At 43.2% G+C, this 72,089-nt stretch overlaps 1 protein-coding gene across 1 annotated transcript; it reads left to right on the top strand.

The window, feature by feature from the left end:
* The first annotated feature begins 39,611 nt into the window (after positions 1 to 39,611).
* Positions 39,612 to 48,216, top strand: LOC144141870 (uncharacterized). Its single transcript, XM_077673348.1, has 4 exons — positions 39,612 to 39,879; positions 40,379 to 40,446; positions 42,058 to 42,136; positions 47,820 to 48,216. Exons 1-4 carry the CDS (start codon positions 39,862 to 39,864, stop codon positions 48,030 to 48,032), a joined length of 378 nt encoding a protein of 125 aa, XP_077529474.1. The 5' UTR covers positions 39,612 to 39,861; the 3' UTR covers positions 48,033 to 48,216.
* Positions 48,217 to 72,089: the final 23,873 nt, after the last annotated feature.

Genomic DNA, 72,089 nt, shown 5'->3' with positions numbered 1-72,089 from the left:
AGTTAACCTTGTGTACAAATTCCATGGTCGTACTTTTGCTCCTTCATCTGCGTTCTTCTTTGCCTATCCTAGGATGGTTCTATGTTAGAGGCGAAGCACCTTAGAACCTCGCTTTGTCCGTGGCTTGTTCGTTGGCGTCCATGTTCACAGTGTTTCGCATGCGTGACGAGCATTGGATTCAATTGGATTTGGATTGGACTGGATTGGAAAAAATTTATTTGTGTCACATTGGATTCGATTGGAATTGTATGTACTGTACACGCATCGTCTCTCATTTACATGCGCGAGTGGGCAATGCAAGGGTTGATTTACGCTACGAACGATCCTCAGTGCTTCGCCCACTCGTCATGAATAATAACGTGGAGATGCGTGAGTTTTTTCCAATAATACCGGAGTATAGATTTCTTCGTTTTTAAATACACTGCACACAACTGTGTTTTGAACCTCATGACTGCAGCCCGAAGCCCTTTAGGACCTCGCAATGTCCGGGTCGTTGTCTAGAGTTGTCCGTGCGCACAGCATTGTGAGCTATCTATCGAGAACAACGCACACGGTAGTACTTTCCGCACGCGTTCTGGAAAGAGTGCCGAAAACTGCAGTAGCACAGATCGTAAATTTCAAAGGGTACAAAACTCAAAAATAAAGGAAAAACCATAAACTCTCAACGATACTTCGCGAAAAAGGGCAGTTGCAATAACATTGAAACTGCTGTGACTACAGCCAGCTACACGACAGGGCACTGCGGTGCAATGCGTATATAAGTGCGTTCCGTTATCAACCGACGGCCATCAGGGGAACGTGCGGAGACCTCGTCTTTGCCAACTGCAATCTAGCCCCCTCCAAAAACCACTGTCTCTGCACTGCGCCGATCGCAAGGCAGTGATCGTCAATGGGAAACGCAAACCGGAACTGGTCACAAAGTACCACCAGTACCGCCAATAAAAAACTGTATATATACAGTGCACACACATTCGTTCATTCATTATTGCCTTAATGCGCGATAATTCGCGTCAATTTAGCGCAAATAAGGCCAATACACTCAAACCTCTCCACGCCATGAATGATGCCGAGGATGCGAAGTGCTTGGACGCGAATTGTCTTTCGTGTCGTGCTTGTCAATTACAGGGCATTTACTGCACCTCAAAATCAATTAAAAATCGAGGTTGCATCAGCACGCACAGACGATGACGCTCACCACACAGGCAATGCAAAACTTCCTACCCAGTGCTTTGTAACCTCGGCATCGCGCCCGGCATGGAGATGTGTGATTTTGTCTGAAAACTAGGTTCACCCCCCTTTACCTGCCTAGAAATTCCGTTTGTACCCTTTCCCCGGACGTTTATGTAGTTGTGTTCCCGCGGGTAGAGGGACGCACAGTCCATTACATAAGGACACAATGAGCCTACGGCATAATTTTGACGGCAGAATATTTTGTAAAATCTATGTTGACCAATTGTATTAAAAACGCCAACCTTTATTACAAGTCGGTAATCGTTAGCCAAGGCTGTATATAAGTCCCCCGGATTCTGGTCTAACATTATATTGTCTAATACCAGTACTTAAAACACAATTGAAAAAAGAATACCACTAGTTATTTAATGAGTGTGTTATTTGGAATATTTTTAAAAGAAGAAAAACAGTACTTTTTAGGACATGTTGAATATTCTCCTTGCAAGTACACAACGTAGAACAAACCAAAAGAACGGCCTGTGTATTGGAGGCGGGGGATTTTCAGCTCTCCAGTGAAATATGTGAAAAACAGCAGAGTTAAGCCCAGATATAGATAAATGTTGTTCTAGCTTTTATAAGCCGCCATTTTGGTTCCATAAAAGACACTGAATAAAAAACTTCCCATTTTTTGGGAGCTTCCCGTTGCAAAGAACATCGAAAAATTCTGACCGAACGTACAAAAATTCTCTAAAATTAGACTAGTGTGCCAAACATATCCAATTCAAATCTCAGCGACATAATATATTTCAAAACTCTAATGAAGGACGTTTTGGTTTTCAACCTAAGAATGCTCAAGAGGACTGCGATTTGGGCGAGTTGGTGAACTTTCATGATTTCAAATCAGCGCGAAAGCAGCGCTGCGCTGTGTACGTCTCGTTCCTTTTTGTGGCGGTGTTTGTTCCGCGACAATGAACTAAGTATGCTATATGGCTAGATTTTCACTCATTGTTCGAAGTTAGTTTACTTGCACTTTCGAACGAAAACGCCATAGAGACGTTATTTACAAAACACCAGTTTTGAACAAAAACACAATATACAGCCCAATCAGAGTAATAGAAAACACAATAGGCACAAAAAATGGACAAATTTTGGAAGATAGCCTAAAGTTGTTGCAAGATTGCACTGTGTTGCATTCATTTGTTAAGGGGTGGTGGCGTATGTTGCACTCAAAGTGACTGCTTTGAAAACCTATATTTCCTCTTTCTCGGAACAATACAACGGCAACTCACACAGCCTCTACAAAAGCCCTAATTAATGACGACTCATGTGTCCCCCGGACAACTTCAACTGAATAACTTAAAGAAACATCGCTTTCACAAAAGGCGGCAAAAAACGTGCACCTTGCTTAGTGAGCTGAGAGATAGCGTCATGCGCAGATATTCTTGTACGCATTTCTATGTTGTTCCTTCATGTGGTTGATACTCTTGACTAATGAAGAATTAACCACCACCGGAGAAGACACTCTTGCTCGCCGGTTAGTCGTAAGCACTCGCCGAATTATGGCATGCACCAAAATTTAGAAGGCGAACTTAGAGCGCAGTTTCGTTGGATTTCGGAGAGAAACCTACATAGTTACTTTTCCCAGCACCTTTAAACACGGCAGGATTTAAAAGGGTCAAAAATGCGACACTTTACAACTCAAACAGCAGCACTTACTCGCCGCTTTGGCTCAGTGGCTAGGCCACTGTGCTGCTGAGCCCAACGATGCGGGTTCTATACATGGCTGCGGCAACCGTTTTTCTGATAGTGGCGAAATACGAAAACGCCCATGTGTTCGAGATTTGACCAAGGTCGAAATTTGACCAAGGTCTCTAGAGGGTAAAAATTATTCTACAGCCCTCCACTACGGCGCGCCTCGTCCCATTTGTAGCGTCAGCACGTTAAACCCTACAAATAATCTATCAATCAAGAATGCCGCAGCCAAATTGCTAGCAACCTGAAAATATTCGTTGTTTCTTTTCTGAAGGGTGTTTGCTACATTTATTTTTTGGTCATATGATCTGCCTGCATTCTTTGGATGCAAGCAATCCTCTGTAACAGAGCTAGTACGTGCACAACGCCCGAGGTAATATAAATGAACTTTTACAAACACCGCAGCTTTGCTAGAGTAGCGAAGTATTATTTCTGCAAAAGTATGTAAAGAAATCTCTGAAAGTATAAGGCAGAGGTTGCACTCTCTCCTACTTTAACGGTGAATATATGAAAAGCACAGTAGGCCGTACCAAACCGATCAATTTAATTGCGGCAATTGTCGCCGCTTCGAACATTTGGAAGTTTTTTATACAATCTTATACCAAAGTTATTTCTCTCTGATAATAAATCTTGTTCTTCTGTAGATCACAATAAATTATATACTGGCGCTGTCTCAAGGTGAACCGAAAGTATTTTTTTACCATAGTTTCGACAATTCCGAAAAGGAACCATATTATGTTAGGCATGCCATCAGCAGCAACATCAAAGTTACTAAAGTTCATTGCTGCGTGACAACGAATGAAAAAAAAAATAATACCCTGTCATTCCACACACAAGAAGTTGCTAGGAATGGAAGAAATATTTGCTATTGTGCTGTCGTAATAAAAATACAAAAGAATACGCTACCTGGGCTACTCAATTGCATGACAGTGGGGCCATATGGATAACTTGTCGAGAAACGTCCCGTGTCTGTGTCAACGTAGGTGCCTTTGTAAATCCTTCTCCTTTGTTGAAAGAGGATAGAGTTTGTAATTATTCAGCGACACACACACATACCAATTATAAGTGGAAACTTACCTTAGACCAGATACGTTTCTGTAGAACATCGCCTCTTTGTATATGCCATACACCACATGATCTACTTTACAGAATGTGTTAGGAGTGGTTCCGACGTATGTCCAGATGTACTCAGTAAAATTTAAAAACTGTAAAATGATATTTTACACTTAAACCGCTATTGGTAACAGATTTGTCTTAAGAATGTGATTGCAGGACAACACTTTTCGTAAAAACTGCGAGTAGAGGACGGGAAAATCGCCAAAGGAGGACGGGAGAAAACAAGCAACAATTAGGAATCTCTGCCCCTGCCGTCTCTCTGCATAGTTTCGTTCATTAAGCCGATTTGTTTCTTACAATGCAATACCAACTACCCGAGCAACATGCTGTTAGGGCAATATTGTTTTTGTTGTTTTGTGCAAGAGGTAATTTGCAGACGTGATAGTTAATTGACGTCTGAGGCATTCCTTAGCATGCAATGAATAAAAAAAACTGGGATGACAAAATTTACTCATCCGAGATCTTGATACATGCTTTATTCGCCGCAGCACACACATTCTAAAACAAATTTCACAATGCGAAGAGCTACTTTCGGTGGCCACCTTATTTTTATTAGAGTGTTTGTAGAACATATAAGCCATACCAGTGAACAAACTCACGGCTGCATGTTTGCTATAAGGTTGCGCCTTCGTATTTTTACTTTATTTTAAGTAGGTATGATTTTATTGATATAAAATAAAACAGGAATGTCGACTAGATAGAGTACTTCGTCGCACCTAGGGGCCGTCAACACACATTTGTCAACACAAGCTGGCATCCCTTCGTTTCAAATAGGGGCTGCAGGTTCATTTTTAACACAGAATTGTGAAGTCGCAGCGGGACATTTCGACATTTACTTCTGCAGTAACATTCTCTAAAACCAAAAGTTAAAATACATAAATGAGATTTGTACTACGTATGTGGCTGGCTTTCAATTTTACATTTCGACAAATTCGGCGTATCAAAAAACTGGTCAGAATGCATTAGATTTTGACTATAATACAAAATGGGAACTTTCTTCACAAGCTATATTCGTGGGGTATATTTGTGAGAACTCAAAAGCAAGGCTACTTCGGTTTGGCAACAGTGTGTTTAAACTTTGTATTTCTGTCTACTTATTGCACTATCCAAATTACATTTGTCAGAAATCTCATCTCTGAGTGCAAGAAGAAGCTTACAAAATTATTCAAAAGTGTTGTCACCTTATGCTTATATAAAATTTATGAAAAAATTATCTCAGAAGGACCACGTGGTTATTACAATGACGTTAAGGGCCATACGTTTTGAAACTTTGGCTAGAATACATTTCACCAGTCGCTGCTTTGAAAACCTCAACAAAGTAAAAAAGTCACAGTTAGTAGGCGAAATTTAGCAATGTTTAACTGTTAACAAAATGTTCTTTTCTTGATAAACATAAAAATACCGCAGATTTGGATTTACCATCCTCAGATCAACCATTGGAAAGTACGTCAGTCGTGCACATGTCGTTGTCTGTAAAAAACTTAGGGCGACACAGGTGGGTAGAGCTACAGCGAACTTCATCTTTCTGTCACCGAGAAAGCTCCACAGTAAAATTTATCCTGTTTTAATACTGCGAAATAGAGATGGGGTATTTCTCTCTGAAACGCAACAAAAGGTTTTCTTTAAATTTGCAAGCTGAGACAAAACCCTACAACAGCCGTCCCTTCTTGGCGTGTGTCTATTGCATGGCAACACAATGGAGAAATAGCGAAATATAGAATGTCTGCCTTAGCCGAAGAATGCATCCATACCAGTACCTCGAAGGTCACTGGCCATTTAACCTGTGTAGCACTTCTTTTTGTATTGTAAAGTTTTCAAATCGGCATACGTTAAGTGATATGACTTATAAATTAACACTTTGTCAAAATCGCTTGTTGGGACCACACTGACATGTGAAATATATCCTGCTTTGTCTCAGAAGCAGTGGAAGCCGGATTTGTTGTCATCACAAATGTATATAAAGAAACATGTTGAAGCAGTTGGATTTGAGGGTGAAGCTAAAGCCAAATTATCAAGCTCCGCTTGCAAGTCTACTATTACGGAAGAAGCACACCAGAAAGAGCCAAAGAAAACCGAAATACTTAAAGTTTAATTCGTTATTCTCATATGTCAGGTAAAAACGTAACATTATAAAGGTACTCTTTATTTACTAAAAATTTATGCGATTCTCTAGTGAGGGGCACAGAGGTTTAAAGACCTTTTCGTGTTAAATTTCAAGGTGAAGACAAAAACGTTATGATATTTAAAAGCTTTTGTTCCTCTGGGCTTGATTGAGGAAAACTGATTGAGGGAAACATTATTGAAAACAAACCTAATAAGACATAAGTGATCGCTAGCAAGCATTCGTAAGCGGCAAAGACGACCGATTCAGCAAATCGCAAATACGCGCTCGTGGTTACGAGGAGGTAAGAATGAGGACATTTTGAAAAAGTGTAATAATAATATTAATAATAATAATATTTTCTGTGGTGTAGATGGAATTCCAGCAGCCCTCATGAAGGCTTACGGCAACACTTTTGTGCCTGTCTTAACATCCATTTATAATGACTGCGCACTTTTCGGCAAATTTCCTCGTGCATAGAAGATCGCTCGAATTTTTCCAAATTTTAAGTCTGGTGATAAGTCATCCGTTTCAAACTATCGCCCCATCTCACTCCTTTGTGTCGCCTGAAAACTCTTTGAGTCATCTCTGCACAAAGTTCTTGCTGCCTGCGTCAAGAACGTTGTGATACCAAATGAGCACGGCTTTTTCTCGGGTCGATCGACGGTCACAAATCTTACAAACTTTATGACCCAAGTTTCGGCTGCAGTTTGTGAAAACGGCCAGTTGGACGTTATTTATTTTGACCTCAGTAAGGCGTTTGATGTGGTGAACCATCAGTTATTAATTAACAAGTTTGCTACGTCCGGTGTAGACGCAAGCTATGTTGCCTTGTTGTCCAACTATCTCCTTGACCGGTCCTTTTATGTAGCTGTTAACTACAAAACGTCTAGTGTTTACCCTGCAACAATGGTGTACCTCAGGGTTCCGTGCTGGGTCCATTTTTTTTCTATCTTTATCAATGATGTGACAACAGGGTTAACAAACTCTTCTTTTCTTCTCTATGCTGATGATGCCAAACTATTTAGGCACATTAGTGGTGTTCAGGACTGCTCTGCCTTGCAGAGGGATGTGTCGAAATTATCGGTCTGGAGCAGGAACAGCTGCGTAATAATAAACCCCACTGAAACAAAGGTTGTCACCTACAGCCAGAAAACCCACCATCTGCTGTTTTCATACAGTATTGAGGGAGCTCCTCTGCAAAGGGTTGAGGAGATTAGGGACCTAGGGGTGCTTTTCGACAGTACCCTCTCTTTTCCTCCTCATATTAAGCTCATCAGCCAGCGAGCGCTCCGAAGTCTTGGAAATGTGTGTCGGATTACAAAGGAATTCTCTTCTCCAGATCCGTTTCTAATGCTATACAATGCAATATGTATACCACCTTTACAATATGCTTCTGTTGCCTGGAACGGTGTCTCGAAATCTAGCAGTGAATTATTAGAACGTGTGCAGAAGAAGTTTTTATTCATATTTAGGCACCGTCATCACAACCACAGTTTTCATCCTGATTCTGACTTACCCATACTTCCTTCCATCCGTTCCTTGAACTGCAGACGTATGCGTGCAGACCTTACATTTCTTCACAAAATTGTTCATGGTGACCTTTCTTGCGCAGACCTGCTTAACTGTTTAGAATTTAGTGTACCACCAGGTCGCATCGCCCGTTCTTGACCGCTGCGCGCAACTGCAATCATTCTCCTGTGCGCAGAATACAGAATTGTTACAACCGCTTCTATGAACGCCTTGACATCTTTCAGAAATCCTTCACAATTTACAGTAGAGCGCTGATGAATACAGTGTGTTAAATATCTATGATATGTCTGTCTTTTTTTTTAATTTGGTTTTTCTGCGGTTGTGTCTATCGAACTGATAGTTGCCTATTTTTGAAACTGTTTACTGTCATTTGTTCGTCTTATCATTTGTCGCTACACTCTTGCCGTTGTTTTTGTTATATTACTTTCAATCTTTGTTGCTCTGCCTGTCGTGTGGCCTTTACGACAGGCCGAGCAACATAGGTATCTTCTTTTTATTTTTTAACCTGTACCCAGGCTCCGCCTGTGCTTCATTTCTGTCATTTTCACTACTTCAATTTGTGTGGGGTACTTGTTGCTTGTTTGTTTCTTGATGTATGTTTCTTGTATTTTGTTTATATAACTATCTGTGCGCCAGCACTCAGGCCTCTGGGTGTTCCTGGGCACGTAAATAAACATGATTGATTGATTGATTAATAATAATAATCAATCAATCAATCAATCAATCAATCAATCAATCGTTTATTAACGTGCCCAGGAACAGCCGGAGGGCCTTTGTGCTGGCGCACGAAGAAAAAAGAAAGAAACAACAGGCAATGTGAGAAAGATGCCCACACCACACAGGTAATGCAATTAAAGGACAGCGATACTGACATACACACACAAAAATTACACACAGTCGTACACCAGAATATACATGCACCCACAGAAAACACAAACACACACATACACACAAAAGCAAGTACAGTGCCTTGCAGTAAGGCATGTGACATCACGCCAGTGGACGTCATACACAGATAATTTCAAAAATATACAGAAATGTTAAAGTTTAGTTGCACGGAAACGGAGGGAATCAAGATAGCTTATATGTAAGAAAAGTAGCATGGAAGGAATGTACATGTAAAGAAAACCAGACATGGAATAAGGGGAATATATAAAAAAGAAAGTCTTGTGTTGTCATCACATCATGCTCAAATGACCGCGTGGGAACAGAGGATAAAAAAGGTCACTTACATGACAAGCTCGCAGACGTGTTTGCGGAACTGTGTGGAGGAATTATTAATTATGTCTAAATATTCGTTGAATAATAATAATAATCAATCAATCAATCAATCAATGTTTATTATAGCGCCCAGGAACAGCGGAGGCCTTCGTGCTGGAGCACTCAGAGGGGAAAATTGCGCACTGTAGTACATCAACAATTTGCTAATAAACACTCAGTGAGCAAAAAAAAAAAAGAAAAAAAGACCTACAAAACCGCAAAGAAGATTAGAAATAAAATAGTGCAATCCAACCGACTTTACACAATCAAGTCGTGCTGGCGCACAGAAAAGGTATAAGACAGCAATGAAATGCATCAACAGCTGGCAAAAGAACAGTGAGTGAGCAAAAAATAAGAAGAAACTACAACTTCAAAGAAGAATAAGAATACCATAGTGTAATTTTAGGCAAGATTACACAATCAATAGAAACTGTAATGTCTGGTCAATTGCAAGAAGACATCTTACAATAAGCGTAACTATACGGAAGGGTGAGTGAAAAGAAGAAAGTTTTTACAAGATTCGGGAAGCATACATTTTCAGTTTCAAATGAACGCATGAAGTGAATATGGCAACTTTTAATGATAAAAACGGCAGAAAAAGAAAAATTCTACGATAATTACAGTCGGAGTATAAGCACAATACATGAATAACCAGGAACAAGAACAAGCTCGGTGAAGTCAATGCACACGTCAGGACTATAAATGAAGAAAAAGAGCACTGCCAAGATGAACCTAGTGTGTCAGAGCTGACAACGCGGCCAAAACTCCCGAAGGGGACGCTGAAAGATATCGAGCTTCTCGGAGTGAACATTATGCAGATGCTGCATCCTTTGAAGAGGAGAACGTGTGCTGAGAGCTCCAGCTGCTTTAAAAGGGTGGGCGAGCCTTGTATCTTTTTGTGGAACGCGAAAACTGATTGATTTAAGTAGTTCCGGGCATAAAATAATACAATAAAGCAATTTGTACATGAAAAGAAGGTCTGAGTGGGTCCGCCGGGAACTTAGAGAAACAGTTATAGGGATAGGCTCCGAAGGAAAACGATGCCTAAATATTGATAAAAATTTGGTTTGTACACGCTCTATACGTTGACAGTTGGAACTACAGGTTCCATTCCAAACGACAGAAGCATATTCTAGTTGCGGAATACAAAGCGTTCTGAATAGTTTTAGGAATTAAGAAGGAAACCGGAATTCTCGAGAAAACCTGCATACAGCCCCAAGAGAGCGTAGCGCCCGCCTAGTATGTTGAGTGACATGAGGTGAGAAAGTTAAGGCACTGTCGAAAAGCACGCCGAGGTCTCTGATCTCTTCAACTCTAGACAAGTAACCGCCATTAATACTGTAGCAAAATAAAGTGTGGTTCGTTTTCCTGCTATAAGACATGACCTTTGTTTTTGTAGAGTTAAGATTTATTCCATTGTCTGAGCACCACTTGGAAAATGAGGATATATCTTGTTCCAGGGCAATGCAGTCATTAATGAACTCAATCCGTCTGAATATTTTAATGTCGTCAGCGTAAAGAAGGAAAGAAGACATCTTAATTGCGGCTGACACATCATTAACAAAAATGGAGAACAAGAGAGGCCCAAACACGGAGCCTTGAGGCACACCGCTTGTTGATCTGTACAGAGCAGACGTCTGCCCGTTAACGCTAACGAAACTGAACCGGTTATCTAGATAACTACCCAACAATGCCACGAGTGGTGTATCAATTCCTACCTGTAAAAGCTTTTTAAGTAACAGCGTGTGGCAGACAACGTCAAATGCTTTGCCCAGATCACAGTAGACAACGTCGAGCTGGCCCCTTCTCAGAAATGGCTGCCGAGGCCTGCTCCATGAAGCAGGAGAGATTAGTTGTTGTCGACCTTCCTGATATAAAGCCGTGCTGTTTACTTAGAAGAAGATTCTGTACAGAACTTGACAGTAATTTGTACAGCGCTGTCTCAAACAGCTTGGAACAAGCACAACGGAGAGAAACTGCTCTGTAGTTTGTTGCATCCGATTTGGAGCCTGACTTGAAAAGAGGACGCACTCGAGAAATTTTCCACGCGAGAGGGAGCACGTTTGTTTTTAAACACTGGTTAAATATCACCGTCAAAACAGGTACAAAAATGCTGCCGTATGTTTTGAGAATAGCTGGAGGTATTCCGTCAGCTCCACACGACAATGACGGTTTCACGCGCTTTAGGCTCTCCAAAACCAACTGCTCGTCCAAAAGCACTATGCTAGAGCCTTGTACGCGATTTAGCAATATGTTCATTTCAGAGACGTCACGCTGGCCGCATGTGGCACTGAAGTGCTGAGCAAAGTGATTGGCGACATTATGAACTTCTTCCCCAGAGGAATCTACGAGATTGAGAAGATCATGTGAGTTGTTCTTACGGGACCGGATGTATCTCCAAAATGTTTCCGGCTGAGAATTCGCACTACTCTCTACAGAATCGAGATAGGAGCGCTGGTCCCGCTCATGAAGGTTTTTACATAATTTACGGTAAGAGCAGAAGTTCTGTTTTCATTTGTCACTCCCGGTTTTCTTATACTTTCTGTGGCAGCGGTGATTTATTTTAAGAGTCGTACGAAGTTCTTTCGAAAACCAATGTGGGTGCTTGGAGTGGTTTGGTTTATACTTTGGAATAAATTGGTCCATACTGCTTTTGACAATTTCGGTGAACCGTTCGACTTGTGCATTGCAATCAGGGAGTTCTTGAATTTCCGACCAATCAAACGAAAAAAAAACTATACTAGCCAATGTAATCCCCACGGGCATAACAGAAGGGAGAGAGTTCATTATACTTTAGTGAGGTACCACAATGCCGAATCGAAACGGGAGCCGAAACTGAAAATGGAGGATGAAGCTTGTCGGGTTTGACAAGAGAGATATCCGCCATTGATACTCGCGCGTTCTGAATGTTTGAAAAGCAGAGGTCTAAGATATTTTCGGAGCAGTTTTTGATGTTATTCAGTTGTGCCATAGAGGTGAAATATAGGAAGTCTAAAACAATGCGATATTTTTGCTGTACGTAATAATTGTAATGCTGATTAGTTAGACTGTCTCATTGTACCTCAGGTGCATTGAAATCCCCCAGAATGATAAAATGGTGATTTTGGTGTGAAGCGCAAACTTCTTCTACAGAAGTAAGTAGCTCATTGAACGAAGAAATAGGAACATCGGGGGGGATATAACACGCTTCTATTAAGAGCCTCACGCCCCCAGTCACTCGGATGTCCAGCCAGACACACTCATTGTCGCCCTCAAGGTCTTGACGCCTCTTACACTGAAGACCACAATCGACCGCAACTACTACGCCCCCTCCCTTTTGTTTACCCCAGTAAAATTCCTATCTTTGCGGAAAACTTGGTAATTTGGAGGAAAATAATCATTTGAGCTAATGTCACTTCAGAGCCAGGATTCAGAAATTACAATAATTGGAAAATTTGAGGAAAGTACATTAGCAAAAAATTCGGACGCTTTAGTGCGAAGGCCGCGCGCATTTTGATAGTAAATGTCCACCCTATTGTTAGTTTTTTTCATCGTGTGGGACATCAGTGGAACAGAACATTTCGGCATGCAACTTTCCGCGGAAAGGTTTGAAAAGGCAGCCCTTCGGCCAGAACAAAGGATCGCTCAAACGCTCGAAGGAGTCCTCATCGACCGTAACGCAGAAGGAAGAATATGAACTGTACTTAGTCTTCAACCGCTGACAAGCCAGAGGTATGACATGTACCGTCGAAAGATGCTCCGTCAGTTGGGCTGAAGTGGTGCACGGTGACAGTTTAGACACGAAGATGTGTCTCGGACGCTTAGATGGACGAACGACGGAGACGCTACACGCATCTGAAGCACCCACACACACTGCACTCCCTCTGCGTTTGTTTGACTGGGCCGAGTCGTTGGAAGGTGGCTTGCCGGATGCATCATTTAACAAAAGGCAAGCCTCGGAAGGGGCTGGGGTCAGCTGCTCGTTCGCTGAAAGCGTAGACGCTGCGTTTATCTTCGCTACAACAGTGGCAAAGGATGAAAGGCCCACTCGCTGCGTGGAAGGGGTCGCCATCGTCACGTTGAGCTCAGGTGTCGAAGGGGGGGCAGGCAGCTCGGGAGGCAAGGGACCGGCCCGCGGTAACCGCGGGAGCCGCTCCCCTCGAAGGCTGCGAACGTCCGCCCGCAGAGAAGCAATTATGCCTGACTGCCGGGCGAAAGCACGCGCGTTCTCCCTGCTCAGGCGGTCGTTGGCCTCTCGTAGCTTTGCCACCTCGTCCGTCAGGAATGAAAGGCCCTCAAGAGCATGGAGCAGCATTTCGCGGATGTCGGTCGCGTCCCCTCCAAGGTCGCCTGGTCGAGGAGCGCTGTTCCGAGGATCGGGTGGCTGCGTGGCCAGCAGGCTCTCGTGTACGGAATCGTCACAAGGCCTACTCACCACCTCCGACGCCGAACACAGGCACAGATTACACTGGAAGGGCCTCTCACCAGTCTTCACAGCTTGCAGCTCCATGTCGGGCAGCTGAATACATTTGGAGTGCGCACGTTTTTTGCACGATGCGCATCGAAAATACTTCTGTCTGCCGTAAAAAACAGCGGAGCACAGCACGCAGACATCTGTGCTGGGCGCCATCTTGGCATAAGATGAATAATAATAATAATCAATCAATCAATCAATCAATCAATCAATCAATCAATCAATCAATCAATCAATCAATCAATCAATCAATCAATCAAACATGTTTATTTACGTGCCCAGGAACAGCCAGAGGCCTGAGTGCTGGCGCACGGGTAGTTACATGAAAACAAAATACAACAAACATATAGCAAGAAACAAACAAGCGACAAGACACAAATTGAAGTAGTGAAAATGACAGAAATGAAGCACAGGCGGAGCCTGGGTACAGGTAAAAAATAAAAAAAGAAGATGCTATGTTGCTCTGCCCGTCGTAAAGGCCACACGACAGGCAGAGCAACAAAGTTTGACAGTAATACAACAAAAACAACGGCAAGAGTGTAGACACAAATGAAAAAAACGAACAAATGACAGTAAACAGTTTCAAAAATAGGCAACTATCAGTTGGATAGACACAACCGCAGAGAAATCAAATTCCAGAAAAAAAAGAACGACAGACATATCATAGGTGTTTAACATACTGTATTCAACAGCGTTGTACGGTAAATTGTAAAATATTTCTGGAAGATGTCAAGGCGTTCAAAGAAGCGGTTGTAACAATTCTGTATTCTGCGCACAGGAGAATGATTGGAGTTGCGTGCAGCGGTCAAGAACGGGCGATGCGACCTGGTGGGCTTTTGTGGTACACTAAACTCTAACCAGTTAAGCAGGTCTGCGCAAGAAAGGTCGCCATGAACACTTTTGTGAAGAAATGTAAGGTCTGCACGCATACGTCTGCAATTCAAGGAAGGGATGGAAGGGACTATGGGTAAGTCAGAATCAGGATAAAAACTGTGATTGTGATGACGGTGCTTAAATATGGATAAAAACTTCTTCTGCACACGTTCTATTAATTCACTACTAGATTTGAAGATGCCGTTCCAGGCAACAGAAGCATATTCTAACTGGGTATACATATTGTATTGTATAGCATTAGAAATGGATCCGGAGAAGAGAGTTCCTTTGTAATCCGACACACATTTCCAAGGCTTCGGACTGCTCGCCGGGTGATGAGCCTAATATGAGCAGAAAAAGAGAGTGTACTGTCGAAAAGCACCCCTAGGTCCCTAATCTCCTCAACCCTTTGCAGAGGAGCTCCCTCAATACTGTAGGAAAACAGCAGACGGTGGGTTTTCCGGCTGTAGGTGACAACCTTTGTTTTAGTGGGGTTTAAAATTAGGCAGTTTCTCCTGCACCAGACCGATAATTCCGACACGTCCCTCGTCAAGGCACAGCAGTCCTGAACACCGCTAATGTGTCTAAATAGTTTGACATCATCAGCATAAAGAAAAGAAGAGTTTGTTAACACTGTTGACACATCATTGATAAAGACAGAAAACAGTAATGGACCTAGCACGGAACCCTGGGGTACACCACTTGTTGCCGGGTAAACACTAGACTTTTTGTAGTTAACATCTACATAAAAGGACCGGTCAAGGAGATAATTGGACAACAAGGCAACAAGGCTTGCGTCTACACCGGACTTGGCAAGCTTGTAATTAATAACTGATGGTTCACTACATCAAACGCCTTACTGAGGTCAAAATAAATAACGTCCAACTGGCCGTTTTCACAAACTGCAGCCGAAGCTTGTGTCATAAAGCTTGCAACATTTGTAACCGTCGATCAACCCGAGAAAAAGCTGTGCTGATTTGGTATCAGAACGTTCTTGACGCGGCAGGAAGAACGTTGTGCGGAGCTGACTCAAATAGTTTTGAGGCGAAACAAAGGAGTGGAATATGGCGATAGTTAGTAAAGGCTGACTTATCACCAGATATAAATACTGGAAAAATTCGAGCGATCTTCCATGCACAAGAAAATTTGCCGAAAAGTAAACAGTTAATATTAAAGGAAGTTAAGACAGGCACAAAAATGTTGCCGTAAGCCTTCATGAGGGCCGCTGGAATTCCATCTGCACCATGGGAAAATGATGGTTTCATCCGTTGAAGGCTATCATTGACAATTTTTTCATCGAACCTAAGTGTGTTAAAATTAGAGTTATTAAACGATAGGCGTTCGTCGTTGCCATCTGGCCGTTGAAAGACAGAATAAAAGTACTGAGCAAAACTGGTGGCAACATCCTCAACCTCTTCACCATCGGAATTAAGCAGGCTAACGTGTTCTTTAGACGCCTTAGAACGGCCGCGTACGTACCTCCAGAATTCAGCCGGTTTCTGAGACGCAGCAGCCTCTAACAATTCTATATAGAGCTGGTGGGCACGCCGGTAGAGGATTTTACAAAGTGAGCGATACCGACTAAACTCCGCTTTCCACTTGTCAAGCCCAGAACGTTTGGCCTTTTTGTGGGTGCTATCCTTAAGTTTAAGCGAAGTTCGAAGTTCTTTAGAAAACCAATTGGGAAATTTGGAAGGAACAGGCTTATAACAAGGGATATACTTTAACATGCCACTTCTGACTATTTCGGTAAAACGTCGAACCTGTTCGTCAACATCATTGACATCCAAAACACTAGACCATTCAGCAGATGAATAAAAGTGATACAGCCCAGCATAATCTCCACGCTTGAAAGCAAATCGCGGGACTGAACAATTGTCAACACCGCCAGAGCGATGCTGGGTCGCGACCGAGACAGAGACAATAAGAGGGGGGTGAAACTTGTCGGGGTGCACAAGGGATATTTCGGAGGCACACACTTGTACGGTTTTTAAGTTTGAGAAGCACACATCTAGAACATTACCACAAGATTTTTCTATGCGGCAAAACTGCTGCATGGAGGTGAACGACTGAAAATCTAATAGCATGCTGCATTTCTGAGCTGCATAATGGTTTTTGTGCTCAAAGGAAAGACTGTTCCAGCGAATACTTGGGGTGTTGAAGTCTCCAAGTATGATGAGCTTATGGTTCGAGTGTGCATTTGAGACATTTTCTATGGATGTGAGTGTTCGATTAAATTCAGAAGGTAATACATCCGGGGATATATAGAATGCACCGATGAGTAGCTTCTCGCCCTTCGTGAGGCCTACCTCAAGCCAGACTGATTCGTCTAGGGTCTCGAGGTCAGCACGCCGCATGCACTGCACTGAATGGTCAACGGCAACGAGACCCCGCCACCTTTTTGTTTAGGTCCAGTTAATTTTCTGTCGCTTCTAAAGATTTTATAGTTAGAAGGGAAATAGCCGGAAGACGAGATATCATCGGATAGCCAGGTTTCAGTAATGACAACAGCAGAAAATTTAGAGCATACAATATTTCTAATAAATTCAGAGGACTTAGTTCGTAGACCTCGAGTGTTTTGATAGTAGGTGTCGAAACTCTCGTACTTACTGATCATTTTCAGTTATTTCATATCTGTGCAGCATACCAGGGTGGACCTTGCCTTGAAACGGCTTGAAAAGGCAGCCTTTTGGCCACATAGACGGGTCGCTCAGGCGCCTAAAACACTCCTCGTTAACAGTACGCAAAAAGAAGAATAGGAGTCGTACTTAGTCCTAAGGCATTTGCACGACAATGGCGTAACTTGCACAGTTGACAAGTGGGCCAACAGTTGAGCAGATTTGGTGTTAGCGGAGAGTTTTGAAACAAAGATGGCCCTGGAGCTGGGTGGTCGGTGTACCACAACCAACTGAGAAGCTTCGGACGCACCCACGCGGGGAGGGCTCCTTTTCTTCTGCAAGTTCGTCGGCGGGCCATTAAACGCAGTGTCGGACCTAGGAGGCGGGTGCAGATGGTGGACCGAAGGGGAAACCAAAGTGCTCAAGGCCGTAGCAGATTGACTGCTGGGGCGGTCAACGAACGGCGAAGCGGTGGTAGAGGACAGGAAGGGGGCACATTCACCAGCTGCACCGGCAGCGGCTTCGGCGAACGACGACCTTGTAGGGATACCAGACTGCGGTGACGTCACCGGCGGCATGAAAGGATTAGCAGGCTTCGGGGAAGCAGGCGCAGAAGTCGGGGGACGCGCGAGCTCCCCTCGCAGGCAGCGAACCTCCTCGTGCAGGGAAGCGACGATTGCAGCCTGCTGGGCAAGGCCAGCCACAATATCCCGTCGAAGAAGCCGGTTTTCCTCGCGCAGCTCAGTGACAACATTCCCGAGAAAATAGAGGCTGGCACAGGCTTCGGACAGGAGATTCTTCAACGCAGCTACCTCTGCGCGTAGATCCGCTGAAGGGTTGAAGCTTGCTCCGACAGGGGACGCCACTCGTTTGCCGGGATGTTCGGTGGCTCACCGTCTTCGCTGGCTTGGTCACCGGGGTCGCTAGGCCTAGCGGGTGACGCCGCAGCCACACACAGATTGCAGACGAACGGCTGCTCACCGGAGATCAAACGCTGCAGTTCCTCGTCCGGAAGAACAATGCACTTTCCGTGCGCACGGCGTTTACACGCAGAACATCGAAAAAACTCCTGCCTGCCGAAGAAAGCGAGGCAGCAGAGGAGGCACTTGTCCTTATTGGGTGCCATCATAATAATAATAATCAATCAATCAATCAATCATTTATTTGCGTGCCAAGGAACAGCCGGGGGGGGGCCTTTGTGCTGGCGCACGGAAACAGAAACACACGAAACATAATGTACACATCTCTCAAAAACAAAATAAAATACGAAAAAAACGAAAGGATAGCTTATGTTGAAGTTACGGAATGAAAGTCATTTAAGTGCATGAACTCAAAGATAAAAAAAAAATACAGAATCAGAAAAGTTGGCAGTTACGCCATTACAAACTCACAGACATGTTTGCGAAACGGAGTAGGACAATCATTAAATATATCAAGGTAATCCGAGTACCGATTGTACGTGCATTGCAGTCGGCACACAGGGCACAAGACACGCAGACAATTGGAGTTGCAAAAGATATCATGTGTCCTGGTCCGCTTTTGCGGCACATAAAGACGAACATGTTGTAGCAGCTCACCACGAGACGCTATGCCGTGCATAATTCTAAAGAGGAAGAGAATATCAGCCTTGTTCCGTCTGGAAGTTAAGCATGATAGCGTCAATGAAGAGGGCGATCCAGGGTTATAATTACTACTATCGCCAATGCGATGGTTGAAGATAGATATGAACTTATTTTTGACTCTTTCTACAAGCTTACGGTTTGTTTTACTCGTGCTGTTCCAGACAACAGATGCATATTCAAGCTGAGGACGACATATAGTTGTGTAGAGCTTGAGAAGAGAAATCGGCTCCTTGAACTCCTTGGACACGCGACAGACAACGCCAAGCGATCGAAGAGCTCTACGAGCAATTACCTGAATATGTGGAGAGAAGCTCAGTTTACTGTCGAAAGTGACGCCTAGGTCATTAACCTCTACCACACGTGGGAGTAATTCACCGTTGTTGTTATAGGGAAACAAGATGTTGTCAGTCTTTCTTGTGTATGTCATTACCTTAGTTTTAGATGTATTAATGAGGAGTTTGTTGCATGAGCACCAATGCGAGAAGGACGAGATTGCTCTCTGGAGAGCGGAACATCTGGCAGAGTTGGAAACAGATTTAAATATTTTTACATCATCGGCATATAAAAGAAAATTACAATCAATAAATATTGTCGCGACATCATTTATAAAGATTGAGAAGAGAAGTGGCCCGAGAACTGAGCCCTGAGGGACACCACTGGTGACCTCATAGGAAAGAGAAGACTGTCCATTTACATGCACAAAACATGACCTATCACATAGATAATCGCATATAAGAGATATCAGGGATGGTTGTATATCAAGCTCAGATAGTTTTTTGGCTAAGAGCTCGTGGCAGACGACATCAAAAGCCTTGCTTAAATCAAAGTAGACTACATCAAGTTGACCTCTCCCTTGCACAGCTTCCGAAGCATGCAGCATGAAGTTGACGAGATTAGTGGTGGTCCATCTTCCAGCGAGAAAGCCATGTTGCTGAGGTAATAATATAGTTTTTACGCTGAAAGAGAGTACTGTATGTAGTAGTCTCAAAGAGTTTTGAAGCAGAGCAGGGAATAGAAATCGGGCGGTAGTTTGTGGGGTCTAACTTTGACCCTGATTTAAATATAGGAATAACCCGCGCAGTCTTCCAACGAGTAGGGAACTTGCCGGTATTGAGGGACGTTCGAAATAATCGCGCCAAGACCGGAACAAGAAGATCCCCAAACGCCTTCAGTACCGCCGAAGGAATGCCATCAGGGCCGCACAAAAATGAGGGCTTAACTCGCTTTAGAGCTCTTGATACAAGACTTTCCGAAATAAAACATTCTGAGCTTTTATCATAACCCGGAAACACTTGATGGGGGCAGGCTGCACTTTTCTTGCCGAATACTGAACTGAATGGTTGAGCAAAAACATTAGGAACGTCAGGAATGCTGTCACCCCTTTTGTAAATGAGGTTAATATCTCCAGGGTTGTTTTTAGAAGTTTGTGCAAGGACATGACCTCAGAAAGCTTTAGCCTTGCGCGGCGCATCGGCTTCAACCGCGGCTATATAACTGGACCTATCGCGCTTAAGCTGATTTTTACAATGCGACCTCAGTTGACGAAACTCGCTCTGCCACCTCTCTTGGCCAGTTTTTTTTGCTTGTTTGTGAGCTCGATTCTTTCTACCAAGGGCCTTTCCTAGTTCAGATGAAAACCAGTACGGATAATTGCTACTTTTTTTAGTTTTTTTGGGTACAAATCTGCTTAAGCCATCGTGAAGTACTTCGGTGAAAAAATCAGTCATTTCGTCTACGTAATTGAGAGTGTCCAATGGTGACCAATCCGTCTCAGCAAGGAAGTGAAACAAGCCAATATAGTCCCCACGAGCGAAGTTGTAACCACGGACGCGTGGTGGGTTGACGGGAGGACTGTGGTGGGCAAGGGATACGTTAGAAATTGAAATGAGTAATGGGGGGTGAAACCTGTCTGGTTTTACGAGGTCAATATAACTACGCGACACCTCAACGTGTTCCATGTTAGTAAAAGACAAGTCCAAAACGTTTCCACACCGATTCCTAATGAAGTTGCATTGCTGTCGCGAACTGAAAGAAATAAAATCTAGCAAAATTTTACACTTCTGTGATATCGGATGGGACGCCCGATCAACCAACTGAGTTTCCCATGTAATGCCGGGTGCGTTAATGCCACCAGTTATTAGAAAATCGTGATCACTGTGAGAGGTTACAACATTCTCTATTGAATTTAGGGCATGTTTGAAGTCAGTGGCATTTGTCTCGGGTGGTATGTAGTAAGTACATAGTAAGAGGCGTTTGCCCCGAGAGCAAAGCACCTCTAACCAGATAGACTCAGTTTCCAATTCAAGGTCCAGGCGCCGTTTACATTTAATCGAATCGTGTAGGGCAACCAAAACGCCACCTCCCCGTTGTTTGCCACACGAAGGGTCGTGGTCATGCCGAAAGACTTAATAGTTTGGGGGAAAGAAGGAATTAGAGCTAATTTCCGGGCACAGCCAGGTTTCTGTAAGAATTATTACTGGAAAGCAAGAAGAAACTACATTAGAAAAAAATTCGGCAGATTTAGTACGTAGCCCATGGACATTTTGGTAGAAAAAATCAAAACTGCAGTTACTCGCCATCGAAACGGTGTTCCTCGACATAGATCATTTGTTCACACAACTCACCGCGGAAGGGTTTAAACAGGCAGTGCCGCGGCCAAAGCGCAGGGTCTCTCAGTTTCTCGAAACACACGTCGTCCCCGGCGACGTAGAAGGAAGCGTACTAGTCATGCCTCGTTTTCAGTCGCTTGCACATGATCGGCACAGCACCCACAGAGCACAAGTGCTTGGCTACTTGCGCCGATGTTGTAGAAGGACGCAGCTTGGTGAGAAACATAGGTTTAGGGGGCCTGGGACGACCGACCGCTGCAAGTACAGTCCCGTCAGAAACGCCAACTGTCAGCGGACGCGGGTTGTGCCTTGCACGGCGTTGCTGCTGCTGCGTCGGTGGCGATACGTTCTGGAGAGGCGGAGAAGCCGAATTCACCGGCTTCGGGCTTGGAGGGGCAGAGGCAGGCAGCACGGGATTCTGCGAAGAGCCGGGCGTCCACGGGGTAGGGGGCTTTGTTTCCGCGACCGTCCTGGTTGGCAGCGGCGGGAAATCGGCCAGCCGGGGCGCACCCCTCAGCCGGGCCAAAGCGCTACGCAGGGAATGCACCTCTTGGCGCAGCGATCTCACGGCATCGGCGTGAGCCTCTGCCTTTGTTGCGCCCTCACGGCGGCGCTGCTCGTTGTCCTCCCCCAGCTTAACAACCTGGTCGGAGAGAAAAGAGGTTCCCTCCAAGGCGTCCACGAGAAGGGCACGGAGGGAAACCAGCTCGGCGGCGAGGTCAACGGGGTGCGTGGTGGCGGCTGCGAGGGAAGGGCTGGACGAAAGAGCCGGCAACGCTGCCGCTTGCGAAGAAATGCCGGGGTCGATGTTAGGACTAACCGGCGGCGAAGCAGTCTTGCATGGATTGCAGACGAAGCGCCTTGCACCTGACTTGAGTAACTGGAGGTCGTCGTCCGGCAATGTGATACATTTCTCGTGAGCGCGTTTGTAGCACTCGCCGCAACGCAGAAATTTCTGTTTTCCGAAGAAAACACAGGAACATTATATTAATTATAATAATAATATTAATCAATCAATCAATCAATCAATCATGTTTATTTACGTGCCCAGGAACAGCCAGAGGCCTGAGTGCTGGCGCACGGGTAGTTACATGAAAACAAAATACAACAAACATATAGCAAAAAACAAACAAGCGACAAGACACACACAACTTGAAGTAGTAAAAATGACAGAAATAAAGCACAGGCGGAGCCTGGGTACAGGTAAAAAATAAAAAAAGAAGATGCCTATGTTGCTCTGCCCGTCGTAAAGGCCACACGACAGGCTAGAGCAACAAAGTTTGACAGTAATACAACAAAAACAACGGCAAGAGTATAGAGACAAATGAAAAGACGAACAAATGACAGTAAACAGTTTCAAAAATAGGCAACTATCAGTTGGATAGACACAACCGCAGAAAAATCAAATTCCAGAAAAAAAAGAACGACAGGCATATCATAGGTGTTTAACATACTGTATTCAAAAGCGCTGTACGGTAAACTGTAAAGGATTTCTAAATGATGTCAAGGCGTTCAAAGAAGCGGTCGTAACAATTCTGTATTCTGCGCACAGGAGAATGATTGGAGTTGCGCGCAGCGGTCAAGAACGGGCGATGCGACCTGGTGGGCCTTTGTGGTACACTAAACTCTAAACAGTTAAGCAGGTCTGCGCAAGAAAGGTCACCATGAACAGTTTTGTGAAGAAAAGTAAAGTGTGCACGCATACGTCTGCAGTTCAAGGAAGGAATGGAAGGGACTATGGATGAGTCAGATTCAGAATGAAAACTGTGATTGTGATGACGGTGCTTAAATATGAATAAAAACTTCTTCTGCACACGTTCTAATTATTCACTACTAGATTTCGAGTTGCCGTTCCAGGCAACAGAAGCATATTCTAACTGTGGTATACATATTGCATTGTATAGCATTAGAAATGGATCTGGAGAAGAGAATTCCTTTCTAATCCGACACACATTTCCAAGGCTTCGGAGTGCTCGCCGGGTGATGAGCCTAATATGAGGAGAAAAAGAGAGGGTACTGTAGAAAAGCACCCCTAGGTCCCTAATCTCATCAACCCTTTGCAGAGGAGCTCCCTCAATACTGTAGGAAAACAGCAGACGGTAGGTTTTCCGGCTGTAGGTGACAACCTTTGTTTTAGTAGGGTTTAAAATTAGGCAGTTTTTCCTGCACCAGACCGATAATTCCGACACATCCCTCTGCAAGGCACAGCAGTCCTGAACACCGCTTATGTGCGTAAATAGTTTGACATCATCAGCCTAGAGAAGAAAAGAAGAGTTTTTTAACACTGTTGAAACATAATTGATAAAGACAGAAAACAATAATGGCCCCAGCACGGAACCCTGGGGTACACCACTTGTTGCAGGGTAAACACTAGACTTTTTGTAGTTAACATCTACATAAAAGGACCGGTCAAGGAGATAGTTGGACAACAAGGCAACAATGCTTGCGTCTACACCGGACTTAGCAAGCTTGTTAAATATTAACTGATGGTTCACCACATCAAACGTCTTACTGAGGTCAAAATAAATAACGTCCAACTGGCCGTTTTCACAAATTGCAGCCGAAGCCTGTGTCATAAAGCTTGCAAGATTTGTGACCGTCCATCGACCCGAGAAAAAGCCGTGCTGATTTGGTATCACAATGTTCTTGACGCAGGCAGCAAGAACTTTGTGCAGAGCTGACTCAAAGAGTTTTGAGGCGACACAAAGGAGTGAGATCGGGCGATAGTTAGAAACGGCTGACTTATTACCAGACCTAAATATTGGAAAAATTCGAGCGATCTTCTATGCACGAGGAAATTTACCTAAAAGTAAGCAGTTATTATAAATGGAAGTTAAGACAGGCACAAAAATGTTCCCGTAAGCCTTCATGAGGGCTGCTGGAATTCCATCTGCACCACAGGAAAATGATGGTTTCATCCGTTGAAGGCTTTCATCGAAAATTTTTTCATCGAACCTAAGTGTGTTAAAATTAGAGTTATTAAACGATAGGCGTTCGTCGTTGCCATCTGGCAGTTGAAAGACAGAATGAAAGTACTGAGCAAAACTGGTGGCAACATCCTCAACCTCTTCATCATTGGAATTAAGCAGGCTAACGTGTTCTTTAGACGCCTTAGAACGGCCGCGTACATACCTCCAGAATTCAGCCGGTTTCTGAGACGCAGCAGCCTCTAACGATTCTATATAGAGCTGGTGGTCACGCAACTAGAGGATTTTACAAAGTGAGCGATACCGACTAAACTCCGCTTTCCACTTGTCAAGCCCAGAACGCTTGGTTATTTTGTGGGCGATATCCTTAATTTTAAGCGAACTTCGAAGTTCTTTAGAAAACCAGTGGGGAAATTTGGAAGGAACAGGCTTATAACAAGGGACATACTTTTCCATGCCACTTCTGACTATTTCGGTAAAACGTCGAACCTGTTCGTCAACATCATTGACATCCAAAACACTAGACCATTCAGCAGATGAATAAAAGTGATACAGCCCAGCATAATCTCCACGCTTGAAAGCAAATCGCGGGACTGAACAATTGTCAACACCGCCAGAGCGATGCTGGGTCGCGACCGAGACAGAGACAATAAGAGGGGGGTGAAACTTGTCGGGGTGCACAAGGGATATTTCGGAGGCACACACTTGTACGTTCTTTAAGGTTGAGAAGCACACATCTAGAACATTTCCACAAGAGTTTTCTATGCGGCAAAACTGCTGCATGGAGGTGAACGAGTGAAAATCTAATAGCATGCTGCATTTCTGCGCTGCATAATGGTTTTTGTGCTCAAAGGAAAGACTGTTCCAGCGAATACCTGGGGTGTTGAAGTCTCCAAGTATGATGAGGTTATGGTTGGAGTGTGCATTTGAGACATTTTCTATGGATGTGAGTGTTCAATTAAATTCAGAAGGTAATACATCCGGGGATATATAGAATGCACCGATGAGTAGCTTCTCGCCCTTCGTGAGGCCTACCTCAAGCCAGACTGATTCGTCTAGGGTCTCGAGGTCAGCACGCCGCATGCACTGCACTGAATGATCAACGGCAACGAGAACCCCGCCACCTTTTTGTTTAGGTCCAGTTAATTTTCAGTCGCTTCTAAAGATTTGATAGTTAGAAGGGAAATAGCCGGAAGACGAGATATCATCAGAAAGCCAGGTTTCAGTAATGACAACAGCAGAAAATTTAGAGCATACAATATTTCTAATAAATTCAGAGGACTTAGTTCGTAGACCTCGAGTGTTTTGATAGTAGGTGTCGAAACTCTCGTACTTACTGATCATTTTCAGTTATTTCAGAGCGGTGCAGCATACCAGGGTGGACCTTGCCTTGAAACAGCTTGAAAAGGCAGCCTTTTGGCCACATAGACGGGGCGCTCAGGCGCCTAAAACACTCCTCATTAACAGTTACGCAAAAAGAAGAATAGGAGTCGTACTTAGTGCTAAGGCATTTGCACGACAATGGCGTAACTTGCACAGTTGACAAGTGGGCCAACAGTTGAGCAGATGTGGTGTTAGCGGAGAGTTTTGAAACAAAGATGGCCCTGGAGCTCGGTGGTCGGTGTACCACAACCAACTGAGAAGCTTCCGACGCACCCACGCGGGGAGGGCTCCTTTTCTTCTGCAAGTTCATCGGCAGGCCATTAAACGCAGTGTCGGACCTAGGAGGCGGGAGTTAGAGGGTGGACCGACGGGGAAACCAAAGTGCTTAAGGCCGTAGCAAGTTGACTGCTGGGGCGGTCAACGAACGGCGAAGCGGTGGTAGAAGACAGGAAGGGGGCACATTCACCAGCTGCACCGGCGGCGGCTTCGGCGAACGACGACCTCGTAGGGATACCAGACTGCGGTTACGTCACCGGCGGCATGAAAGGATTAGCAGGCTTCGGGGAAGCAGGCGGAGAAGGCGGGGGACGCGCGAGCTCCCCTCGCAGGCAGCGAACCTCCTCGCGCAGGGAAGCGACGATTGCATCCTGATGGGCAAGCCCAGCCACATTGTCCCGTCGAAGAAGCCGAAGAAACGGTCAAAAAATAGTCTAACCATTTCCCTATTCTCTCTTTGGCGTTGTGGACTGCCGGCATTTCTTTCTGTATTTCCTAACGAGCCCCTCATTTCCAAATATTATATATAAATATATATATATACAAGAGAAGAAAAACTTCGAACAAGGTAAAAGCACGATTGTGGCCACAATCGTGCTTTTACCTTGTTCGAAGTTTTTCTTCTCTTGTGTTCTCTACCATCTTCAAAGTTCTACTACTCCCTATATATATATATATATATAGATATATATATATATATATATATATATATATATATATATATATATATATATATATATATATATATATATATATATATATATATATATATATATATATATATCGGAAAAGTACCATTGGGCTCTATATGGGTACAAATAAACTTTAGGCACCAAAAGTTAAGAAAGGCGAGCGTGTAACATTTTATAAATTTTTACCCACCAAGTTTTTAACTTTCAGAACGAAATGAAAGAAGGTGAGGCAAATATATCTCCGCAAAACCATATAAGCATATATTCCGCTGTCCACACAGCAATGCTTTCGCCAATTGAATAAGACCGCCTTGTGGCTTCCGCGGCAGGTCCGTAAGCCGACTTTTTTAGCGGAGTATTTTTTGCAAATAAAGTTTATTCAGTTTTTACGCCGAGTCTCTTTGATTTCATGGCATTACTGCAAGGAATAGGCATTGCCTGTGGCTGGAGTGCAATTGTTCTCGTTTAAAGTCACAGGAATGTGTGCGTCTTTTGGGTTTAAATTATGAAGTATAAGTTGTGAACGTGGTCCCCTTCAGTCGCCATTTTTCAAAAAGCAAAAAACATTTTTTTACAAAAATTCGCTTTTAGTGCAGGACAGTTTTGTTATGTGTGCCTTCAGAAAACGCCAGAAAAACATAGGCACTCAGCATGTCAGTGATTAACAAGGCATATACTCTTGCAAGAGATAAAATAAATGAACAACAGATACTTTTTAATTGCAGATAAATTTTTTGTCCAGATCAATGTGTTGGTGTCGTTTCTTCTACAGCACCCGTCGCGTAAGTATTTTAGCAAAAAATGTAGAACTTTTTCCCGCAGAAGTTGCAGTCTTTGTTAAATATTTTGGAAGTTTCCCTGTTTTCCGCAATATTGAAAGAATGGGCGATAAGATAGTAATGTTATCTAGAAGCTTTTAGATGCTTTTGTTCGGCTAGCGGCACCGCAATATAGACAAAAAACAGCACTCCTTTCAATGGCGAACATGTTTGTATACCTTTCAAACTAATGATTTCTGCCATGCTTGATATATTTCGGACATTTTATTTCTGTAAAGCCGTCAGACCTTATCACTCAAAAACAATGGTATATAAATCACTACTATTCACACAGGCAAGAAGCCGATTGTCATCATTCCTTATATGGTGTGGCACAAGGTATATCGAGAAAGAGAATACCCTCCCAGACAAATTTAGCATAACCATTTCGTGCTTCTGCGAACATATAGGAAAGTTTTTCTAGACAGTCGTAAAAGGGCTCTATAAATAAAAACATCCTTGAATAATTGCTTTGTTCTCATAGCTAAATAGTGGTTTCCAGGTTGACTTGTTAAGTTCTGCGGTAACCTGCCTCAAATGTTTGGAGATAGTCGCATTCTTTTTTAAGGGCACACTTTTTTTGTACCAAAGAAAAATATCTCAGAGGCTCTACCTGTGCCTAAGCAGCGAGCTTTAGAAATCAAATGTCTTAGAGTGTGTTGTAGTGGCGCGCGGTGACCGTTAAGGGTGCCAGCCATTAGTAACATTTGTACCAATGCATACAGGCTATACTATTCGATAAGAAGCTACAGTATACTGATACTGTTTACGTTTTTTTTATTTTTTTTACCTTGGAGAGGCATGTTGAGTAGACCATTTATTCTCGACTCCCAAAACAACGTCAGGAGACTCCAACTAAAGGTTTCATTTTTTTTTTGTTTACGTGTTTAACGTATCTTTTACGTACTCAACATTACCTGTAGATTGTGAGACTGATGCCCAGCTCGCCTTGAAGCTTCACAGATGAAAATTGGTCAGAATATTGTTTTCGTAATGACCGAAACATTGCATTTACGGTGTGCTGTGCTGAATCTCATGAAGCAATTAAAATATACCTATGATTAAAATCAGCATGACGAAGGAAGCAGGTTTCTATATCGGAATGCCACCCTTTTGCACGGACAATTTCTTCAAGTTCTTTTCCGTTGGTCAGGTGGATTAGGAAACAATTCATGGCATTCTCATGACAACACAAAGCATGCTGTGATTGTCTTCAGACGAGAAATTACACAACAAAAGGACTTGCGCTTCTCTGAAAAAGTGCCGCAAGTTCTTTTGAATTTGCGGCGATGACAACAATTGCATCACTTAGATTCCAGAACATACCGAATATTTCTTGGGGAATTATAAATATGAATATGCATAAGGACGTTATTTAAATATGCTTATGAACGCATATAAATGCATATGAATATTAATATGCATATGAACGCTATTTAACATGGCGGGAATTTTCTAGAGCAACACCGCAATCATTTTCGTTGCACCCAAAAATAAGGAGTGTGCTTCTGAGCTTCGGTTCAGGAGATCCAACAAAACTTTTACAAATTTGGAAACGTTCACAGAATAAATTTTTTGAGGAATTTTAGAAAAGCGCCTGGATAATATTGTCCTTACATGCCATCGGTTAAAATAGGAGGAAAGGTTTGAATAATATGATCGCACACCTGTCAAAAAATGTTTTTTTAAAAGTGTTTTTAAATCTTTTTACATGCTCCCATTTCTCAAAAAAAGACATCAATTGTAAGTCGTACTTCGTCGCCTTTTTAGCTACTGCCTCAGTTGCGCGTGCTATAAATTTATATTTATTATACCCGCCCAAAAGGTTGTGTTTCCAAGCGTTTTATGGAAACTTTCGAACAGTAGTGTCTACCCGGCTGGGCGTAAGGTAATTTTTCTTAAGCAGGCGTCCTCCAAAATTTATTCTTTTCAGAATACAACAAGAACACAGGAAAGTTTCTTAGCACATGACTCCTGTGCTCAAGGTTGGTTAAATACGACCACGACACAAAAAATCAAAGGTAAAACAGACGCCAGCACCACATTAAATTTGATCTTAAAGCTGCAAAAAGGCATCGAAACACTGGTAGGCATACTAATTATTCTCTTGCTGGGTCAAGGGGAATTCTCTCGATTCAGCTCACGTAATTTTTCTGCTGCGATTTGAAACAAGGTTTTTAGTTCCTGTCGTGTTGTTGCCAAGACCATTTGCATCCCTGTGGTTTTAAGCCTTGTATTAAGTAGGAGAATGGTGAGAACTGTATTTAAGTTGTCACGTACCAAAAAACTTTGGAAAGTATGGCCACTAAATAAGCTTTATAAGCGAACTTGTACTCCGCAACACGGAAATCAACAGAAAGAGCCAGGAAGCACCCAACAAAGTGACGTGCAAAGTAGAGCATTGAGAAATGGAAGGCATCGGCATTTTCGCTGTGACTGCCCACGTTTCGGCGTAATTCTTTCTGGAACCATCCGATTACACTCAGAACACTGAAAATCTCAGAAAAACTGTTGTCTTTTCACAACTCTTACAATAAAAAATAAATACCCAGTAGGGTGTTTGGCAAAGAGAAGAAAACACACATTTTACCTTGATCACAAATAGCCCAGCGTGCCTTGGGCACAACGCTGGAAACGAAAGAAAATTAAAGAAATCATTGCGCTAGTTTTATGCAATAGCCATACGACTTATTACACCAGGAGAAAACATACTATTCAGCGTAATTATGGGCATGGGGTACTGTAGTGAGTCAGAGAAAAACCGCCGAAATGACTAAAAAAAAAGCAGACATGGTCGAAGGAAGAGATTGGTCGAGATAAGACGAAAAATTGACCCCGGTTAAAATAAAGCGAGAAATATGAATGGCGGCGACAATAACTGAGCCAATTGCACCGCCCCTCTAAATATACAGCACTTTAAAACACTGGAATGGCTTCAGTTACGCCTGTATAGGAGAGGCGCGAGGAAGAATTGTCGTGATATGCACGAAAATACACATAAGCAAGAAACAGCAGCACCGGGCATGAAGGGAGTAAAGCAACGCCCAGGGGCGGAATGAGGAGTAAACGTTTCGCATAATTTACTCGTTAGTGACCCTTGTCGAGCAATTGACGTCGATACCGAGGCTTTAGCCAAATGGAGCTGTAGCATGTCAGTTTGAGCATTCGTGTCCACCCCAAATTTCTCAGTGTGTCTTAAGGTGATTCATTAGTCCTTTCCCGCCACCCAGTGCTCTATTGAGTTATTCTAATGGCCCCCATGGCGATGGCTCAAATTACCGTGAATCTCTTCTGCCCTTTATGCAACCAAGGGAGTGTCTATACCGCTGAACTTAATGAAAGGCACCCTAGCAGTTCGGACTACATGGCCACACAGCACGCAAGCACTACGACGTAACGGGCACAGTGCAACCCCACCATGTCAGCTATGGTGACGTGGGTAGGCCTTCTACACACTGGACCAGTGTCGTAGGGCTTTGCGGATACGGTACTGGAAAGGGTGAGGTGGTTTTTACAGCGACAATGTATGTCAAACACCGCCAGTACTCATTCCACTGACGCAGCTTTACTCGGTACCGTATCTCCGCTTGTCGTGGCACCACCGACGGCTCTCCATCAGTTTTGTAAACCTCGCCACCACCGATGCCCTTTTCGCGAGTTATGAAAATAATATTAATGGTGCTTGTGCCGCTCTCCGCAGTTACAATTTTACTTTATACGTTAAGAATGCTTGTGGTGTGCTCAGAGGAAGTACTTGATTGAATGAGGCAACTTTATATGAATCAAGCTAATAGCACCTAATGAATGGGAAAGTGAATTTTGTCTTTATATTCAACCACTAAGTGCGTATATCTCCTGCTACCTGTATATGCGCACACGAATAAAGGTGCATGACATAAGCGAGGGAAAAAACGGCCGTGTACAGCTAGGCTTCAATCGTTCAGCGATCACATGCCAGCTGTACTTGTGAGAGATTTAAACAATGGCACCTCACTGCAAAATCGACCTCTTTGCGGTCATCCTTCGTCTACAGGGGGTGGAGTTGATAAATACCACAGCGAAAAAGACGCCAACGATGCGGCAGGGAAAGGAACAGACCCACGTCTGGCCGGTCGAAAAAAGGACACAAAATTCTAAATTTCATTTAGTTCGCTGTGTAGGAAGTATGCTCAATTGCAAATCGCACGCAAAGGTGTTTTGTTTCCTTCAGTGTTTTGATTGACCCAATTTTATATGCTGACGTCCTTCTTTGAAGTAAAAAGGGCAGGGACGTTTTGGTTTTTGTTTAGTGGTTTTATATTTTTGCGGTCAGATGCCTTAATTAGTTTTGTAATTAGAGAATTTCATTTCTGAATAAATGCTTTATTTGTTTATCCCGCATTTGTTTTCCTTTTTACGTGCCCAGCTAAACGTTTGGCTAATACCAAAAGAAAACACGCCGGGTTCACTTCCACAAAGACGAAAACTGCTGATTACCTGCCTCTTTCTTTACAATACTCCATAGGTTTAACTTTTGCAGTTGTTTTTCTATTTGATAAGTACCAGGGTACCGTGCTATCAGGTCGGCTGAGGAGGGTACGCATTTTATAATGGTTGTAGATTTAAACACCACCTAACAACTAGAACGAACAAGTGGAATACCCCGTGGGCTTGGGTATTTCCGAAAAAATAAATAAGCATAATTTGCCGGTCAACAAACCAAGAAAACTACATATGTATCCCTCTGCGGAAAAGGTTAAAGAGACTAAATTCAAGCCACAGCAGAGTGACACACATTTTTCGAGTAAAATTTAATATGCGAGCATGTTTTTTTTTACGTTCACCTTTCTTTTCCTCATAAAAACACCTGTCCCACTTAAGAAATATGTTCTACTAGAAAATATTGCGCCGTTACTTTGACTCTGTGTTATCGTACCGTGGCAGCATTTACGTGGAGGAAGTATGCAATGGATGTTTGCAGGTGCTGTTGGATGCGTGGCTTGAGTAAAATGCGAAAAGTTAATTTAACTCCTGGTTCATGTCGTTCGTCGCGGCTACAGGGTATACACAGCACTCCTTAAATCGCCACTTTTGGCTTATAGTGGTTTGCAGTATTTGATAGGATTGCTTTTATCGTGGAAATTAGGTGAAAAAGGGCTTTTATGTATGTTGGCTGTTATAGAAAGTAACGAGACACATTAGGTAGAAAATGCAAAAAAATGCTTTCATTCGCAGTTGTTTTGACAACTACGTCACCAGTCATGCAAAGTTCTGCCATCTTCAAAAAACCCACAGGCTATTTATGTCCACTGCCAAACAAACACCCTTACCAAGGTGAAACGCATATGGGAAAATACTAATTCATAAATGCCTAATCCTCCTATTATAAGAAATATTTGTTATAGTTAGAAACCAGGACATTTGACACCCATTATAAATTTTCACATGTACAGCACTTCGTCTGTGTTAGATGTCGACGTAGTATATTTTAATAGTAAGAATCACGTGTTCCTAATCGGCAGCCGTAAAAGTGCATACGCGATCATAGTTTCAATTACACCTTCCTAGGTCGAGCGTTAAGTGATGCTTAGAACACAGGAACCAACACTTTGCGACAATAGGTAACGCGGATATGCATCATCCTTTCGGTTGCTGCTCACATAACTTTAAACCGAACTTCAATACAGAGGACAAGAAATGTTGGGACCCAGCAGTCGCAGCGACGATCCAGCACATTTCAAAATTTTCTACAGTCGTCATTTTGAGTAACACTTTATCTCAATGTTCTAGGATGGCGTATTATATACAGTTGCCGACTAATCTGCAGTAAATATTTTTTTCGTGCTCAAATGATGCCAAGAATATCCTTGTTCATAAACACCTTTACGCAAGTCTGAAAATATTTATGTATAGATGAGTGCATTAGTACAGCTACTGTTGGTTTTGCCTATTTGTAGCCGTGTATTCTTTGACGTATTTTGAAAAGGCTTGTGCAGTGAATTTTAAATGTCCTGGTACATACAAGCTGCACACATATCTGTCCAAAATACTTTTCCAAGATGGTCGACTAAGATGGACGGCACTAGGTTCGCTACAGCCAAGCGATCTGCTCTCGCATTGTTCTATTATTCCTTGCCAGCTGCCTCTCAAAGCGGATAGCAGACGGCGCTCACGTTCCTTGCTGAATGATATAACAGTCAGTCTTTAAGGTATAAATGGTGTTTATATTTACCATTTAAATAGCACCAAGAACCCCCCAAAAGTGTAAAACCTAATTACTTAGCATAACTACTTTCGAAACAATAAATGACGGCAAAGAAATCACCTCAAGAATATATCAGAAAAAACCACCACCGGAGCAGTGGTCACATAGTTCAAAACAGCTAGTATTACGTATAGCCAGGTGTAAACTTCAAGATTTCGACAAAGAGGAGTACTTAACTCAACACTGCTATAAGCGCGCACACATGCGGTTGGTTTTTAATATTGTGTTCGTGAACTGGTATATATATTCAAAGAACATATTTAGTTTTCACACCGTAATGCCGCTTCGTCAGCTGATCAATAAGTATAAAAAAACTGTGGTAGCATTCTTTTACTTTTCCTCCAGTCTTCTTTACAGGCAAGTTACGCGGGAGCTTAGAGAGTTCCCGCCATAGGTTTCTGAGCTCCTGCGATTAGTTGTGTGACAGGACGTTGCAATAAATACCTAAAAAAGACGACTACCTTAAGGAAGAATACCAGTTAGTACTTTCTTTGATAAGTGGGGTTATGGTCTAGCATAAGCAACTAACTTTTTATGTTGTACTCTTTTGTACAAGAGAGACTTTAGGAATGGCACAAAAACATTACTATCTAGCATGTCAGAAAGAAATCTGATTGATTCGTGTGAAATAAAAAGATGACTACCTAGCGTGTCAGGAAGAAAACTGGTTGATTCTCGTGAAAAAAAAACAGAGGTACAAGATATCCCTCCAACTACCCAGGTGCTATGGTCAACTTAGCGTACTTATATCATAATGTCAACCTTGGTCAGCCTTGCATGCAATTTGACGTCATCTGGAGCTTTCCTGCGTAATTTGAAAGCTGAGATTTGTTGCTTGTTAGGAAAGTTTGAATGTCGATCATCTTAAAACTAAGATTTCAATCTATCTGGCTATAGGTAAGGGAACGTTTACTAATATGGATATATATTACAAAAGAGAGAACCCAAGAATATTAAGTAACAAAAAACATGGCTCTGCCTAACCCGGCAAACTGAGGTGGATAAAAATATAAAAAAAACTCTTTTTGTACCTAATAAAGCGAAAGCTCTGATCAAGTTAAACGCATTTTTTAAATATAAATATTAGCTCCAATCCACGCTCTCATGGTGGTTGGAAAGAAAGTTGTAAGCGGCACCCGCACCAATTGGCCACGCGACGTCATTTGAATTCACACACGTGACTCTACAAAGAGTGAAACCAGAGATTCTGCTAGCCGTTACCTGGAATTTGCGGGGGGGGGCGTCACGAACGCCAAAGCGTAGGCCACGCCGAGCTAGAGCTCCGGCCACCGCCGCTGTATCCTGGTCCTGATTCGACAGATAAAAAATGCAGCGGAGCGGGTTTCGAAGGGTGAGACAACTGAACCTGGCCATGCTGATGGGCTAGCTCGGAGCTAACCACCGCAGGAGATCTGCGCATACACCGACCGATTCTGCGTGTGCGCTTAGTAATTTCCCTATAAACCAATTTAAACTAGTTAGCTTAGTAAATTTGAGAACTTAGATGAAGCTGAGGGAACTTCATTGATGGCTATTAATTAGAACCAGTTGCTCTTTTCACCTTTTGTAATACCTCTTAAAAAACAAGCGAATTGGTATTCGCCGATTTCAAAAAGGAGTCCCATTCGTGGCAAGCAGTGCACAAAAATTTGGGCTCCTCTAACGGCCAGATGTCTGTATGTGGAATCTACGTTTTGTTTTCCCACCCCGCAAACAAATCCTTTGCGTATCTTTCCCGTGCGACTACTTACTTCTATCAGGTCTGGGTTATTCAGGAGTTGCTGCCGAACACGTTAATCAAGCCGTGCGAAGGAAGCGCGCAGTGGAAAAAAAGCTTTGATAAAACAAGCCCAGAACAACAGTAGCTAAATCAGACGACAGAGCCTTCGGAGTGATCACACCCATGCGCCAGACGGGGTGAGCTGCTCCTGCGCGCGGAGCACACGGGGTAAATTCTCCGCGCCATCTAAAATGTGCTCCATAAATGACACCCCTACACCCCCCCCCCCCACCCCGACCGCCACCGCCTCCGCCGCGTTGGGAGTTTATAAATATATATGTGGCATCTGAATTCACAACATATATCTTTTAAAGAGTTTTTTGTTTACTTATAAAACAAATAAGACACTTTTTTGTACATACGGAACTTCAAATTCACCTAATGAACATCAGGTGCACTCTAAAAAAAAAGAGAGTCCAAAGGGAGTCGTCGCTGCAATGACTCCCTTAGACTCTACTAAGACTCTCTTTTACGCTCCACGACCCTCTTTAAAACAGGGAGGGGTCACGGGACTCTTGCACTTTGCAATGGGAGTCACGGGTCAACAGCATTTTTAGCATATATTTATTGACTGATTGAATTTCCACAGTGATACCTAGGTTTGTTGCTACCGTATTGCAAGATTTAGTGGCGCAGATACAAAAACATGAAAAGTAAGGGCACACAGGTGTGTGTCCCGTGACTTTGTCCGCTTCTGCGCAAACGGTACAAAATTTGATTTTCTAGGACTGTAAAGCATAAAAAATCTAACGCTGTTTATGGAACACACAAGGTTGAAACGCCAAGCTTTCTACGATACAAACGCAAAGTCCACAATGCAAAGGGCTGAGCTAAGCTAATGTGGTGATTATGATTTTTAGTGTGTAATTGGGTCATCTGAATATGTTGCTTCGGTGAGCTCAGTGTTGTCATTGATTTGGACTTTGGCGGATAGGAGTGTGGACTTTTCATTTGTATCGGAGAAAGCTTCGCCTTTTTCATCCTGCTCCTCTTCGTCTTCTTATTATTCTTTTTCAATATGTGCCCTCCAAATTTGTAAAGTTGGCTTTCCTACTTCGCGTTTTATCAACGACACACAATTTGCCCTCCTATTGTTTAAAGTTGGCTTTCCTGCGCTGATTTTATCATCATCATCAACACCATAAGCCCTCCCATTTGATAAAGCTGGCTTTCCTGCAGTGCGTACAGGCGTAAAAGCGCCATGAGTGGGCATAGAGAGGTTCACTTTAACAATTTTTTTGAATATGTCGTATCAGAAAGCAATCATCTACAATACATACCATACCTGTGGTAGCCAAATTATTTTGTTCTTAAAATTGTCGGTAACTATGGGCGAATGAAAATGCTAAAGTGCGCAAGGACTAGCAAATATTTTAACATTGCATAGAAACCACATGTAACAATAACAGAATATACTTAATATATACGAATTAAAGTCTTTACTGCAACGCTGTTTAATGTTGATGAAATAAGCAGAAAGTATGATTGACATTGCTTCTGTATATGATTTAAATGGGTTGTTTATTTTTTACGTTAAAAACATTGCCAACTGTGCACCGGATAGCGCTCTGCGAATAAGAACACGAATAAAACTATACTTCGTAATATATATTGCTACGCAACTAAATGGCCTTCTCAGGAACCCTACAAAATAGGCGGGAGTATATCAGGACGTGTGGGCGGGAGAATATCAGGACGCAACTAGCTTTTGCGCCACAATTCTGCTGCTCTACAATTCAGCCTCTCTATGCACGATGTTGCGTGCCTGCTTTCTTGCAAAGCTTCAATGTGTGCAACAAAGCCTACTTTACTGCAGATGTTATTCTCATTCGCGTTTTACCAATTAAGCAGTATGTTCACTGCTTCATGTGCCACTAGTAATTTTGTACATTAAGTACATATCGATGTAAGGCATCGCATTTGCGCGCGTACAGAGCTCTGTGTTCAGATGTCGTGTAATCTTACACCAAGCTGCCCGACCAAAAAGCAGAATTTAAGTGTTAGTCATTCAAATCCTTACTTGTAGTTGCTTTTATTCAATGAAAACTACTTCATATTGCGACAATCTTTTTATTTAAATGATTAATGCATGTTGCCCACAATTATTATATATTTGAACCTGTGTGCGAGCGTCGCCTCTTTTAGTGCGTTTAAAAAAGCCGCCAAGTAGTCACGTGACTGATTTGCGTTCGTTTTATAAAAACTTCTGTACATTACGTAAAACGTACATATATAAAAAGTTCCTGCCAGAACCAGATTTATTTTGTCTAGCGTTTGCTTTAAAACTCAATAACAAGAATAGAAATGCAAATATTTTAGACAACGCGAATCAATAGAATCCACTGCGAGCCAAGTAGAGTAAGCCAGTGAGTGGCGCGAAGGCAGCGGGGCGAGTTGACGCATTTTTGTCGAATTCGCGTATCAAAACCGCTGCGGGATGGAAACGGCGTGACACCGGTATGAAATATGCTGTGCGGAATTCATTGCGCACCGCCTGAAATCGTCTACTAGAGTTCTTCAGTTCGGCAAGTCGACGGCGTGCTACGGTTGAATGCGAAGCCGGAACAAAGGCGGTGTCATCGTGTTTTTTCACGTGAGTACTGTCCCTGCTAATAATACCAAGTGAAATAGTTGTCTCGGTTAGCTTTCCGGACACATGCCAAAAAAGTTGCATATGCTGTGCTTGTTTGCTTGCTGCCTGGCGCCTCGTAAGCATTGTGAAATCTCTCCTTCGCCCCCTCCTCCCTATTTCAGACTGTTCTAAGCTATCGCGCTCGCGAGACCGGCTGCCGCCGCCGCGACCGTCCTTCCTCGCGGCTGCTCGCGGTCTGCGGGCCGCGATATGCGTCGTGAAACTGCCGTACTCCCTGTTCTGTGGCCGTACTCGCTCGCCAACGCGCCCCTACAGCGTACGCGTTGACCGTGTGCTGGCGGCGTTGTCGGGAAAAAAAAGTTGGCAAGAGGTGAGGACGCAGGAAATGTAGTTAAACAGATGAGAATTTGCAATGTGCAAGGGGGAGAATATAGTATGCAAATGCAGGACAAGGAGAGAGAGTGTTGCCACGCGCCAGCGAGCGAGTACGGCAGTTCCACAACGCCTGACGTTGCCAAGCTTCACGAGCTAATGACGAAGTCCGTCTTTGAGTTCACGTATAGTTCACAGGGGCACAGAATTCATATACGTGGAAATTGGAGGTGAAAGGCGTACATGTGGCCTCGCAGGGAATTAAGTCTCGGGGTGTGTGTGTGGGGAGGAGGGGTATTTTACAGCACCTACGAGGCGCCTGTTCTAACTTGTTCATGCCGTCCGTATTCTTCAGCACACCCTCCTTTTGCCCTCGTCCATTAGCCCACGTCAAGCTTGTCTCGAGCGCTACTGTTGTGTTCGCTGTCTAACGGCTGCTTTTTGCACAGTCGGTCGCAGAAAACCATTTGACTGTTGGGCGGAGCGGTACCATTCTGTAATACACGGCGGTAGTTTGCAATGGCAGGCTATTCAAAAGTGTGTTCAAGTGTTCCCTTTTTATTCTGCAGTTTTCTTCTTTGACGTTTCGTGAAATAACAAACCGAACTACAAAAAAAAAACAGTACATGGGGGGCGTAAATCGTTTTGAACCCTTTGGTGCAGCGTCATTTTTAACACTGGTCTGCCCGTATAGGCAAACTTGTTGGAACTGTTTAGTGTCCTTTTTATGGGGAAAAGCCATTATGAATGGCATATTGGCATGTATTGTCATGTTCGCGCGATATTTGCAGGTAAAGAAAATAGGCCCCAATGCAAAATGAATCCTTTAATATAGGCATCAAACGAAGCCTGGAGCATGCTAAATATTCTTTTGAAGGTAGGTTGTGCTTTTTATGATCACATAGACGGACACAAGAAAACTACGTACAATTTCACGAGTAGACGGCGCCATCTCCTCGTGAAAGCGGACATTTTTCTTGTGCCCGTCTCTGTGATCGTAACAAGAGCAACTTTCCTTCAAAAGCTTACACCAATTAGCCCGACATAAAGCTGTGCAAAATATTACATGTCCTGATCACACACTCAGAGTGTACTTTCTGTATTTAGTGAGTTGCCTGTTTGCATCATTATTGTCTGCCAGACATGTTGTCACTTGGGCATTACTCCAGCGTGCAGACCAGTGTTGCACAAGTAGACATGCTTCAGCGCTCTTCCTGTCACCCTCATCTTTTGCGCAGTCTTTCAACTAGCCAGCAACCAAGTCTTCATCTTCCCTCTCGTTATATTTTGTATGTACTGTATTACAGAGCCATAAACACATCAGCTTGTCTACTTTAATTAAGGAGGAGGTGCTCTTGCAAGGAACAAGATTCGGGTGGAGGCCGATCGCGGAACCAGAGGACTCTGAAGCTGGTGAGCTAACCAGGACTGGAGATGGGCCTGCAGATTCTGTGTACCAGAGGTTCCAGACGAGCGAGTTGGCTTGCAGACAACCGGGCTCGGTTCTACACCTGGCCGCGGTTGGTGGCCACGGCCCAGGATGGATCACCACACCTGCCACGTAGGGCGTGGTGCTGCCTGTGCTGCTTTGTCCGAGCAGTACATGCATTCGGGGGCCAATGCTCTGCTGCAACCTGGACCAACGATGACCCGCGGCACACATCGCTGAATGGGGCTTCTCGTGTTGGTGAGAGCATTTCCGTTTTTCTCTTCGCTTGAACTGGATTTCGGGGGCTGCACGTTGACCCTTGTGTCCTTGTTTGGTGCTAAGTTTCCCTTTCACCGTTCGCCATTGTAACTCATTCTGTTCCCTTTCTCCCGAGTTCCATGTGAACGTGTCACACTCCTGCAAGGCCAAGGGAATCTTCGCATCAACAATTAATTTTTCCCGAAAGGTTAGAGTGTCAAGCACCATACACTTGGCTGTTTGGCGTGGAAAGACCCAGCATTTGAAACATGTCATAACAGCAGGTAAAATCTTGCAGGGCTGCAGATTTTCATCGACATGGCTGTGTGAGGTTATGCGGGTTTGTAGTAGGTTTCAGGGGATATAAAATTTGCTTGTGCCTGCTTTGGACTGGCCCTTCAGACTTCGAATTGCTTGTGCGGTTGACGTCTGTGTAAAATTGTCATTTGTTGCAACTGCTCCTGCCCTTTTTTTTTGCCTTCACCTTTGGCTCTATCAGGTATGGCTGCTCTTAATCCTCAAGTCCTGTGGATGTCCATGCTCACGGGGTACTTTGCCTTTTTGGAGGTTTGTATTACAATTGTCTCTATCTTAGTTCTTTCAGTTCAGCTCATAACCACCATTTGCTCTCCTAGAGATCGCATAAATATTGTTGATTTCAAATTAATTCCAAATAACGGTTCGCTACTGTTTTTGCAGGAAGGCATTTTTGGATGTTAAAATGCTGTGAAAATTGTTAAAAATTGAACCTTGGTGTCACTTCTTTTTTATTCCCAGAGAGGTTGTGTCAGTTTTGTGCTTTTCGTTTACGCACCAAAGGCTTCACATAAAAAAACCAAAGCTTCATAATACTAATGGGTCATTCCACACGAAACGTTCTGGCCCAAAAATTGGCCACCGCCAATTCCGTTGAGAAAAGCAGGTGAAGGAATCCTGAAATACTATGAATACGTTGAAACCTTCATACAACAGCTGTAGAAACCCTAACGAGGATTTGAATAATCAGACATTTGATCAGTGGACAAAGCTTCCTCAAGGCAATATTACACTAAAATAATGCCGAGCACGGCAAACGCTAGTTCGGAAAAGTTTTTTTTCCACCCTCCGGTTTTGTTAGCAATGTAACCAACATAAATGAAAACATGCAAACCAGTTATTCTCGATAGCACAAAGGCAAAGGAGACTGGGAGAGGGTAAAATAGGGGACAGAAAAAAAGGAGGGCTGGTCAGCCTTAAGAGCAGAAATTGACAAAGGGAGCAATAGAAGAATGGAAACTTGAAGGGAACAGTGCAACAACGCCTTCCCAGAGGGCTCAAATTGGTGCGAGGGGCCAAATATGGCCTACCGTCGAAACAAAATCTAAGTAAAATTATCAGGCTAGATAGTTGTTCTAGACGGAGTTCACTATGTGCGGTGCGGCTTCTGTCTTCACTTGCGGCAACTTTTGCTATGTATATTGCACATCTGATATTTAATCATTTTTGTGGGCCACAGCACAGGAAGAAGCAGTTTTCCTCCCTTCATTGACCAGAGCAGTAGTCTGATGTGAAGTGAAGTTTAGAAGCGAACACATGCCCAGAAAATGCTAGGAAAACACCTAAGAGGACGTGGTGGAGAAGCGCCACTCTAATGTAGCAGGGCCGGCAGAAGACTCTTGTCTGTCGACATTTTTTAGTGGTAGCCCATATTGCGTCTCTCATGCCAAAGCCTAAGTGAGAAATTTGAAAATATTCTGTGTTGCTTGCGTATTTCTGACTAATGTATTTCCGGCTTGGAAGGGAGCCGAGTGAGTACTGAAAAGCTAGTTCTTTCAAACTAAACAAAGCTGTATTCAGTCTTTATGGACCCTTTACTGCATGTGTTATTGCTTGCTTGCTGCAGAAACAGTGCTGACGTTGTCATCTGTGTGTTTACAGCAATTCCGCGTTTTTCACAAACTTGTAATCCAGTTCCACTTCTAATACTGCTAAATGAAAGTAGTGTGGAAGTAGACACCCTGATAATCAAGCAATTGTTAATACACCGTGAAAATATGAGGAACGTAGCAATTACCACATTGCATTTGTTAAGCTGGAGCCCTGTGGATATTTTTCCTTATGGCCTCCTCTATACTCTTTTGTTGGTCCCCCACATCTTATTAATTTCCATGTCAGTGATATGTATTTTTTTATCATTAGATGCAAGAGGGGTGGATACACTGTCCTGCGGCCTGTTTTGCTGAATGAAAGTGGTGTCGAAGCCTTCAGAGAAGCACTGGTAAGTACAGCAGTAATTACTTTTAATGAAATCACTTCGCAGGAGCTTTGGAAAAACTGAGTGTTGCTTCTTTGTGTGGTTTTAGAATTTTGAGAAAAACGGTTGTGTCAGCGAAATTGCTTAAATTTCTTGGAATCGTTCCCAGTCTTCAAAAATCATCTATTGATTTCTCTATAATCTCGCTCCGAATAATCTTAAAAAAAAACCCGAAGAAGCAGACAAAAAAGGCATATTGTCAGCTACTAGCTACCAACCTTCAAAACAACTACCTGGTCTGATAACCACGCCACCACTGTGACACCGTGACACACCTCCTAAACTTCCCATACGGACCCTGGCATCAATGAATATCTTGATGTGTGGGTGGGTTTTGTATTTTTAAGCTATTTTGGCAGTGAAAACGCTCGTTTCTCACGAAATGGTCTTCCAGATCGGCCTAGTCATGCTAATACTACAAGCAATTAGGTTAAAGCTCCCATATTCAACTCATAAAAAGCTCTCACACAGTTGCACTTTCAACAACTTCAGCCAACGTAGTCATGAATAAAATGAGCCACTAGAAAAACAGTTGTCTTTAGTAACAGTTTTCTAAGAAAAATAGCTTGGTTGAATTTGTCTCATGACAGCTTATTAAAGCTAGAGTTTAAAGGTAATTCTTTTTCTGTGAACGAAGCGATGCTTCCTACTACTAAAACCTGTCCCGAACATCAAAACGCTCGAGACGGCCCGAAAATCCAGAAGCTGCCGTATGCATTGCGATGCTCGCTAAGTACACTACTTCTGCGTTGACGCTGATATCTCCTAAGAATAGACTTCGGAATATGGCACGCAGACAGGGCGGTAACTTTCTTTTTATCGCAGAAAGTCTACCAATTTTTGGGGTCTAACAAAACATTTTTGTGTAAACATAGTGATTAGGCACATTCTGCATCAGCTCAAAATGCAGATTATTCGATGCCCTTTCCAACAAGAGCAGATTCGCAAATTAACAGAATCAGTTTTTGGCCAAACGTTGCAAATATGGATAAGTTGTGTATATCAGTTCGCAAATAGTTTAAAAAGTTTGGAGTATAATTTTTACCAAACATAATAAACACATTTTGGGAAAAAGTTTAGTTGCCCAGTACAATTTGTCAGATATGAAAAACATGTTACCATGTGTGGTGCCCTCGTTCTGCAGTGAAGCCCTACCTCTGTTTCAAAATATGCAATTTCGGATAGTTTACTGAAAAAAATCGGGTGGTTTGGCATTATTAGAGGCACTAATTTGTCCCCACATGATGTAGAAACATCTTGTCAATGGTTGACATCGCATTAATGGTAAGGTAAAAATTCGGGATAGGACAAAAACTGCTTGGGGCTGAAAACAAAAGTCGTTCACTGTCAGTTTACTATCATGCACCTGTTGAAGCTTTCACTTGCTGGTTGCTATAATCTTCTGGCTCACTTTTCTAACCATGCTTTCAGGAATGAGGTGCGATGCACTGGAACAGTGCCCAGCTAGCTATCCCCGAGTAACTGTTGCGTGACAAATGAAAAAGGCGTTCAGCTCTATGAGCCTCCTGCATTGCACCTCCACCTAACATTTTAGAAAACAAACAATACCAAACTTGTGGCAGACTCTGTCAGAATATGTAGTTCTACTGAGGAGCAACTCTAGACCTCCGAAAATATCCTCGTGCAGAATCAAAACTGAAGCCAATTTTCAGCTCTCTCTCCTTGCCTTAACTGATGTCCGATGACTTGAGGTTATCAATTGACTTTCAACTGGAACTCTTATTGCACAAGTAAGGCATGGGTGAAGTGAAATCACAAACGGCATGCTTTTTTTGAGGAAAAGTAGTGGGCAACGAAGGCGTTAAGGCAAATCGGGTTGAAGTTCTCTGTCTAGTAGTGCCAAATATAAATTGCGCAATGCAGAAATGAAACAAATGACAGGAAAAGAACTGAAAATGCTAAGTGCACTTGTCAGACATGCGGAGACATCCACGAATACTTTGACTGAAAAAAAGCTACCCGTCCTCTAAACCAAAGCTCACTAGTGCCTACCTGGTGTCATTTTCTGGTAGTTCTCACCTTTAAACGCAGTCGGATTGCAAAGCTTACGACATCATTTGATACTTGACTTCTGTGAGCCATTTGATCAAAAAATCGAATGGTAATGCAGCGTAACCACAAGTGACATCCTTTTTTGTATAGCGCAGCAGCCATGGCACCTATCGAAACAACACATGCTGCTCAACCCTCAAAAACACCGTCAGAAATTTCAGTGTAGCCAGAGCAGGAAAATTAGAGCTGATTCTAAAACTGCAGTGCCTAGACTAACCAGTGGACTGCGTTAGTTGCAAGAGAAATGACAACATGGATATCAGAAATATACAGCATTGATGATCGGTGATCGGTGCTTTATATTGCCGATTTTGTGATGTTGTAGTTGTTTCTCATGTACCCCGGTGGTTAGTCTAGACACTACACGTTTAGGCAACCTTGAGATTTTAGGCAGTTTTTTACAAGGTGAGGCGTGTATGTTTTCTCAGAAGGGAGCGTTGCTGCTGCGCTTAATAAAAAAGCATGCGACTCGTGGTCATGCTGCATTACCATGGAATTTTCTTGACCAAAAGTCTTCCAGCAAGCCAAATACCAAATCATTTTGCCAGTTTTGCAATCCGATGGCAGTGACAGATGATAATTACCTGGAAATGACACCAGCTTTCCACTACTCAGCTTTGGTTCGAAGAAAGGGTCGTTTTATTTTGTGAAAGCTTATTTCTGAAGGTTCCCCGCATGTGTATCAAGTGGACCTGGCATTTTCAGCCACTTTCCAGCAGTTTTCATTCTGATTGATTGATTGTAGTGTTTAACGCGCCGACGCAACGCAGGCGATGAGGCGCGCCGTAGTGGAGGGCTCCGCATTAATTTTGACCACCTGGGGATCTTTAACGTGCACCGAAATCTCGTACACACGGGCGTTTTTGCTTTTCGCCTCCATCAGAAAAGCGGCCGCCGCGGCCGGGAATCGAGCAGTTTTCATTCTGTTTGTGGGTTGCAAACCTAATATTTCGTGCTACTACGCAGTTACCCAACTTCAAGCCGATTTGCCATAGCAGCCCCGTCGCCCTCTACTATTCCTCGAAAAAAGAACGCCTTTTGTGATATCGCTTGACTCATGCCCTACTTTTGCGATAACAGCTCCAGCTGAAACTCAAAAAATAACACCAAGTCATCGGATATCAGCTCAGACAAGTAGAGATTTCCAATCAGCCTTGAACACTACCAGCTGTTCACTGGCCAGTTTTGTTAGTACGAGGCTATTTTTGGAGGTCTAGTGTTGCTTCTTACTGCGACTGTCTATTCTAGCAGTCTCCAAAAGGTTTGATATGGTGCCTTTTTGAAAATGTTAGGCTGCACTCTTTTCGCCGTGCGAAAGCTTGCGGGGCACAATTGTGGTGCATCGCAAGTTATTCCTGCAAGCAGGGCTACCATAGCGAGTCAGAAGATGACAATAAACCGCAAGTGGAAGTTCTTGTAGATAATTCATGATCAGAATGTCAACAAAAATGCACCACTGAGATTGGTTTTAAATTCCAAGTGGATTTTTTGGCATCTCTTGTTTGCCGTGAATCTGGTGCTTGCTGTAGTCCTTAATAAGATGTTTTTACATCACGTGGGGACTAAGTTGGGCCCCTAATAATATCAAACCATTTCAGAGAACCATCCAAAATTGTGTATTTTGCACCATGCGTGCAAGCACCACCTGGGCACCACGGGGACAAATTAATTTGCACTAGTGAATTTTTTCTTGGACAGGATTTTTTTAATGTAAACCTTCAAAATGCGTATTCTAAATTTTTTCCACTATTGGTGGTTTGTTATACACAACTTCTTTTTTTTCATTTTTCTTTACGGTGACAAAATTTTGATTTGGGTTTTTTTTTGCGATCATTATTTATGCAAACATTACACAACTGGTGCTAGCAAGGGCATTGAATCATCCGCATTTTTGCCACTGCACTATGTGCCTAACCAACACATTTAGCAAAAATAAATGTTTTCTTAGAGCCCTAAAAACTGGTCAATTTTCTGCGGTAATAAAAGAGTTGAAATCAACGCTGGTGTCAGCTTTACTGCATGACTCTGAATTTGTGCAGAGAAGCCGCTCTAGTGCATGAGAAGTTCGAGAACAAAAAGTTGGACATCCAAAGTCAATAAATTGGGATAGGGAAACTAATTATTGTGGCATGTCCCATCAAGGCTGTAGTGTCAGCTTTACTGCATCGCTCACAACTCGTGCAGAAAAGCCCATCCAGGGAATTAGAAACTTTGGAACAAGTTTTGTGCCAAATTTAATTATATGAGAAGTTAAAAAATCAGGGTACGGAAACTAAACGCGTTGACAATAATTCAAATAAACAAGTGGTTTAAAATTTTTTCTTGTGGCCACTAAAAACATGAAGAAACCGAGGCACGTAACAAGGCAGTGGTGTCCTTTGTACTGACAAGTTAGGTTTCTTTTCCATCAGTAATAAGTGTGATCTAGATAACTACAACTGTAAAAATTATTTAGTGCTTCATGCTTTCACTTAAGCTAAAAACTGTTGAAGGAAAAAACGAAACGGGGTGCAGACATTGCATGCAGAGTAGAAAATATAGTCAGCGTATTGAATAACTTTAAAAAAGCATCAAAGTTAATCAGTGAAGCGTAGATAGAAGATTCAGGCAAATTGCTATCAAGCCTAAAAGCAAACAAAAAACGCAACAAGCAGCACACCCACCGGTTTTTGCCCAGGGAATGGGGGGAATCTATGATGTGTCGTTCCCATCTGGAAAGTCGATGTAACCAATTTGGCCCTTGGCGTTTTGCATGTACCCACTCATTGCGAATCATGCAAGTACAAGCCTTTCTTGGGCCAAGTTTGACTTCTGCAAAGAAGCTAAAACACTGATTTGGGAGCTTTTAGATGTTTATTACATAAAAAAACAGGAGCACAGTGAACCTGTATTGCAATGAGCTTGAATATTTAGAAACTTCGCTATGATTCCTTTGTTAGCATTGTGCGGCCCACTATTAAAGGGTGTTATTTTAGACGATGCACTCAATAAACTTAGTTGCAAGCAAGTGCTTGTCCTATCATCTTCTTTGTCATGTGCTATGGACTCGACTTTTTAAGAACTATGTACCAACTTGCCTCATGCTTTTTACTAACAGTTTGAGTTAGGCTTTGTACCCCTCCAGTCTTTTGCAGTGTGGAGCATGCCCTTTGTGCAGCAGGTGTCTCAGTTCACTGACTGCTTTGTTACTCGTGCTGCCTTTAAGCTTTACATAGATATTTTCGTACCATCAAAAGGGGGGAGTAGCAGCCTTTTGCACTCATAAATTCTTAGTCTCCCTCCCTGGAGCTTTCAGGTCCTCTTTATGGATGCAATAATTTTTGAAGCCTTTGCATTTCTGGGGTGTCCATATGTAACTTCATACATTATACATATGTTCCCTCATACAAAACATTTCATAACAAAAGCCAAATGGCGAAGCAAGGAAATGTAATGGCAAGAGGTGTGCTCCTCGCCCTCTTTTTTGTCAGGCACTGGGCAGTTAGCCTGTTGTTGATGATTTTACTGTGCTGGCTACAATTTCATTTTGCTTTTGTCTTATCGTTCAATTTCTTTTCATTGATATTTCTGGCAGGTCCGAGACAAGGCCTGGTCCGAGACGCCAGGACCCGAGGACACCTTGCAACGCTTGTGCACGGCTTGTGAAGATTTCTGGATTGACTTCATGGACTTGTGTAAGAAGTCTGCCTTAGAAAAACAGCAACAAGGAAAGGAGCCTTTAAAAGTTATTGCAATTTATTTCCACAGCAGTTTAACCTTGCACCAGCAGGTATGCAAAGCTGGTTAACACAAAACTTTTTTTTGTGATTTAATATCATGCCTGTTAGTCTAGCAAACCTGCGTTGTGACAAGCCATAGCAAGCAGTAAAACATGCTTAGTGTATCTTTATTTTTAGGCTATTTGCTGGTTATTTTGTAATTTAAAACAGCTGTGATACCCTAAGCTGGCTTTTCATTCAAATGTGTATCACTTTCGTCTTTAATAAAATAATTTTCAAATAATTTTGGTTTGCTTTGCTATACTTGTATGAAACTGCTCATGAAGCTGCATGCATGTGGGCTAAAATTGCACTTGCACGTATACTGCAATGATTCCACCAGCAGTATTACTGACCATCTCTGGGAAGGTCACCCATACACTTCCACGACTCTGTCGCCATAAGCATCACGGGACTCTTTAAAAAGGGGCGTCCTCATAACTCTTGTTACAGGGTCGCGATGATCTGTGGGCAGCGGTCCCGTGACTCTCTTTTTTCTTTCGTGGCAGTCAGTGCTGGCTCTAAGGAGGTAGTCACCCATATTCTACTGTGACTACTGCAACGGGGTCCGTGTGACCCCCTTTCAATAAGAGTAGCGTGACTCTGCGAAAGGGGGTCGATGAAGAGTCAAATCTGTGGCAAGTAAATACCCCCCAAAGAGGGTCACAGGGACTCCTTTTTTTCTTAGTGTGTGGACGACCTTAGGAAAAGCTACACGATTATTTCCGGATGAAGAAAATTCTTAGAATTATCATGGCTATCAATGTGTTAGAAGTGTTCTTTGTGGCGCTGTGGCTACTGTTCTAGTTTCTGTTGAATTTTACCCCATGCACTTTTGTTACTTAGTGTTCACATCAATCGGTGACCTTATCTTGTAATGAAATCAAACCATCTGTTCGTCTTCACAAATGAAGTCAGGAGCTCCTTGACGCTTACGAGGAGGAATGTAACCAGGTTATAACCTACTAATTTTGCTCTTGTGTAAAGGACAGTCTAATACACTTTGTTTGATATTAAAAATTTGGTTTCAAAATAAGTGAGGAGACAGTGCTGTGGCATTCGATTAATTGGGGCTCCGCCTTGCACGTCACTGTATTTGCCTCCGTGTAAGATAACTGCGGTTGAACACAGACTACGCAGGAGCACCACTTTGCTTCAATAAACCTGCATAGCTACAAATATATCTCTCTGTTTATGGGCGAATGAAAAGACCTGCAGATGTCAGCTGCATGCATGCACCGAATGTCTTACCACGTGGCCGAATAAATGAAGCATGCCGCATTCACCCATAGCAAGGTACGTAGTTTTTGTAAAACCAAGGCTCCTACACGACATTCATATAAAACTAGAGACTAGAGTATTTCAACTGTGCTCCAACCTGTGCTCGAAATACACGCAGCATAGATTGTGCGCCAACTCCTTTCGTCACTGAACGACATGTGCATAATGAACTCGACAAAACCCCAAAACGTGAAACTGGAGAAGTTGAAAGTAATCCTGCATACGGTGATGAAGCTCACAATGCTTTCACCAAGTCAGTAAACATTGAATGCAAAAGCAAACCAAATACGGAGTTAGAATTTTTACTAGCGAAAGCGGGAAAACCATTCCCTTGTTTCATGGCATACAATCCATAATTTTGAGGACGTGGAGGAGCATGCCATCTTTGCTTTAACTGAAGCATGCAGTTGTGAATTAGTTGGCCCATTGAATGAAGTGTTGCCTAGATGTCTCAGAAGTGCATTGACTCAACAATCCAAAGAAAAGCGTAGCGACTGGTCTTCGGCGTGTGCACAACGTCTCCACAGCGTCAAATCTCTTCGCGTAGTGAACGGAGACTATGGTTAAATACCAAGTATCGTCACTTGAACACACAACACAGCACGACGGCGGAGTGTGGTATTTCGGACACCGGAAAATTTACACAGAATCCAGACACAGGGTTTCAAAACTGCCAATCAACTTTAGGATGGCCTTTTGTGTTTGATGAGGTTGGGTACCAAAAACCTATGCTTTATTTATTACATTTCGTATTAACAACATTGACAATGGGAACTATATTAATTCTCCGAGTATCACGACCAAGCTGACCGGGAGACCTTGTGTGAGTAATTTACAAGATACGTCTAGCATGCTGAAGTGTAAACGCAAAAAGAACCGGGAGTGTCAGTGTGAACTCAAAGGTGGACGTTCTCCGGATAGTTCCATTGTCCATTCAATAAACTTAGACATCCTTCGCATGAAGGCTTGGTATTGTGATTTGACCAATATGTATGGGCGCTGAAAATCTGATCCAACTGTTGATGGATGTGTATATGCGTTCGTCCGTGACACGTCGTTGTTTGAGTTTTTTCATTGTCCCTGGATATTGTCTGGACTGGGGTCTATAAAAATTATGGATGTCAGTCTGTGGGCGAAATATATTGCTAGAAAATGGCAAGCACACTATCACAATTTCCTTCTGAAAAGCTGCTTTTAAACGTGTATCAAAAGTATACTTTTTGTGCACCACCCTGTGTGAGTCCTGTCCTGCAAAAAATTTATTTAGCGCATCAAAATGACTGTTTTCTGCGATTTTGATTACTGCTTTTATTACAACACCGACAGACTTTCTCAGCAACACAATATACATACTACACAAAGAGGGGCATTTCTGCACTAATATATATTTACGTTGTCAGCAACTTCCTAGTAATTTTCTATTCACATTTTGCAGCTCGGCACATCTCGATAGTGAGAATATGTCACCTGCTAATCGAAAATGGTTTAAGTAGTTCCCGTTTATTTGCTACCAAGCATCTCCCCATTCAAGCCACTTATACCCCCGCCAAACATGCTGTGGACAGTTTGGTGAGATGTTATTTGCTTGTTGAACTCTTTCAGATAGGGAAATTCTCGTATTGGTCGTTAAACCTATCGTGCCCGTATATCTCTCATGTATGTGTTATCAAAGAATCTGATGTAGGTTTCCTCTATTCCTTGATCTTTAACGCTCTAAGCACTATTGCTGAGTACAAGTCAAATAATGTAGTCAAGAGTTCGACGAAAGTTCGTCTGGTCAGGTATCATGATGACAACGAAATGCGGTCACTGACCAAGTCAAGGTGAAAAACACAGAGACGTTTCGGAACCCGTTCCCGTACGGGTTCCGAAACGTCTCTGTGTTTTTCACCTTGACTTGGTCAGTGACCGCATTTCGTTCTCAAGTCAAATAATATTTCATGGTCTACAAATGGCATGTACAGTGGTTTCGTGTACTCGGAGGACCTTTTTATTATTTGATTACCCCATGATAGCTTACCATCGTTAACTATGGTATCATAAACCCACCATGCTCTCGGGGTATGAGGGTATGATATCTACGACTTACGTGGTTACCTATCGCTTCGGGAAACAGCTTGTATGAAACAGAGGGTAGCTCAAGGGTCTGTATCTCTGAAGGCCTTTCGTATCTCATTTCTTTTGAATTCGAAATATATGGGCATTGTAATAGGTTTTTAGCTCTTTTAGGTTTATTAGGTTTCCTCAAAAATACTTTTAGTTTTTCCGCCATGCCTAGCGTACTCTTACTCTGCTCGTCTAAGAGCGCGTTCAGTGTCTTTGCCGATAGCGATAGCTAACTGTCTCTTAGGTGCTTTTAGTTTCATCCTATTTGGAGGGTTTTTTAAAAGACTGTATGTTGTACGCTGGCACTAACTTGACTGAAAACAAACAAAAAATTCGGAGGCAAAGGGTTGTCTTTTGGAGCTCGGGACAAGAGGAGGTAAAGGTCAAAGTGAGAGGCCTTCGTCTGGTGGTGGACGGAACTAGGCTGTTCCTGATGATGTTTCCTTACTATAAACAAGCGACTGTATCAAGAAACGATTATTAAAAGACAATAACGACGGGGATGATGATTGCGAACAAACTACGATTTCTTGTAAAAATATTTGCGGTGCAACAAGTTTGAAAAATAAAACACCAAAAACTCCCAAGCATTTCTCCGAGGGTGAACATGGTTAAGTGCGAATGCACGGGGTGATGCTATGAGGGGGAGTAAAGTTAAAATCCGTTGGCATTCGCCCGTGAGCGCGCGCGAGCCGACCCACGGAGGTCTGGCAGTTTATCGCTGCATATATAGGGGGGTACGCCGCGCCGAGAGCGCCGAGCCAGGTGGCTGAGAGAGGAGGCGAGCGCAGGGGGAGAGGGACAGCGGCGCACGGCAGCTGCAGCCGAGCTAGGGGGAGAGGAGAGAGTGTGACGTCACGGTGGAGAGAGAGGCGCGCGGCAGCGGCTGGGGAGAGGAGGTGCGCTGTGACGTCATACCATGACGTCACGGCGCGAGGAGCGGTGCGGGGAGCGGTGCGCACCCGCGCAGCCACGGCGAGGAGGCGGAGCGAGTGCGGTCACGTGGTGAAGTGACGTCACCGCGCCGTTGCTACCGACGCTCCTCTCCGCTCCACGCCGTTGCTAGGGAGAGGAGGACTGCGGACGCCGCCGCCGCCGGCGGTGGAAGGTTTGGGGTCACTTATAAAGTGCATTCGCACTTAAAAATAACAAAGCCATGGTTGCCGCATAAGCATTCTCCAAGATTCTCTTAATAAAGATTATCATCCTGCTCCCCCCAAAGGCGAATCTGTAAAATGTAACTATAAAACAATTGTGCAAACAACGAACTCTTCTATGTGGCGAAGTAGGGTTGAATCGGAGTAATATGATGACCCCGCCCTCCACGCATTATTGTAATGTCCCTTATCACCCCCAGCAATGAAGTTGTAGACAAATTATAAAAACTTCCCGTTTTGGACGATGTTGTTAACCATCGAGAAGCTGCTATTTTACATGCCGTTGTCGGTTTGAGGTCCAACTAAAAGCAAATTTTTTGTTGTGGAAATCTGTGTGAGGGCATTGAAAGTTGTAGAATAAGAGATCACCTAACCATTCGCACATAATGGTTGAAGTAATCAACTTCAATGTTCGCAACTTGGCACCTCGCATTTACTCCGGGGGTCATTTGTAGACGAGTTTGAATGGAGGCACTTGCGGAGTTCCCCCAAACTGCTGTGTTGTACGAAAACTTGACATTATGGACAATTGATTGCGTTGGATTTGTTTCAGCATCAACGTACATCGACTTTATACCCGCCGTAGTCTTGCTGAACAGTTATCACAGACGTCCGTTAGGTGTTAGTGCATCGAGGTGCTTCCTTGATTTGTATTGTTGACGGGTTATTCCTTCGTAGTTGTTCGTGTGGCATTTGGGCGCCCACCATTAGGGCCTTTGGGCGCCCACTTGGGGTTAGGGGTGCGCACCAATTCGCAAATGCAGCACGTGGCGACTGCGTTTGCAATATTATTTGATCTAGACTAACACACGAAATGGTTGGTTGGGGTGCGCAATTTTCGTATTGTTCATGGTTGCTTCGCCACTTCATGTATCCGTCACGGTGAGAGGTTGACGACGCATTTTAACTTCCTACCAGTGTTATATCAGAAGTGGGCTGGAGAATGCACCCTGCGATATTGTCTTCGGTACATCCTTACCTCATTCTTGATTTGTGTCAGAGTTGTGGAAAACCTTCACCTTAAGATGCGACCTAATAAGTGCGGAGCAATTTTTGACGCCCGGGTTGCTGTTGTAACTCGAGCACGGTAACGGTATCTAGCCACCATAACACGGCTTCACGCACCTAAATAGGGGTATTCGGAAAATACCATGTTGTCCCTCGATTCAGCCCTCCAGCGTTAACCTAAAGAATACTTGAGCAGAAGGCTTATACTGGAAAAACCATTGGAAACTTTAGAAACACTTGAAAATTTTACATACCCCCAATTTTCCACGAAAAAAATGCTGGAACAGCTCTGAGCGAAAGGTTACGGACAACCGAAATGAAACCTTTAAGTTTTTTTTCTTCCGGAAGCAGCCCAGAAGCACTGATATGCATGTGAGATGTCGTAACATTGGAAACATATCGCACATAACACCCCCGCCTGCCGAGCAGGAGAGACACAATCTAAAATTACTTATTTCGTAGCCGTATACTTTTGCTCTCAACAAAATATTTGAAGCAAAATTTATGTACTTATCCGGCAGGCCCGCTTTTGTTTAGTTATGACTGTTTCTTGGATGTTTTTGTACGGTAGTAGGCGAAAAAGGCACCCTGTTGGAGGAAAACTCGGCGTGTTTAAACGGGCGCAGAAAGTCTCCAGCACGTGCTAGAAGAAAGAAAGAACACAATGAACAGACGTCGTGGTCGTGTCTTTCTGGCAGAACAAGAAAGAAAAGATAAATAGAACTGTGCGTGCTGCCCTAGGTGAAGACGCGCGAGCAGTGCAAAGGCGCCAAGATTCAATTGCACTTAACAAGCCTGGGTTAAATTCATCGACAGAGGATTCAAACTGGAAATGCAAGAAGGGGACGGGTGGCAGCAAAGAGCAGCGAAGGTGTTCCGTGCCAGATGTGCAGACGCTATTATGTTGTGATGAGATTCACAGTGAAGCAAGCAAAACGCGGACTATAGAGGCTTCGAAAAGAACACAGCTTCAACTGGTCGAGATTGAGCCTTAGACCCTCGCGTTACAGGGCGATGTCAGTTTGTTTGTGCCACCGTGGGACACGTTCCTTTTAGGCGCAGTGTTTGGCGAGATGCTTGCAAAGGGGCATTTGGATGGAAGCTGCAGTTTTTAGGCCAGAAATGAGTATACCGGTATTTCGAAATGAAGCACAATTAATAAATTAACGCGTCATTGTCTTACTAAAGAAAACTAGGCCCTGCGTCTCTGTATTGGCGTTTATAAATGCCTCGAAGCAATATCAGGACTGCATCGGTAGCAACCACAAGATGATACTAAAACTAGTCAAGAGTGGGGGATAAAAAACTTCTGGTTAATTGATGCTCCACACTGCACAACGTTCACGCTGCGTGGAAGGGATTTAGCAATTTTCGGTTACCCTATTCGGGCTGGGCCATCTTCCACCAGCGAAGCGTCGCACAATAGTACTAGTCAACTGCAGGGGTAGAAGCGTTCGTCGATCTCATCAAGGTGTTTGGCGGGCACCAAGGGGTGTGTCGATGGGCAATCTAAGCTCTCACAGTCGCCTCTGTGAAAACAAAATTGTAGAAGTAGCCAGCGCCTCTGCAGCTGTCGCACAGCAGACAGCAATCGGAAGTTTGCGACGCAATTTTGGGAGGCGTGCTGGAGAATTTGGCACGTGTTCAGGGGGCTGAAAAAATGGCGGGGGTGGTGGCATCGGGGTGACTGAGATTCGGGCTTCTGTTTTAGGGGCGAAGCTCCTTAAGGAGTGGGTGTGTCCATCCTCGACGTATGTATGTAGCCACCTCGAGTTTAGTTCTTGGATTGTTTACTAGATGGCGTGGCTACCTCTAGTTTAGTTCTTGGATTGTTTACTAGATGGCGGTGCTTGTATATGATGAAAAGATGCGCTTGGATTGTTTACTAGATGGCGTGGCTACCTCTAGTTTAGTTCTTGGATTGTTTACTAGATGGCGGGGAGCGTTGTAATAAAATTTGTTCGCTGTTGGCGCGCGCTCGGAGTCGCCCGATGGATAAAGGCCGACCTCCATGCAGCGAAATGTAGGCGAAATGGCGGCGAACGTCGCCCGGCGGCGGACGCTCCGCCGCCGGCGTCGAAAATACGGCTGTTCGTCGGCGATCTACGCGAGCTAGATGTCGAATGCGCGGCGGTGAACGCGACCGGAAGCGGCAAACTGCATTTTGAGGCCGCAGCCAATCACAGCCTCGTACTTCGTTATACTTCCTGTCCTGTCTTCCATCGGCGGCGTTCGCCGGGTCACGTTGCATGGAGGTTGGGGTGGACGAAAACTGAGCGGCGCGTCAAACCACGGCGTCCGCTGCGCCAAGTTTGCCGAGAAACTTCGCTGCATGGAGGTCGGCCTTAAGGCTGCAGAGCGGCGAGTGCGCAAGGCGGCGGCAGCGCGTGCTCGCAGACAGAATCCCGATGTGCGAAACCGCGAGGCAGAAGCGCTCCGTGAAGCTGCGCGACGCCGCCACCAAGATCCTGCCGTACGAGAGTGGGAGGCTAAAGCGTGTCGTCTGGCTGCGCGACGACGCCGCCAAGATCCCAGCGCTCGAGAACGAGAGGCCCAAGCGTCACGGCAATGACGCGAGGACCCTGCCGTACGCGAAGCGGCACGGCTGCGGCACGAAGAGGGTCTCCAAAACGCCAGAGAACGGGAAGCGGCGAGAAAGCGCGCGTATCGGCAGGCAGACCCCGAGGCAGTGAGAGCTCGTGAGGCGTCTGCAAAACGCATCAGGCGAGCTCATCCCCAAGGTGCCGACGAGTGGTTTAAACGAGACTTTCTAGACGTTACGGTCGGACACAGATGTAGTGGGCGAACTTTCACTGAAGAGTCACGGTTTTACCGATGATTTCGCCTCAGGAGCTTCGCCCACTCATCATCATTCACCCCGTGGATATGCTGTGAATTTTTTGATCGTGTTGTCGGTCGCACAGGTCTCTGCAGGGTATTTTGGGGTAGTATTGGAATATTATCGAATAACACTGTGTGTTTAGCTAGTGCGTGCTTGGGAATAATTTCTTCTGGTCTTTGCGAACTACGGGTCGAATGGTTTTGGGCACGTTCTCCGTTGATAGTAAAAGGGCAAAGCCTAAATAGCCGTGAATGAGTTAGGTAATTTGTTGCACAACGTAGGGCGTGCGACAAAGGGTCTCTTTATTATTAGTCTCAACCAGTACCTAAGCGTGAGTTCCTTGGGTGTAAGATATCATGTCTTTGAACAGCTCCTACTTCACTCCACGTCTTATGAGAACAGAGATTTTTTCTTCCGTTATGCATGCTTTTGATCATCCAAAGTGCCTGTTTATTTTCTCAACAAGAAAAACAACCGCGTTGAAGAAATTCCGGGTCTGTATTTGTACTAGGATCTCAGCATGCATCACCTACAACACAGGTAGGGATTTTAAACTTTACTGAGTGTTAATTGTGTAGTTGTTTAGATAGTGTGATTCACTTACATAGGACGTGTAAATCTCAGATGTACCACTCAAGGGCTTTAATAATCTTTTGTGGTGTAGTAACCAACGTCTTGTGGGATGTCCTAAAAACGCACCTGCTATAACACTTCTTCATCGTTCCGAAAAAGCCAGGTAGCGCGGCTTGTTGGTACATACTCCACAATTGAACAACAGCACTTAAACGGGAGCAAAGATTGACAAAACAGACCGCTCAATTGCAATTCAGCGCTCTGTCCTGTCAACCTTTCAACTTTCTACCTACTGGTAATTGGGAGGTGCACTAGGCCAAGTAGCCACTCTTACGAGTGTTTACCTGAAGATCCAGAGAAAAATATAGGTTAACAGTGCTGTCAGAGAACGATGGGTCACGTTACCTCTGCAAGTGGGCACTCGGCTGTAGAGGTGGTTTTCTTCATTTATTCTGAGGAAGCAAATCAATCTCAGCCAGAAAACCTTGAATTCGGCATTCCGCTTTGGTTGTAGTGGCTGGCGACTTACAGAACACGTAGGTGGTAATATTATTTCTCTTACAGTACGTGAAACAGTACTTACTAACCGAAGTTGGCGCAGGGAATTTGCGAAAAATGCAGTTGGTTTCAGTGAACTTCTGCACCCACATAAACACACAAAGTACAAACAACACAAGAAGAAGGAAGCGATTGGAGATGCACTGATGAGCATCGGGTAAAAAAAAGGACGCTGCATTTCCCCTCCAAGCGGCTATGTAAGTGCTGCCGTTAGCAGATACGTTGACACTGATCGAGAACATCTGTAATAAACAAAAACAGTTTAGGATGTTGTTAGGACAGCAAGAGTTTTTTTAATCAGCATAAAAAAATATTGCCATCGTTATCAACATCGTCAGCCCACTCAGGTACACTGCAGGACGAAGGCCTGTCACATTTACCTCCAACCCCTCTTGTCCTGCGCTGATCGAATAACCAGTTTACTCCCGAATTTCATTTTTTCAACCCTCCATAGGAGAAAAGGCCTTCCCCTTCTTCCCTACTGTTCTCTTGATATCCACTCTCGTACACTTATTGTCCAAGGGTTTTCCGATTGTGTCTCTACATTGCCAGCCCAAATTTATTACATTATCTTTTTTGAACTATGATATCTTCTGCTCAACATTGTTCTCGGATCAAGATAGCTCACTCCCTGTCCCCGAGTGTTTTTCCTAACAATATTCGCTCCATGGTCCGTTGCGAGGACCTACGTTTGTTCTAGTTGTTAAGAAAGGTGCCAATTTTTATCTTTGAATGTCATCACCAGCCTTATGAACTCGTTACAGAATTTTTTGTCTGTGAATGGGAGACGTAGCACACTTTTGGTTATTTGGATGGCTTGCCTAGTGCCCTGCAACCCATGCCTATCCGGAGCCGGATTTCTATCTTGTGGATGGGGGTTAGTGCTAACCGTTTGTACGAAGTAGTTTAATTCTTTTACTTCTCCAAGCGTTTTGTTTCCAAAGCTGAAGAGGACATTTAAAAATTTTAAATTTATTCATATTTCTTCTTAGCCCCACGTGCGTGATTCCTGGTTGTACTGCCTTAAGCATTATTTGCATCTGCTCTACAGTCCTGATAACAAAGACAATGTCATCTGCAAGTCTCAAACTGCTAAAGTAGTCCCCCCTTAGTCTAATGCTATGTTTTTCCTGCCAATCTTTCTAAATACTCCCTCCAGACATGGTGGGAGTTCTTTTGGCACCATGGAATTACCCTGTCCTAATCTTTTTTCTCATTAAAAAAATTATCGCTTTCCTTCTGGAGGGTTGTCCGGCCTTTTCCGGATCCCTTCCGCAATTCTTAAGTATATTTCCTGTATTCACTCATCTTTTTGTGCTTTTATCGCACCTGTGGTGACTACAAAATCAAACGCTTTAACATAATCTATAAATGCCATGTACAAGTAGTTTAGGGTAATTTGAAAAAAAAAATCAATTTAAAAAAACACAGGAAAGAAATTGCTCAGCAGAGGTAAACTAAATTTGTCAAAGGTGAAGATGACCTTCCACAGCATCGGACGTTAGGTTTTAAATAAAAAAAAACGCAAAATATATTATGCGCTACGCAAGAAACGCAGCGCCCAAACCGGGCCAGGAATGATATTACGGCATAGAGTGACACAGATAGCAACAATAAAATTTGAATACCTCTACAACCCCTTGCGGCCCAATAAAGTACAACCCGTTGCCGTGATTGGCCGAGGAAGGGCTACCTAGTTATGTAAATGGCTTATATGTAGAAAATACCGAAATAGAATTCTTTCCACCATTCCTGAGTCGAAGGTTTCTATACGTAAGGGAACACTGAATGGCCCAGCATTACCGCATCGCTGCCAGAAGGTCATCGTTGTTGGATCTGCAGACAATAAACAGTTTTTCGGCTTAAAATAAGAATAAAAAGGCAAGAAAGTACTAAAATACAACCTCACTGGCCTATTTGGTCTACTTACCTTCAAACTAATCATTTTATTTCGTAGCCATGCACTTTAGCAAGGTAGTGGATTGCTTTTTCTACGAATGAAATCTGGTTAATCTCATCAGTAAGCGAACGTCTAAGCTATTCCTTCAGAACCGCGCGTATGTGGAAACTCCATTATGTGGAGACTCCATTATGTGGAGTCTCCACATAATGTGAAGTCTCCACAGTTAGGTTACTATCCCGAAGATTCGGGCTAGTAACATAACTTTCGTGGCTCTAAAGATCTTAATACATTATACCAGGCGAACGCCTAGACTGACCTGCGGCGATTATGGCTCTATAATAGTCTGTTTCCAGGCCGTCGAAGTTCGCTGTCACGAAGCACCTAATAGTGCTGCAAGTATTTCATAATTCGCTCACCTCATTTGGGTTCCACAACAGTTTTTGCTTCTAAGAAATTCGTTAGCTTGCATGTGCATTTAAGTGTATCAGATAACATAATGAAAGGCTGGGGATGAAATACCAAAATCTTTACATTTGGCACAACTAGTCTCCATTGCTCCCAGGCTAATGTGGCTGAACCGATTTGAGAGAGGTAAGAAATCCTTAATAGGAACTGATATAGCGTGAAACACAATGCTGTATCTCTGTGAAGGCATATCGATGGACAAGAGGACAGAAAAATCGAAAATTGGTGCAACACTCTGGAAGTTGTCATATGCGCGAGTACAGTGAAAGCCGTTCACCTGAAAACGTTTGCTACAACTGACCAATTTCGCTAGTCTGGACTTAGAAAGGAATCATGCTTTCATGCAGCTGCTTTGTGACTGTTAATTTCTTCAGGCTTTACATTAACTAATAGCAGTTTTTCTTCGTCCTGTCACAAAAAGTGTTTTCTGCACGCCATGCAAACTTTCTAGTTATTCTTTCCCGCTGCACGAACATTTCAGGGCAAAAATATTGAAATGTTTGTAAACATTTATGTTGTTTTTTACTTATTGCAACAAAATTACATATCATCTAAATGTTGCCTGATATTTATTCTGCCTCTCATGTATAAGCATCTAGGTATTTTAGTTAGATTTGAATGACTAATATCTTCTCTAAAGCTATTGAATTTTAAAAATCAATAGTATTTTTGCAAAACCAGCAATTTAAAGACAAAGCGAATGCTGTAGCACACACTACCTATAGCTGAAACATGAGCTAACATTGATACTTCAAAACGTTTTACCTACAACACCCACGGGCCAGCTAACATCCGTAATCCGAAGTGTAACTTTTTGGTGTTTTCAATTGAATGTTACAATTTGGCGATTTGTTGCGTGGTTGTTAAACGCTCTTGGATATTTTACCGTCTCTTGAGTCTTATTAGGAACAAACTCCAAAAATGGCTCTTTTTAATTTTCTTGACCGAAATGTTTGAATGTAGTTATGCTGTTAAAACTTAGTAAAATGAAATGTTTGAATGTTTGAATGTTAGAATTTAGTTTGAATGTAGTTTGATATGTTTGAACGTAGATGTTTGAATGTAGTTACTTCCCTTTAGAGTCCAGTATTCGTCTCCGACTTAAATTTTTTCTTGAGTAAAATATTGTGACAAGTTACCTACAACATTATAACACGGCCGGAGGACTCTAGCTTGGAAGGATGCAGGAAGGCGTCTTTGCTCAAAATGATTCCGGCACCACGGTCCTGTCTCAATACCATTTAAAGGCACACAAAAGAGCTTGGCTCGGGCTATTCCCAGTGGATCCTATTGGCGCCTCGCCGAATCAGGGTGCCTGCGCATTGCGGGGGAATGGACAGTAGAGATCTCGTCGCGGACATCATGTCATCAGGCAGGAGGGCGTCATCGGCTACGACGCATCATCTGCTATTTGCTTGTTCCCGGCGCCAAAGAAGCTGTCGACGGTGCAAACGCAACAAACTACAATAATATTATTACATACTGCGTAAATAAAAAATAGCCATTTCTTTTTAGCGCAGAAGAAACAGTTGATGCAGGAAACTAAAATGAATTGCAGTGATTTGCTTGCACGGGCGTTGTTTTTCCGCAGCCGCACGATCGCTAGCACAATCCGTCACCGCGAGCATTCAGCCATGTCGCAGTCCTTCATTCGTAACAATAACTTCAAACAACCTATATTGGAGTTGCGTCGACCTAGCCCCGTTCCGTTTCTCGACAATGTATTTGGCGGAATCAAGTATCCCTGACACACTCATCACTGGCTGAAGTGCAATGTGACTTGGACGCATAGTTTTAGTAACTGAAGTGCTGCAAAATCAAGTGTAGATTAAACATTGCGTGTTAATAAGAGCTTATCCCGGTTCTCATGGTGGCCTCTGCTGTTTAAAATGAAGGTAGAAAAATTGTTTAATGAAGGGACCCTTCTACGTAATGTTCACGCCGCTGCTTTTTCGGATACTGGTATGATATTCTGCCTGCTGGCCACGGTGAGTCCTTAGCACTTCACCGACATGGGCTCTGGAAACCGACCGACATTCATCGCCATTCAACTCGAGCAGACGCGTTTCGACGACCGGCCGCACGTCCCCTACTACCCGGAAGCAGTGCATTCCACAGAATTTGAATGACGACTCCCTTACCCACCGACTTCACGAATAACGTGGGGCGCAAGCACTCTATTCAAACTACAGGCCACTGCAAAGAGGCCGCGATACAAAGCAAGCTGCCGAATATAGTTCATGCAAAGGTTTTAGAAAAGTTACGCAAAAGTTTTAAACAATGTTGTTCCCAAAACACCTACTTGTAGAGATATGGTGTCCGTGCTACCTAAAGTGACTTAATTTTCGGAGCTTGTGCTTTAGGGAGCTTGAATTTCACCTAATATAACAAGCATTACTTCTGAATACTCAAGATGAGCGCAGCCTTCGTCAACATAACCCATTTTTTTTCTTCCATTGTTACTCACATAAAGAAACCACTGGCTGCATTCCTGGCTAGTTCCTCCAAAATAACGCAGATAAAGGCCATCCAGCTCGCCCATGAAGAGCTAGTTTCCCTCGACAGACCAAGTTGTGCTCAAATTTTCCCACAACAAACAATGTTGGCTCAGCGAAACTAACGAGGCACTCAACATTTAACAAGAAACAAAACCATAAAAGCCGCAGACACAGACGCCTAGAAAGGCAAGTGCCGAAAACACCGTTTTTTAGGGTTAGATGACTAAATAGATAAAACTCGGGACGCTAAAAAGTGTTTACAACTTCAGTTTACTACCGCCATATGACTATCAAACTACAGCCAAACAGCCCTGAGTGTGCACATAAGCTAGAGAAAGTTTCAGGGGGTAAACGACGCTAATTTGAAATAAACCTCAGCCATTATAAAACCAAAAAGAAAATATTGAACAGTGCCAGTAAATTTCAAGGTACCAGATGTGCAATTTGAGAATTCGTCCTAGCAAGGCGCAGTGCAGGCTCAAAGCTGTAAAATTTATCAGTCTTTAAAATTGCCCATTCAAACTTGGTGAGCGACATGTCTCTCGTAGGCTAAACAAAATATTTCAACGGTGTGTCATCAGACCATAACTCGTGAAAGTTGGCGCGGCTCCCTGAAACTCACTCATAAATTGTTTTCCAATCACCACTCACTCAAACTCCGACTCAATGCTGACCAGCACATCTGCGTTCGCTCAAACTCGAACTCAACGTGAGCGCAAAACGGAGAATTCACTCGGACTTACCAAAATTTTACCCAATTTTGACTCACCATAACTATCTCATGATTACAACCATGGAACGTTTTTTGTCCCACGTGATCCCTCTCATTAAGTTTGCAAATTTGATACCCTACTCGCCCGAATTGGGTCACTTCAAAATTTACCCAGTATAAGACTCACCATGATTATCTCATGACTTTACCCAGGAAGACTATTTGTATTTGTAGTACGTGATACCCAACATCAAGACCATTATTTGATACCCAACACAACATACTGGCAGCAATTTGAATGTGAAGCCAAATAGTGTCTAACCATGACTATCTCATGATAAAGCCATACCGCATTTTTGTTCCATGAGATTTTTCTCATCGCTACCTTCAATGTGATGCCCCGCCCACCGAATTGGCATCATATTGAATTTTCACCCAATTTTCGGCTATTATGAATATGTCATATGATATTATACAAGAAGCATTTCTGCATTTGTCCGACGTGATTCCCCTCATCGAGACCTTTATATTAGATATGCCACACGCCGAGCGCTGTGAATTTGAATTTTTACTCACTATATGACTAGCTATACTAGGTCATACTATAACCATAACGCTTTTAGTCCCAAGTGGTTCCCCTCATCTAGACCTTGAATATGATGCCCCACACACCCTCGTGGCATCATGGTGAATTTTAACCCAATCTCTGTCGTATTATTACAATCTGATGACTATATACAGGAACCATTTTTTTAGTTTACCAATCGTGATTCTGTTAATAAGTGACCTTTAACTTAATACCTTACATGCCTTAGCGACATGAGTTTTGAATTGAATTTTTACACAATCTATTGTGTAATGCTTTCATTATTCTATCTAAGCGGGCGTCGTCCAGTCAGTTCAGTTGACAACTCAATTGAAACAGCGGAGGAGACAGCCGCCGCTCTTTTCGCCCGGTGCTCACCTCTTCCTTTTTGACCATAGACAACCAAACCGTTAACAGAAGCATGCGTACAACCAGCAAGAAAGCGCCGCCGTGTGCTTTTCCACCACCCTCGCCCTCTTTTTGAGAGGATCCGTTACAGGAAAAGGTGCAATAATCCTTTCTATGTCCTCAGAAGTCGTATAATAATCACACGACAAGCCGCTAAACCGCCCCCCCCCACTCACCACCCGCCCACCAACCGATCATGTCCATCGCGACTGCTGCCGTACCCGGAGCTAACCTGAATTGCGAGCCCAAAACGACAGATGAACCTAACCGCCAACCATATCTGCCTCCTAGGCTACTCATATGTACTCGTAACTCAAAATGCACCCAGTACTCGAAATGTACTAACACTCAAAATGTACTCAAAACTCAAGATGTACTCAACCTCAAAATGTACTCAGAACTCAAAATGTACGCTACCTCAAAATGTACTCAAAACTCAAAATGTACAAAAACTCCAAATGTACTCACTACTCAAAATGTACTCAAACTCAAAATGTACTCAAAACGAAAAATGTACTTAAACTCAAAATGTACTCAGTACACTAAATGTACTCAAGCTCAAATTGTACTCAAACTCAAAATGTGTCAGTATTCAAAATGTACTCAAACACAAAATGTACTCAAAACTCAAAAGATACTCAACTTAAAAATTTACACAAAACGCAAAATGTACTCAGTACTCAAATTGTATTCAAACTCAAAATGTACTCAAACTCAAAATGCACTGAAAACTCAAAATTTACCCAAACTCAAAATGTACTCAAAACTCAAAATGTACTCAAACTCAAATATACTCAGTAGTCAAATTGTACTCAAACTCAAATAGTACTCAAAACTCAGAATGTACTGAAACTCAAAATGTACTCACTACTCGAAATGTATTGAAGCTCAAAATGTATTCAAAACTCAAAATGTAGTCAAACTCAAAATGTACTCAGTACTCAAAATGTACTCATACTCATAATGTACTCAAGCTCAAAATTTACTCTAACTCAAAATGGACTCAGAACTCACTCGGTCTCAAGCGTACTCAAACTCAGTCGGCCTCAAACTCACTCAGGCTCAAACTCACCATGCTACACTAGCCTCGCGATCACTAAAACTCAAACTCACGTGTGAGTTTGTGTCTAAGTGAGCCTGAGTGTGTGGACTCATAAGTGAGTCCGCCGACCTCTGCATCAGATAGCAAGAAATGAGCGTAGCTGCTCACGTGTCGACGCGTTAGCAACCTACGGTCACAAATTACCCCCGAAGGCGTCTCAAAACATCCCAATACAGGCCCCGAACGCCCGCTCCAGATCACCGTGCACCATCATCCTTCGTCAGTTAAAAATAGTACATTCCTTTTAAGATTTATAGTGTAATAGCAAAATGTCACCAGCTTCACGGCTTTATCAAAGACATAACCGCTGACATGATAAAACTTTCAGAGACCCTTCTACACGAGAACGCAAGCGATATTAACGTGTTTACATCAAACCAAATTTTACTGTTTATTGTCGCAATCGTAACATCCGGAGAGGTGGTGGTGATCCCACAGCTATCAAAAGCAGTCTTTCACCTACGATGATATGCAGGGGAAAACACATGGGAATAACCTGGATACGCATATCAAATCCTCCTCCTCCCAAAAATATTCGGTATAGGCTACACGACACCGGACCGCCTTACCTGTTGTTGCAGACTTCGCTGTAATACTCTAGCAATACTTCAAAATCAGTGTTCCAATGCAATACTTGGGGACTTCAGCTACCCACAAATTAGCACGCCCTACTCTCAAGGCAGACAGGTGTTTTAACAATGCTCCGTTTTTTTGTAGAAGTAGCTCCAGAAATCAACTTTCACTAGTTTATAACATGTCCTACCAGAACCAATGGCCCATTTCGCCTACTGCTAACTTCCTGCCCAGATGACATTAAGTTCATAACGCCTTATCAGGTCTTAGCAATTATGGCCTCATTCATATATGCACCGGTCCCCTCTAGAAAGATTTACCCAAAGCGCAACTAATACTCCGATACCATTAGTAATGAGCTCAGTTGTTTCTTTGATAGCTTTAGTGATCATGCTAAATCAGATTGGTTAATGATAGCTGGTAACTTCACAATACTCTTTCACGAAATAAAGAGAACCGACGCTTTGCAGCAATCACAATGAGATCCGACGTCAGCAACCAATGGTTCACAAAACACCTTAAATGTCTGGTTAACCGTAACAAAGCGTCTACCTCACATACACTTGAACGAATTATAATAGTTCGGGACCGCTACCAGTCATGCTAAAAAAATATATTGAAGAACTTTAGCAGCAAACAAACATGTTTGTCGAAAGATCTGTGTTCTCTTCGGACAAATCCAAACACATTCTGTCAAATCTTATTAACCTGGTTCACACACCGCCGCTTCCACTTTGTGAACTGGGATGGTGTAGCAATCAACACAAATCAATATACCACTGTACTAAACAAATAGTGTTCCCACTGCATTGTTTTCGCTCGAACACTCCCACCGTTATAATATTGGATCCAAGCCCAACCAAAATGTTCGACATGACTGTAGTTATTTCGAACACTGAGGGAATGCCTAACCTAGTAAAGGCTTCTAAATTTTGTTATTCCACCGGATACGGGCACATTTACAGCAAATTGATGAAAATAGCTCACTGCTATATAGTGAAATTCTGAAAATAGGTAAACCTGCATGACCACAATTATCAACCTACCTCTCTATCGGGCCTGTCTGTGATTTAACCTGTTCAACGCAGTATAGGCCCCAACTTAACAATTCTCATTGAGTCAACACACTTTTACCCACACCAATACGGCTTCTAAAAATGATTGTCGTGCGAATCGCAATTAGCTCACTTCACACAACTTTTACTACGATACACTGACCCCAATCTTCAGATTGATGGAGTCTTCATCGACATCTGAAAGGCATTTGTCCGCGTTCCTCACCGCCTCCTTCTCAATAGAAATTGACATCTTGGAATTGCCTATACCATCATTTTCCGGCTCACACTTTTGTTATCTGATCGGACCGATCGGAAACAATTTACAACATTTAAAGAACATCATTCGTCTATCACTACACTCGCTGACAACTTCAGGTGGCTACAGTATTACAGTTGCGGGGCGGAGTTAAGTGTTTGTGTTACGGGATCAATGTAGTTCCTTGTAAACTGGTGTTGATTTGTATTTCGGCGTGACAGATACTTCTTTGCTAACGCTTAATTTTTCGCATAAGGTCTAAACTGAGTACGCTGAACTACGATCACTTAGCATGCAGCCATATTGTTATGATAATCGCAACAATTTAATTGTTTCTGAATACAACACATAACAAATTATACCGTGAATGATGCCGTCTAACTCTGTATCGGCTACAAAAGACGAGAATTTTGTCAACTCTACAGTTTTTAGTTTATGCACTGATGTGTAAACTCTCCTGGAGATGCAAAATGGCGACAACCACGGAGGTGTTTAGCATGTTTCCGATGTGCAAACGCGCTGGGCTGAAGGAGAAGCACGCAACCACTACAGCACAAAGTAAAATTTCATTTTAGGAGCTTGAGCATAATCTTTTCTTTCTTGTTAATGTCGTTGTGTGGAGCATTTCTGTAAAAATACGACCGTACGCTGATAATTTTGTGATCTACACGGAAGTGAACAGTATAGTTGATTAACAAAAAAAAAGAACAGCGCGAACGAAACAGGACCGAACAGAAACACGTAGAACGCAAACGTGCGCTGACTACCCACTGTTTGGTTTTTCGAATGTACAAGCAAACTTAAACAAAAAACAAACAGAACAAGTTTCTAAGAGAAAAAAATATGGACAGACAAAAACATGATCAAAAAGTTTTTGATTGCATAACCGCTTCTAAGAATGTGAACTTTTTATCAAAAAGTGACAAGCATGGTCTGCTTAAGCATTTGTCGTTCATTTTTTAATGAAATAGGATTCTTTTGTCTTCTTCTCAGTTTAATCTGCAGCTCGCCTAACTCTTTCATGCACACAACTCTATTTTGCGAGGAAAACGAAATTTTATTGAAAAAATGGTAAATTTGTCATACAGAATGCGTTTCTGACAAAAAATTGGCCCTTTTGCTTGTGACGTTTTGAGGTCTTCACCTGAGGTGACAACCATGCAATAAGGGGCTACCAGTTACTTTCATTGGTAGGTCGCAAAAGTCCTTGCTTCCTCGCAGGCACAAGCAGACATAGCATGTCTGGCACATCTATGACGTTCTTGAGGGTTTAGAATTCCTGCTTCACTGACCGCACATCCGACTTTTCCTCTTTTTTGGTAGGTGCTTGCTTGAAGTACACGTACTGCCGTGGTTACATAGGGCTTAAATTTTTTTTACTTGCACCAAAACTGTGCTTGACGACCTTCCCTTCCTGCTAACCTGGGCATCATATGCAGTGAGGGATGTCACGACCCATCTGCGCAAGTCTTTCAAAGTGAACTGTTAAACTCCTTCATGTTGAACAGTTCAACTCCAGCACCTGCATCATTTACTTCATAGTCAGAATCGCTGTCACTGGAGCTGTCACGCCCTGGTAAGCGGCCAGAGTTCGATGGTATATCGACGAACTCCTCCGGTGAAACACCAAGAAAATAAAGATATATTACCACCCCTTTCAGACCCTCAGGCCCTTCATCCATGGTGGTCACTCTAGGTGACCACCAACTTCAGCGTTACCGCGCTTTGTGCTAAACAAGCAAGCACATAATTTCCCGTTTGCTTAGTATTAGCTACTCATACAACATGTCATCCCAAGCTATCAAGTTAATAACTACAGAACTTACCTTTGTTTCTATAAAAATCTCTCGGGTCCATCGTGTAGCGCGCCTTGGGTACGATGGCAGCCGGAAGAAAACAAACAAAACATGTTACTTCGGAGCAGAAACAAGGAAGCTCCATCTCCCTTAAAATGGCGAAAGCTTAAAATGTCACACGGTTTGAAAGTCGATTCGTGGAAGTCGCTTTCTTCAAGACGAAAAAATCGAGGAAATGTAGTTACCTGGGGTGACCATGATGCTGGAAAGTTAGGCAGCCTTTCTTTTAAATGCAGAGCATTTCTTAGCCTCGGCTGTTCCTGCGTCGGACGGTGTCAACAGTTCCGCGTCCGCAGCAGGTGCGCCTCACCTTCCCTCCTCTCTCTCAACAGCAGCTGGCGCGCGCATGCGGCGTAGTAAGCCCGTTCGCTCCGTCGCGGTCTCGGCGTAACAGGTGCGTGATAGCAGCGCGGTGGGGCGTGGAAGGGCGCGCGCTGCTTGCGCATGCGCGCTCTCCCGCCCGTACTGCTCTCCCTCTACTGCGCGCGCTGCAAATATAGCGGCTAGCGGTCGCTCGTGTTTCAGTCACTGCGTTGCTCCTTCCTTCCTTGGTTGACCCTCGTGCCCACGTTTACTCGTGTCTGCTACTCCAGCATCACGGAAGAAGCGATGGAAGCAACACTGCCTTCAATCAGTACTGAGGCCCCAATGCTCTGCATTTACTCGTGTTCCCCTCGCGGGAAGGCGCGGGAATTTTTTTCCAGTAGTTGCTCACATCCGCGTATTTTGCATTGGTCGCTCACGCGACCACTGCTGCTGCGCACTGCAAGTCTGTCTTCTCTTTCTCGGTCACTGAAGCATCTGCCTGTCTGTTCGATATAGACATGACCACGGATGAGTGGTACCTCTTAAACCCCGTTACTTAGGTCATCGGTAAAACTATTTTTATGTTTTTTGTTGCATTGTTCTCTGGCTTTCTTCTTTTCGATAATGAACAATATTTTTGACAACTTGCGCGGGGCTAAAAATGGACGTTAACCTTGTGACGTCCCGGTTTAAGTATGAAAAACAGAAATTTCGTTGCGTCCCTTCAGGGTTTTCACTGATTTGTCCTGTCCCTTCACCTTTTGTTGAAGATATTCACAAACGTTTGTTTCAACAGCCACAAAATACTCAGAATTATTTAGGGGCGTGGTCTGGTTGTAAACCTTTCATCTACTTTATGCTGACGCGACTTGACAAGAACGCCTTGAAAGCAATTTGCATCAATGCTCCTTTTTAGCAAGTTCAAATGGGCGCTTTGAAAAGGCAGAATGTACTTATTTGTTCTTGGTTTGTACATGTACAACAAGGTCCGGTGGAAAATTGTCTCTAAGTCTAAAAGCTGTATTATACTTCCTCGCGGCATTTCTAGGAACACGACCTCGGGCCTTTTTCATTCGTGCTGTTCAGTTTTTTATCATCATGAACAAACTAACTCCCACCAGACTCCTGCTAGTTGATCAGGCTCCTTTAAATGAAACGCTCAACAAAATACTTGTCTGGGTTTAGACGTGGCATATGCGGAATAACTTTTAAGGCAACCATATTCATGAGGATTATTGACCGAGAAGGGCCTTTAGCGTTTACTTATATCGCGAACAACAATGACGTTAAGGAAGTATCCTGCTACTAATACCTGCGTCTCTGGATCTTAAAGTCCGTAAATTGGACTTACCACATTTATTACGTCGCAATAAATACTAACTGTAAGCTCGTGCTTTGATGAAGAGCTTAAAAATTCAACACTCGTGATGGCCCATTGACCGTATATAAAGCGCTTATATTTCCGTGACTTCACTATGCAGCTATAATTTCGGTTTCTTAAGGCGAACCAATATTAACAAGACTGAAATCATGCAAAAACAGGTGTGTGATTTATTTTATATCTGCTGACAAACTTCTGTTCCGACTGTGTTATCGAGAGACAACTTACTACGAATATATGAAAGAAACCATTATTCCAGGCTAAATGTCGTGTATCAAATAGTAATAGCAACTATAAAGTAGACATTTGCAACAAAACATTAGTGTCCGGGTATACAGCTAGGCAAAGACACCAAAAGACAATTATTCCTTTTCGTACGCGCAACAACACCTTTAAATATTCGTTCTTTCCGCAGACTATTACTGAATGAAACTTACCAGCAGCCAAGTACAAGAGTTTTTCTTACCTTTCTCACATAGTGTTTCCTTCTGTTGAAGTTATGCCCAAAAGTTTTTTCCCCTCGGTACCTATGTATTTGTTGTTTGGCTTCTTATGATGCTCTCATCATTTGTACCCTCCTGTCCGGATCCAAATATGGGAATACAGTATCAATAAATAAATAAAATAATTAAAAAAATGGACCGCGTAGAGTTTGTTGTAGGGTACAACTATCGTACCGCTGCGCTCTTGTCTAATGTCACTCTAGGTACTCTTCCAGTTGCCAAACGAAACCGTTTTGCGATCTGGGTGCTTCAGTGTACCTTTTTTTTAGCCTTGCACTTTCCCCCGTCAGACTAACTACGATGAACATGCTGCAGACCGTTCGTTTTGGTCGTTTTGACAGCTTTTGATTCTCCAACTTCCTAAATACCCTATGCGAAGCGAATTGGCGACGTAGCGTAGGCAAAGAATGCTGCCGTGAATGAGCACATCATTGACGTTAGACTGTGGACGAGTTGGTACACCGTTGAATTAGGGCTTACAGCGTGAACAATTAAACTAAGGACGGAACAGAGTGGCTACACGGACGCGCTGTTTTTCTGTGATTTTTATTTTCGTCTTCTTATACTGACATTTTATGTGGCCGTTATGCCGCTTTGGAATTTGTGTTTTCAGTGCCTGTCTGTGTAGTCCCTCCCTTTCGTCCTTGGTTTAATTGTTGGCGCTGTATGTAATACTTAAATATAGGATGTCTTAATTTTTTCTTTGGAGAACCAATATGACAGCACTGGTGAATACCGCAAGTAAACAAGCCAAAAAATACAAAAAATACTTCCTGCTTTTCAGATATTCTGGCTAATGAATACAATATTATAAATATCAGGCTGAAATGCCAGATTTCTACATTTTCAAAACTGCTATTTTACACCGAGAAAATTTCTTTTTGTTCAACTACTTCCAGCTGCGCAGCAAAATGGCGTGGTTCGGACCTGCAGCCTTCGCTATATTGCTACAAA

Source organism: Haemaphysalis longicornis, unplaced genomic scaffold, assembly GCF_048455015.1.
Source record: "Haemaphysalis longicornis isolate Haplotype H1 unplaced genomic scaffold, Haemaphysalis longicornis Haplotype H1 scaffold_6, whole genome shotgun sequence".
In the NCBI taxonomy this organism is placed as follows: Eukaryota; Metazoa; Arthropoda; class Arachnida; order Ixodida; family Ixodidae; genus Haemaphysalis; species Haemaphysalis longicornis.
This window is presented reverse-complemented; position numbering and strand designations above follow the sequence as displayed.

Excerpts from the sequence above, each read along its gene's own strand:
- LOC144141870 (XM_077673348.1), top strand. Across the intron at positions 40,447-42,057 it reads GGTACTTTGCCTTTTTGGAG|ATGCAAGAGGGGTGGATACA; the intron begins GTTTGTATTACA and ends TTTTATCATTAG. Across the intron at positions 42,137-47,819 it reads AAGCCTTCAGAGAAGCACTG|GTCCGAGACAAGGCCTGGTC; the intron begins GTAAGTACAGCA and ends TATTTCTGGCAG.